Source organism: Podarcis pityusensis, assembly GCF_964106645.2.
Source record: "Podarcis pityusensis genome assembly, chromosome: 2".
Lineage (NCBI taxonomy): Eukaryota > Metazoa > Chordata > Lepidosauria > Squamata > Lacertidae > Podarcis > Podarcis pityusensis.
Window position 1 is genome coordinate 118,972,207 of NC_138029.1, and position 69,316 is coordinate 119,041,522.

General features: G+C 46.9%; 4 protein-coding genes and 1 pseudogene across 13 annotated transcripts in view; 3 read left to right on the forward strand and 2 right to left on the reverse strand.

Annotated features, from left to right (window-relative positions):
- Positions 1 to 3,174: 3,174 nt before the first annotated feature.
- On the reverse strand, positions 3,175 to 16,653 carry LOC308469556 (uncharacterized protein). Of its 2 annotated transcripts, none has more exons than XM_080992182.1 (4): positions 16,487 to 16,653; positions 8,808 to 9,793; positions 6,669 to 6,795; positions 3,175 to 4,927 (listed from the first exon to the last, which is right to left on the reverse strand). In XM_080992182.1, exons 2-4 carry the CDS (start codon positions 9,603 to 9,605, stop codon positions 3,948 to 3,950), a joined length of 1,905 nt encoding a protein of 634 aa, XP_080848308.1. In that variant the 5' UTR covers positions 9,606 to 9,793; positions 16,487 to 16,653; the 3' UTR covers positions 3,175 to 3,947. The 2 variants fall into 2 exon arrangements, with proteins under 2 accessions (XP_080848308.1, XP_080848307.1); XM_080992181.1 differs by having other exon boundaries at positions 3,175 to 4,930.
- Positions 16,654 to 16,780: 127 nt separating this feature from the next.
- Positions 16,781 to 17,228, forward strand: LOC308470141 (small nuclear ribonucleoprotein F pseudogene; annotated as a pseudogene). Its single transcript has one exon. The product of its transcript is annotated as a small nuclear ribonucleoprotein F pseudogene (transcript).
- A 4,477-nt stretch (positions 17,229 to 21,705) lies between these two features.
- On the reverse strand, positions 21,706 to 24,331 carry LOC308469949 (uncharacterized protein). 2 transcript variants are annotated; one of them, XM_080993090.1, is made up of 2 exons: positions 24,250 to 24,331; positions 21,706 to 23,654 (listed from the first exon to the last, which is right to left on the reverse strand). In XM_080993090.1, the coding sequence occupies exons 1-2, from the start codon at positions 24,269 to 24,271 to the stop codon at positions 22,594 to 22,596; spliced, it is 1,083 nt and encodes a 360-aa protein (XP_080849216.1). In that variant the 5' UTR covers positions 24,272 to 24,331; the 3' UTR covers positions 21,706 to 22,593. The 2 variants fall into 2 exon arrangements, with proteins under 2 accessions (XP_080849216.1, XP_080849217.1); XM_080993091.1 differs by having other exon boundaries at positions 21,706 to 23,651; positions 24,250 to 24,324.
- A 9,654-nt stretch (positions 24,332 to 33,985) lies between these two features.
- Positions 33,986 to 55,326, forward strand: LOC308469701 (uncharacterized protein). Of its 4 annotated transcripts, none has more exons than XM_080992545.1 (6): positions 33,986 to 34,004; positions 38,217 to 38,306; positions 42,497 to 42,623; positions 44,175 to 44,285; positions 45,579 to 46,882; positions 51,204 to 55,326. In XM_080992545.1, the coding sequence occupies exons 2-6, from the start codon at positions 38,283 to 38,285 to the stop codon at positions 51,237 to 51,239; spliced, it is 1,602 nt and encodes a 533-aa protein (XP_080848671.1). In that variant the 5' UTR covers positions 33,986 to 34,004; positions 38,217 to 38,282; the 3' UTR covers positions 51,240 to 55,326. The 4 variants fall into 4 exon arrangements, with proteins under 4 accessions (XP_080848671.1, XP_080848669.1, XP_080848672.1 ...); XM_080992543.1 differs by lacking the exon at positions 33,986 to 34,004 and adding an exon at positions 34,013 to 34,192; XM_080992546.1 differs by lacking the exon at positions 33,986 to 34,004 and adding an exon at positions 34,013 to 34,192 and having other exon boundaries at positions 38,224 to 38,306.
- Positions 55,327 to 59,349: 4,023 nt separating this feature from the next.
- LOC308469407 (uncharacterized protein) overlaps positions 59,350 to 69,316 on the forward strand; it is a 13,435-nt gene continuing 3,468 nt past the window's right edge. The window contains exons 1-6 of one of the 4 annotated variants that reach the window (XM_080991819.1): positions 59,350 to 59,652; positions 61,528 to 62,508; positions 63,291 to 63,405; positions 64,159 to 64,223; positions 66,561 to 66,687; positions 67,534 to 67,632. In XM_080991819.1, coding sequence (XP_080847945.1) covers positions 61,735 to 62,508; positions 63,291 to 63,405; positions 64,159 to 64,223; positions 66,561 to 66,687; positions 67,534 to 67,632 — 1,180 coding nt within the window. In that variant the 5' untranslated portion in view covers positions 59,350 to 59,652; positions 61,528 to 61,734. The other 3 variants (XM_080991818.1, XM_080991816.1, XM_080991817.1) reach the window with 3 other exon arrangements.

Here is a 69,316-nt window from a genome sequence, read left to right on the forward strand (position 1 = left end):
CCACCTACTATGGCCTTTTAAAACAGACAATTTGGCAAACGAAAGGCATTCAGGATCACATGAAATGACTTTTCGGAGCAATGCTATGATTTGTATACATGTTTAGTGTTAAGAACCAGCAGCCTGGAGACTCAGGTGCCATCTGCCCTATACAGTGGTACCTTGGTTTACAAACTGAATCTGTTCCGGAAGTCCGTTCTTAAACCAGAGCGTTCTTAAACCAAGGCGTGCTTTCCCATAGCAACGAGGGACTCAATTTACAAATGGAACACACGCAACAGGAAGCGGAACATGTTCTGCTTCCAAGGCAAAGTTTGCACCAAAACACCTACTTCTGGGTTTGCAGCATTCTTAATCCAAGTTTTTCATAAAATACTGTAAGCTGTTCTTAAACCAAGGTACCACTGTATATTGAAAGCAGTATCATGCCACTTGAGGCAGTCATGGCTTCCCCCAAAGAATCATGGGAAATGTTGCTCGGTGAGGGGGATAGTGTGAAGGGGGAGGTGTCTCCTAATAATTATTATAATTTATAATTTATATGCCACTCTGGGAAGCTTCTAGCAAATTAAAACACCAGGCACAGTGAAACACCAACATTAAAAACTTCCCTATACAGAGCTGCTGTCTTAAAGGTAAAGGTAAAGCTACCCCTGACCGTTAAGTCCAGTCATGGATGACTCTGGGGTTGCGCACTTATCTCGCTCTACAGGCCAAGGGAGCCGGCGTTTGTCTGCAGACAGCTTCCAGGTCATGTGGCCAGCATGACTAAGCCGCTTCTGGCAAAGCAGAGCAGCACACGGAAACGCCATTTCCCCTCCCTGCCGGAGTGGTACCTATTTATCTACTTGCACTTTGACGTGCTTTCAAACTGGTAGGTTGGCAGGAGCTGGGACTGAGCAACGGGAGCTCACCCTGTCATGGGGATTAGATAGTTGTTTATTTCCACACGGAAATAGTTCCACAGGGTGGACACCACTACTGAGAAGGCCCTCTGCCTGGTTCCCTATAACTTCATTTCTCAAAGTGAGGGAACCGCCAGAAGGCCCTCAGAGGTGGACCTCAGGCTGAACGATGGGGGTGGAGACGCTATTTCAGGTATACTGGGCTGAGGCTGTTTAGGGCATTAAAGGTCAGCATCAACACTTTGAATTGTACTTGGAAACATACTGGGAGCCAATGTAGGCCTTTCAGGACCAGTGTTATATGGTCTTGGTGGCTGCTCCCAATCACCAGTCTAGCTGCCGCATTCTGGATTAATTGTTTCCGGGTCACCTTCAAAGGTAGCCCCACGTAGAGCACATTGCAGTAGTCCAAGCGGGAGATAACCAGAGCATGCACCACTCTGGCCAGACAGTCTGTGGGCAGGTAGGGTCTCAGCCTGCGTACCAGATGAAGCTGGTAGACAGCCGCCCTGGACAAAGAACTGAGCTGCGTCTCCATGGACAGCTGCGTGTCCAAAATGACTCCCAGGCTGCGCACCTGGTCCTTCAGGGGGACAGTCACCCTGTTCAGGACCAAGGAATCCCCCCACCCACCCACCCCATCCCACAAAAACAGTCTTGTCAGGATTCAACCTCAATCCATTGACTGCCTTCACTCTTAGCACCCTTAATGAGCTACAGTTCCCAGGATATCTTAGGGAAAATCCCCAACTGCTTAAAAGTGGCATCACAGAGTCTCCAATGTATGGTGCAGCTGGGGCCTGAGACTTACTTCTGAGTAGACATGATGTAGGATTGCACTGTAAAAGGACTCTCCCCCAGGATAAACAGTGGCAGGATCTTTGCAAGCTGAGATAAAGGCAATAGCCATACTGGATATTTAAAGCACACGGAGCTATAATTCCCAGCACCCTTAACAAACTAGCTCCCAAGATTTTTGGGGGAAGGAAGCCATGTTCTCCAAATGTATGGTGCAGCTCAGATAGGAAGACCTCTCTCTTTTAGGATTCGGGGCCAAGTCCCATATCCCAGGGATGACAAGCAGGAGTCTGGGTGAAGGGAAAGGGGGATAAATGTGGCCCCTGAGGCCTCATTATGTGGCCCTTGGGAGTCTCTCTAGACCAACACCAGCCTCACTCCACACCCTTCTGGAGAGTTTCTGCTGGACAAGGAACATCATCCCCAAACTGCCTCTGGACAGGGAGCAGGAGAAGGGTCTGTGAAGGTGTGAAGAAACTAGCCTATTGTACAAAGGGGAAAATGTGAATTTGCTGCTCCGGCCTCATTTGCTTCCGGCCTCGCCCACCACTGGCAGGTGGAGCCCAGAAGGTTGCCTAGAAAGGAACGTGAGGCTGGAAAAGGTTCCTTACCCCGACGCAGCCCGTAATGTAGGGGACGAGCACTTGAAACTGTGTGTCCAACACCAGAAGGGAGAAAACTTAGGAGCCCTGTGGGATTACGCCAAAGATCCAGACCAGAAGCAGCAGCCCTTCCTCGCTGTTCCCCTCCCACCCCGCAACTGCTGGTTTTAAGAGGTAGACTGCTTTGGGACCTGGAGGCTCACGGCTCACAACAGCCCTCTCGCCCCCCCCCCCCAAATTTCTCTCTAGCCAGAGCAGAAGGAGAAGCTGCCAGCCAGACCAAAGGGCCCATCTCTCCCAGAGTCCTGTTCCCCAAAGCGGCCAATAGGACACTTCCAGGAAGCGCACAAGCGCTGCCTTTTGCTTCTGAGCTGCAGGGAAAGAAGGGGCGCACGCCAACACCTTATTTACATGTTTACGGGTTGCAACTCTCCCCTAAGAACAGGGCTCACCAAGCCCAGGAGAACCTTGGGGCTAAGTCCTGAGTGTTAAAGCTTTTGGGCTCATTTCCAGATCAGCCCCTAAGAAACCCATTTGGCATCTTTGGGAAGCTCACCAAGCCGGGCGGGAAACACCACCTCCCCACCCCCAGGGGTTTGTCTCCAGCATCTGGTATACGGCAACTGAAAATGGAGGTTCCGGATGTCGCCTTCATCGGCAGACTTGACCTCCATGAATCCATCTGATCTTTTTCATTCTTTTTAAAAATCCATCTAAGCGTCACCGCCTCTTTTCGACAGCTGGTTCCATTACACGTTCATGATTTCCTTCGTGAAGGTAAGTGTCTCCTTTTTTTTGCCAGTCCTGAACCTATCGGAATTGCCTTTAAAGTTAGGTTTAAATTCCAAGATCCTCCTTTTCTTTCTGACCTTCCAATCTGGATGTTCGTTTTGGTATAGTGTTTCTTTTGCCTCCATAAGATGGCATGCCTGCTTGGGGCAGGGTCTCTTTTGCGTTCTGTACACTGCCTAGGCTTTCAGGTGCTCGGCAAATAATTTATTAGGGTTCTGCTTTACACCTGCTCCGTCTTGCTTGGTGGTGTTAACTGGCAGCAGCTCTCAAGCGGGGTGGGGGTACGTGTCTCTCCTACACCACTTGCTAACGGATCATACTTTGAAATTGAACCTCATATCCTGGGTAAACTGAGTAGCATTTCTCCCTCTCTCCACTGTCTTTATGAAACGAGTCCGCTCAATGAGGCATGTGCTTTTATTTATATTCTCTGCTCCTCAGGAAAGCAAATGCGGCTAATTTTCCCACGAGCGGCAAGGCTTCGGCAGTTCCCCCCACCTTGCCTGGCCTCAAATAATCTCTCGCCTCTCGCAAAACATAAAATCCAGTCTTCACAACCAGCAGCTTTCCTGCACCATTTCTGATTGCAGGTAGTGGATGGAATGCTTGACTGCTCCTCTCTCCCTCTCTTTCAATTCTTGCATGTAAGAAACCTAGCATGTCAGGGGAAAGGCCCTGAGATGCTAGCTTTCTACACACGGGGTGATGTCCTTAAAAAATAAACAAACGGTGAGAGCATTCAAAGACGAAGCTTCCCACCTGCGGCCTGATCCTTGGTCCAGCCCCGTTGAGAGACACGTCCCGCGGTGGTCCTCCTGCTTCTGCTCTGGGGAAGTCTTCCGAGAGCAGCTCAGAGCACGGGCAAGGCCTCCTGCCCTAGGTGCATCCTCTGATGCTTCACGAAGTACGAGCTGGTGGTGAAGCTCTTCCCGCAGAAGTTGCACTTGTAGGGCTTCTCGCCGGTGTGGGTCCGTTTGTGGAGCACGAGGTGAGCCTTGCAGCTGAAGCCCTTGCCGCAGGCGGTGCAGGTGTAGGGCTTCTCGCCCGTGTGCGTCCTCTCATGGTAGAGGAGGGCGGAGCGCTGGCGGAAGCTCTTCTCGCACGTGGAGCACTTGTAGGGCCTCTCGCCCGTGTGGATCCACTTGTGCTTCACCAGGTCCGAGCTGCGGTGGAAGCTGCCGCCGCAGTCGGAGCACTTGTAGGGCTTCTCGCCCGTGTGGATCCTCTCGTGCTTGACCAGGTCCGACCTCTGGTGGAAGCTCCGGCCGCAGTAGGAGCACGTGTGGGGCTTGTCGCCCGTGTGGAAGCGCTCGTGCACGATCAGCTTGGACCTCTGGCTGAAGCACTTCTCGCACGTGGCGCACTTGAAGGGCTTCTCGCCCGTGTGGATCCTCTCATGCCGGGAGACATCCGAGCTGCGGTTGAAGCTCTTCCCGCAGAACGAGCACTTGTAGGGCCAGTCGCCCGTGTGCAGGCGCTCGTGGGCGATGAGCTTGGCCACCTGGCAGAAGCTCTTTTCGCACACGGAGCACTTGTAGGGGTTGGCCCCCGGAGGGAAGCCCTCCGGCCCGAGGAACCCCGAGCTGGGGTTGAAACTCCCCCCGCAGTTGGAGCACAGCGACTGCTTCTCTCCCGGCGGGGGCCCTTCCGTGGTGGCCCCTTCTGGGCCGTTCTCGTGATGCCCCTCGGGCCCGCCCTGACCCTTGTAGCTCTCTTCCATTTCACGGAAACGGCCGGCGGATTCCGTCCCATCTGCCGAGAGCCCGTGAGATTCAGCTCCCTGAAGGGTTTTCCACCTGTTCGCCTCATTCTCGTTGATTTGCCCATCATCTGCTGGAAGAAAAAAAGACAATCCGAACACAAGTTAGGTTTGTGTACCCCTGCAGAAAGCAGGCGTCGTAGGGGGTTGGACTAGATGTCCCTCGGGGTCTGACAGGAGCGAGTCAGCAGTAAATCACACTGAGGACCCCTGGACAGTTACGTTCAGCCAAAGGCAACTACAGTGGTACCTCGGGTTGCAGATGCTTCAGGTTACAGAAACTTCAGGTTACAGACTCCACTAACCCAGAAATAGTACCTCGGGTTAAGAACTTTGCTTCAGGATGACAACAGAAATCGTGTTCCGGTGGTGCGTCGGCAGCAGGAGTCCCCATTAGCTAAAGTGGTGCTTCAGGTTAAGAAAAGTTTGAGGTTAAGAACGGACCTCCGGAACGAATTAAGTTCTTAACCCAAGGTACCACTGTATGGGGTTGCGGCGCTCATCTCGCTTCAGGCTGAGGGAGCTGGCGTTTGTCCACAGGCAGCTCTGTGACGGAAGCCAGAGCGCATGGAAACGCTGTTTACCTTCCCGCCACAGTGGTACCTATTTATCTACTTGCACTAGCACGCTTTCAAACTCCTAGGCTGACAGAAGCCGGTATAGGGAAATAAGAGCTCACCCATTTGAACTGCCGACCTTCTCATCAGCAAGCCCAAGAGGCTCAGTGGTTTAGACCACAATGCCACCTGAGTCCCTATATTAGCAAAACCTTTTATTAGCAAAACAGGATCCACACATGAGTGTTGAGCCTAATGAGCACAGCAACGCAGGTCTTGGCCCCGTGAAGCAGTTGCCGAGGCTGAAGGTCTGTGCCTCCTCTCCAGGGTTCTCCCTAAGCAATCGGAGACTGTGCCTGCGTGCCAGCCTTTGCTTCCCCTGCTTCATGCCTCTCCTGGTTCTGGGAATCAGAGGGGAGCTTCTGGCAGCAGGAGCGGGAGATACATGTGCCTCTTCATCAGCCTGACCCATCTCTGCCTCTTGTCCTTCCTCCTCTCCTGCTTCAGCTTCTGCCTGATTCTGGGCTACTCTCTGCCACAGACTCTCCCCGCTCACTAAGCCCTGTTACCCTTTTAAGGGAGCACTGAATTTGGGCACTGCACAGGGCGCTGCTGAAACTGGAGACCCCAGTGTCCATCACTGGGTGCAGCGACGTCTAAATCCAATGGCTTCTCAGGGCAGTGTGGAGATCTGCTTCTTCTTAAGGGTCAAGGTCTGGGCAGGGCTAATCCCTGACGGGCATGAACGATGTACAAATGGGAAAAACGTGCCCATCTGAACCCCTCTGTAGCTCGAAGTGTTTGCTCCGAAATAAACATACAACCCACCTCCACGTTTGGTATAAACCAGGTCTCAAGACTCCTGAGTTTTGACACACACATATGCAGCTGCTGGGTTAGCTCAGTCGGTAAAGCCTGAGACTCTTAATCCCGGAGTCATGGGTTCGAGTCTCATGTTGTGCAAAAGATTCCTGCATCACAAGGGGTTGGACTAGATGGCCCTTGAAGGCCCTTCCGACTCTGCAAATCTACACAGCAGGAATGGCTTAACAGCAGCACTTCAGATGGCCAGAGTTTACGGAAGCTGTAGTCCAGCAGTGCCTGGAAGACATTGGGTTCCTCATTCCGGGACTCCAACTCCTCTCAGCCCCCAGCCAGCCTGGCTGTTGTTCAGGGATGACGGGAGCTGTGCTCCAGCAGCATCTGACAGGCTACAGGTGAGCCACTTTGCTCCTCGGTCAGGAGAATCCCTTACCCACGGAGTGGTCGTCTTCTTCAACTTCCTCCTTGACGGGCCTCCCAAGCTGCCTTTCTGCGCTCCTGCTCACCGCGTGCTCAGCGTCGGGGAAATTTACGGTCACCACATGGAACATCCCTGGGCCCTGAAAATAGCAGCGAGCATTTTATTTTGCTTTGTCAAGATCGTTACTATTTCGTGAATTTATACCCCGCCCTTCCTCCCCAGATGGAGCCCAGATGGAGGGAGAGTGCCTCAACGACCAAGTGGCCGAATTATTCCCAGGCCATTGCTGCCTTTGGGGCAGCAAATTCACTGTGTGAAGAAGGACTTTCTTTAGCTTCATGGTCCACCAGCGACAGGGGTGGCCAACTCCCAAGAGACTGCAATCTACCGTATTTTTCACTCTATAGGACACACTTTTTCCCCTCCAAAAATTAAGGGGAAATGTGTGTGCGTCCTATAGAGCGAATGCAGGCTGCGCCGCTAAGCCCAAAGCCAGAACAGGGAGACGGAGCACTGCTTGGGGTTAGCTGCGCAAAGCCTCTGCAGGGCAGCGGGGTGCCTTCACCCCGCTGCCCTGCAGAGGCTAGAAAGTCTGTTCCCAAGCCAGAACAGCGAGACAGAGGGCTCCGTCCCATGGTCCGGTGCGTCCTCTAGAGCGAAAAATCCGGTACTCACAGAATTAAAAACTGGCAGTGATCAGGTCGGATCAGGTCAAAGTTATTGAGCTTTTTTTAGGGTAGCTGAGATCTACCACTATCTACCACAGACGTCCAGTTGGACATGCCTGACCTACAAGGTCTAGTGCTACTGGGGCATATGTGTGTCTCCCCATCCACATTCTTCACACCATGAATAAGTTTTTACACCTTTACTATGTCTCCTATTACTTGGCAGCTTTTCTCTAAACCCCAAACCTTGTACCCTTTCCTCAAAATCTTTGCTCCATCGCCTTCATCATTTCAGTTGCCCTATTCTGGACCTACAATATCCTTTTTGAGGTGAGGAGACCAGAACTGCCACGGATTTGTTTAACAGTGTCATGAGAGCGGCAGTTTTATTTCCAATTTCTCTTCATGATCCCTTAGGTGGAATTTGCCTTTCCCCACAGCTGCCGCACCCTTCGTCGAGCTATTTACTGTAAATGCTCCTGGTCAGTTCCCGGTCAGCATCCTTATTTTTGTATTTTGTATTTTTGTAATTCTAAGTTGCTTTAAACGGGTTTCTAGTGTTGTGCAATCTTGTGTTTCAATATTAATGGTGTGTTTTATTTGTTGTAAGCCACCCTGGGACCTTAAGGAGAGGGGCAGGTAATAAACTGTAACAACAACACCAACAACAACATTTTGCCCCAATGAGTATATATAGTTTGCACTGAATTGCATTTGACATTTTATTGCCCGTTCACTCAGTTTGAAGAGATTAGACATCTCCACAATCCCTTTTCGTTCTCATTAACACGAGCAATTTAGTACAATCAGAAACCATGCTCACCTTAAGGCCCACAGTTAACTCGAAACCATTAATTATCAATTTAACTATTATTATTTTTTTTTAAAAAAATTAAATTAACTTTGGGCAGCAAAATGTCTTAGGATGGTCCTGCTTCCCCCAAAGGCTCTTTGGAACTGTAGTTTGTTTGTTGTTGTCATTTAGTCGTTTTCCTCGCGGAAATGGCTCCGTGACTTACAGGCGCAACAGAAATGCTAACATCAATTATGATAAAACACAGCCAAAGCTTAAAAACCCACATCTGCACAAGTAAAAGACAGGTCTTACAGATCCTTCCCTACTAAAAGAGGCCACAAATACTTAAAAACCTTTCAAACCAAGGGACTGAGGTAAAACGGAAAGTTTTCACCCGGCGCTTTAAAACAGAAAATGACAACCAGTGTTTCTTAAGGGTGCTGACAGTTGTTAGGAGACACACGCACAAAGCTACAATTCCCAGAGTGGCTTAATCCCTTTCCCCAGAGAACTTTGGGAACTGTAGCGCTGTGAGGGGTATGGGATCGCCTAACGGCTCTCAGCACCCTGAACAAACTACAGTTCCCAGGGCGCTTCTGGAGGAGGCCACAATGATTCGAGTGGTATAAGAGGGCTTTGAATGTATTGTGCAGATGTGGCCCCCCATCTGGAAGCGGACCTCCTCACCTTCTGGTCCTGCCTGCCCTCCTCCTGGTGCCTCTGCAGGAAATCCTCTGCCAGGGCCACCGCCTGGGCGCAATTGTGAGGGCGGCATTCCCTGACCCAGCCCTCCATCTCCGGGGGCAGGACAGCCAGAAACTGCTCCAGCACCAGCAGCTCCAGGATCTGCTCCTTGGTGTGCCTCTCCGGCTTCAGCCACTGCTGGCACAGGTCCCAGAGGCGGCTGCAGACCTCGCGGGGACCCTCGGCCTCCTGGTAGTGGAACTGCCGGAAGTGCTGGCGGTTCGTCTCGGTGCCGGTGGGGTCCTCGCTGCTCTCCATCTCCTCCTTCACTTTCCTCTGATCTCGGGTGGCCGGTGGCCCCGTCCTGTCAAAGCCGGCCGGTGGGGGGATGAAGTGCCCTTCCGCGGGCCGGTGGCTGGTCGTGGCTCCCCCGTCAAAATGCGCCACGGGTGCCTTCATGTCCCCCCACGAGGTGGTGCCCGGAAGCTGTCGGGACCCCCATCCCGAGCGAGGAGACTGCACCCCACCCAGAAACTCCTGCCATTGTGCCTCCCACTGCTGCGACGACATCCCATCCTCTGGTTCTTGTTTGATGTGCTGCGGTCCTCTCCATCTTGGGCCTTGCCTGTCGGACCCCGTCTGGCCGGCACTGGGGCTGGCACCCTGCCCCTCCAATTCCACCTCTTGCTTCAAGCCCGCCGGCTCCGCGTCTTCCATTTTCAGGGCTAAATTCGCCCCTCGTTCCAGCCCAGCCCGGAACTGGAGATCCAGAGGCAACGCGTCTCTCCGCTGGGCCGCCATTTTGTCTCGCTACAGACCTTTTCTCCTCCTTCTGCCCTCGGCTGCGACGGAATTGGGAAGGCCTGGGCTTCGGGGCCTGCAGTTACATCGCGGTGAAACGGGCCGTTCCGCAGGGAATGCGAGGTGAATTTTTGTTGTTCGTCTCGGGAGAGATGCAGGTCATATGGAAGTGGCTGGCAATTTTCTCCCTGAAGAAAGGAAACACAAACAGGTGTCAGAGAGACAGGTGAAGGTACCCAGCAGAGTGCCAGTCAAGTCCTCGAGAGACTCGGGTTCGAATCCTCACTCAGCCATGAAGCTCGCTGGGAGACCTTGGGCAAGTCACAATTGTCCTCAGCCTGACCTACGTCACAGGATGGTCATGAGGGCCAAAAACCAGGTGGGGAAGATGGCTGTTTACACCACCTTGAGCTCCTTAGGAGACAGGCAGGATACAAATATTTTCAAATAAATAAAATAAAGCAAACACCCTGTGGAAATGAAGGGAGCAACATTCAGTCAATTAACTGCTTAATTTGAACCTTTTTCTTTTTAACCCACCCTTTAACTGGTTAAAAGTTTCCATCTCTTGAACCCTGATGTTCCAGGCAGTAGAATATTTTGAGGGGAAATGTCACTTTTATTCAGTTAAAAAGACCTATGGGGAAATGGAGAGGACAAGCCTCATCTTAAAATAAGCTTCACGTCTTCACTCTCCCTTGATAGGGTTGTCAAGGAAATAAGCAACTATTTTACTTTTAAAAGAAATCTGAAGGCAGCCCTCTTTAGGGAAGTTGTTAATGTTTAATGCTATATTGTGTTTTGAATATTCGGTTGGGAGCTGCCCAGAGTGGCTGGGAAAACCCAGCCAGATGGGTGGGGTATAAATAATAAATTATTATATTATTATATTATATATATTTCAAAGACTTTTTTTAAGGAAACCACCGAAATTGTTGAGCTTTATTAAGGAAAACCCGAAAGTTGATGAGATTTTTTGGGTTGTGTTTTTAGGGGAAGCAAAATTGTTGCGGCATTTTTTAGTAAAAGCTACAATAATTTTTGAGTTTTGGAGCTTTTTAAAGACATTTTCGGCATGATTTAACCCCCTAGAGAATCAGGATGTAAGAATGTTTGCAGTAAGAATGTTTCTTCTGACATTATTGACCAAGATTGTGCAATTCCAGCCATCACCTTTGTTGCGAAGCCTCCAGTTTACCCCTTTTATTGAAACTATAAACTGTACTGTGTTTTGCTTGGAGCAGTTTTTAATTGTGTTTTTATAACCTTGGATTGTATTGTTATAACCTTTCTGTGGGACCTTGCAGTGAAGGGCAAGGCAAGGAACCCTCGATAGTAAAGCAACAAATAAATCATTTGAAAACAAAGAAAACCTGCTTCTTGCTTCAGAATAGGGTTGATGTAAGTTTTTTAAAAAAACCTGCTCCTTTTCCCTTATGGGGTACCCAAGAGCCCATATAGAGTCCTTTTGTAGATTCTCTATCGGTAGGAGAAAATAACAGAGGCCAACCAGAGAATATTGAGAAGCAAAGCAGCTAGTAAGCCTGATCTTTATTGACTGTTGCAATAGGGTGCTCCCCGACACGTAAGAGAGAGGATGAGGAGGACCTCGAACAATGGCGCACAAGGCCTTATATATCCATTTTGCAATTCCCTGCCCTGGAGCTCCAGACCACCCTTCCATACATACATCACAGAAGGGGTGTAGACCAAAACCACCACCCAGATACATCATACCTACATCACGGAAAAGGCGGTCTACAACAGAAATCTGAGTGCATTGTTTATCTCCTGTCTGGCAGGTTACCTGTTAATGGTCACCTGATTGGATTTCCTGGGGAGCCTGGCCAGTCTTTTGTAATGATAAATACTTAGTTCCTGAGCCAGGTCACAGGCTCACCCTGTTCATACACAGACATATCCTTAAGACAGAATTTGTGAACGAAAAGACAGAGGGGAGGCTTTTCCATTTTCCTTCGACCTTGCAGAGAAATATTTGAGGTCAATTTGGGAGGGACAAAATGGTTTCAGGATTTTTTATGTGGGGTTTCAGACATGTGGTTTATATATACAGTTATGAACATTTATATTATATATATATATATATGTATGTATGACCTTAAAATTCTTATAACAAAATACAAATAAACAAAGTTAAATGTCTGGAAATATGGGTTGCAGTTCTATTTGTCACTCTGGCGCGTGACAGAGTGCATCTCCCGGATGAGATATCAGCTGAGCAACTGGAAACTTAAATCACGACAGCTGAACTTGAGGAGGCAAAGAAGAGCAAAATGCAGACAATTTTTTTAACAGTTGAGCAGGTTTCATGCTATATATTGGCCTTCCCCTACCAGGAGGCCTCTTGATGTTGCCGGACTCCAACTCCCATCAGCCCCTGCAAGCCGAGCCAATGGTCAGGGATGATGGGAGTTGGAGTCTGGGATCCGAAGGCACAGCTTACCACAACATCCCTGGTTTACATACTTAGAGTAAGCCCCACTGAACCCAGGGGGATTGAATTCTGAGTAAACATTAATTGGGCCATACATTTAAGGCAGTAAACACTCCTGGCTTCCCCCAAAGAATCCTGGGAGCTGTAGTTTGTTTGGGGTGCTGAGAGTTGTCAGGAGACACCTATTCCCCTCACAGATCTCAAAGTGGTTTAACAAACAATCCCTTTCTCCTGGGAAGTTGGAGAAATGTAGCTCTTAAAGGGGCAAATTTAAATCTTAAATTTTACAAGGTTAAAACCAGCATTTTTAAAAATGCATTGTAGCACTGAAATGCTTCCCGTGGTGGATTAATTCTCCTAAAATTGCTCTTGATGCATTTACAGCATAACATTAATCAAACGGGTTGAATCGACAGCATATCAAGTTTAAGGTGTGTTTTTTAAGTGGATGCTTGTTTAACTTGCTCTTTTCAGCTGGCCCTTTTTTGTTTGGTGTATTTTAGGACGCATTGTTGTCCATTTCATGACGCGGTTGGCTGTTATTATTTTATGTTCCGTTCCCCGCCCTGGTATTCGTACAGAGGAAGGGCAGGCTATAAATATTATAAAGAAATAAATACTGTATTTTTCGCTCTATAGGACGCACCGGACCATAGGACACACCGGACCATAGGAGGGGGGGAACAGGAAACAATTTTTTTTTCTTGTTCTCCCCCTCAAAAACAAGGTGCGTTCAAGGTGCGTTCAAGAGCAGGTCAAGGAATAGCGCAAAGGCTGCGCACAGCCTTGCCGCTGCCCCCCGAGCTTGTGGGGCTGGCGGTGGGGGGAAGCGCTGCTTTCCCCCACCGCCAGCCTCAAAGATCCCTGAAGCCTTTGGAGCGCAGCTGCACTCCAAAGGCTTGAGGCTTTGGGGACATCCTTTGTAGCCTCCGCAGGACAGCAGGGTGCCTTCACCCCGCTGCCCTGCGGAGGCTTTACGCAGCCATCCCAAAGCTAGAACAGCTTCGGGCTGCAGGCTGCTATCCGCCAGCCTTCGGAGCCCAGCAGGAGTTCCGAAGGCTTGCGGATAGCTTCCTGAAGCCTGCATTCGCTCCATAGGACACACACACATTTCCCCTTCATTTTTGGAGGGGGAAAAGTGCATCCTATAGAGCGAAAAATACGGTAATAAATAAAACTGCCTAAAGAAAATTATACCACCAGAAGTTCAACAGAATCAGCATCAAAACCATGTAAGCACTAAAGGACACAACATAAAGAACATTTCAAATTCATGATTGTGTTGTTGTCATTATTGCTGTTACCATTTGCTTTCTCTCTGTGTGAATAAGATGATTCTATGATTCTGCTTTACAACATTGCCGTGCAAACACGGTGGGTGTTGTCACATAAGTGCTAAAATATCTGCCTATGCTCACTGAATATGCCTCTCAAATACAAATTATGCCACAGCAACAGAAGGCAAAGCTATGATAACCCAAAACCTTGAAGATGAAAGATGCTATTGGGAATAATATTTCTGTGTGTGTGTGTGTGTGTGTGTGTGTGTGTCTGAGATTCCTTTCCCACCCTTCACCGTAAGGTCCTGGGGGGTTACAACAACATAACCATACAATTAAAAGCAAGTAAAACAGTGTACGCAATTATAAAAACAAGTAGAATGAGTAGAACAATTCCAAACAAAAGTAGCACAGTACTGATTAGCCAAAACAGAAAGATTCCATGGTGGACTTGTAAAAGGGTAAAAGAATATTGGGGAATGATCCATAATGAATTGAAAAAAATGTTTAAAATTACTTTCCCAAAAACACCCCAGAGTCCTTTCAGTTGGGGATAATTCAGACTGAAATTCCCAGGGGTCAAAAAAGGTTATTTATGTATGCCACTACTGCGACCCGTGTTTTGTTAGCCCCAAAATGGAAAACGAGGGAGGTCCCAACTAAAGAAGAACGGCGACTTAAGATGACAATGTGCGCAGCTTGCTGACTTAACATATAGAATAAGAGAACAAGAACATACGTTTAGAGAAGATTGGAAAACGTTTATTGACTATTTGGGAAATAATTGTGTACAGCTGAAAGCTGAAAGCCTTAGAGGTGGTTTACAATAGAAATTTGAGAGTATGGCTTATCTCCTGTCTGTCATGATACCTGATCAAGCTTGCCAAGTCCGTAGAAATGGTAGACACCTTAGTTCTTGAATCCATTTCTCAGACCTACACCTACTGATACACAGATGTTCTTTGGACATCTTTAAAAAGTTTTGCTTTTAACATATACTTGCCAGGCAGGTTTTGCAAAGGGGAAGCCCATTCATTCCAAGAAGTTTATCTATTCACAGGATTTGAAGGATTTGCAAGTGGAAAGAACTATTGGGAGAGGTTTTCCAAGATGAGCCAAGATGGCTCTGTGTAAAAAGTGCATTTTTCTTTGGGAATGCTTCCTAATTTTTGAAGGTTAAAGGATTGGTTTTAAACAGAGTGTGTATCTACTATGTGTGCGCACCTTAACATTTTTATAACACCACCACCAAAGACTTCTGGGAACTGTTAAGAGTGCTGGGAACTGAAGTTCAGTTCTGCAAGGGGGAAAACTGCAGTTCCCAGGATTATTTGGGGCAAGTCATGTGCTTTAAATGTATGGTGCCCACTCCTACCACCACCAACCTCTGCCCCAAACCCTTGCCAGGCAGAAGACATAAGGGCATCACACAGCCCCATCTTTCCCTGGGCCCTTCTCAAGAGTAGGTAGCCATTCAGCCAATAACCATCCATCAACACACAGGAGAAAAATCCTGGCCAAAGATGTGGCCAAACCAGTTCCTTCTACACTTGCTATTTCTGGGTCGTTTTACAGACCAAGTTGCAGGGTTAGTGCAGGGCCCTCAAGGTCATAGAGAGCCACCCCCTGGGCAAACCCACCAGTTTTCAGGTGGGTTATTAGACCGCAGGCTTTCAGTCAGGGACTGTGTTGTCATGTTAAACAATAAATATAGCAAAAATAATAATTAACAGCAACTGTAAACAGATCCTGAATATTCGCTCGCTTCCTCACTGGGTCTGAGAATGTGGCCAGGAAACTTAGGAACTACCTTACTACTGAATGGGGGCACCGGTCCATCTGGTTCAATTTTGTCAACCCAGACTGGCAGCAGCTCTCTAGGGTTTCAGGCAGGGATGTCTCCCAGCTCCACTTGAAGACTGAACTTTTACCACTGAGCTATGGCCCTTCAGCTTTTATGTATCAGAATAACACAGGATTCCAGTTTTGGGAAAAGAGTAACAATAACAGACTGAAGTCAGTCTAAGGCTGCTCTGAAATTGTAGGACCTTTCGGGTGGAGAAAGGCTCTTTCCAGAAGAGGGGGAAAGCAGCAAAGGGGAACAACACCTCTTACCTCCTAGTCCTCATGCCGTACTGTAACCAAGCCTAAACACATGTAGCTGAAAGAGAGCCAGTGGTGGAATCGTGGTTAAAGCACTGGACCAGGACCTGGAAGACCCGGGTTCAAATCCTTGCTTGGCCATGAAACTCACCAGGTAACCCCAAGCCAGTCACAGTCTGTTAGCCTAACCTACGTTGCAGGGTTGTTGTGGGACGACCTACCACGCAGGTTTGTTGCAGGGGGTTGGACGAGATGGCCCTAGGGGTCCCTTCCAACTCTACAATTCTACCATTCCACAGAGACAAAAATGGCAGGGAAACCATAAATGCTGCCGCCTCAAACTCTTTGGCAGGGAGGGGCAGCTGGGACTGCAATCTAATAAATAAATGCATTTCCCCAGACTGCTTTCTTGTCCATTTGTCCGTTTCCTGCCTCTGCCCTCTCCTACCCCTTTGCACTGCAAGCTCATCGAGGCAGAGACCTGCACAGTCGCCTCTTGCCACTTTGCCACAGGCCCGTCCTCGCAAATGGACGGCGCTCGGGGAAAGCAGGAGGAGGTTTTGTGCGGGGGAAACAAGAATCAGCAGAGGGGTTTTGTGCGGGGGGACAAGAATCGGCAGAGGGGTTTTGTGCGGGGGGGACAAGAATCGGCAGAGGGGTTTTGTGCGGTGGGACAAGAATCGGCAGAGGGGTTTTGTGCGGGGGGGACAAGAATCGGCAGGGAGGTTTTGTGCGGGGAAACAAGAATCGGCAGGGAGGTTTTGTGCGGGGGAACAAGAATCGGCAGGGAGGTTTTGTGCGGGGAAACAAGAATCGGCAGGGAGGTTTTGTGCGTGAATGCAAAGGCCACATCCTCCCCACCCAGCCCCTCTTTCCTAAAAGCAGCAGGACTGCAAAAATCCTGGAGGGGGGGCGGGGCGCAGGGCTATCCACCTTCCTGGATCTGGCTTAGCTGCCGGGCTGGCTGTCAAGGGCGCCCCTCCCCGCCCCCCTTCTCCCCCTCCCGGCTTGGAAAAGCCCGCCGGTCCCTCCTGGCAACTGACCTCCCGGAGCGGCTTCCCGGGCGCAGCTGCCTCCGCTCTGCAAGGAGCCCTGGCCGGGCGCTGGGTCTTCCGGGCCGGGAGGGCGAGGGAGCAGCGAGGGGCCTCCGCTCTGTCCCAGCCTCCCTCTCCTGAACTAAGGATGGGCAGAGAACGTTCCCCGGGAGCCTCTCCTCGCCGCCGCCGCAGCTCTATCATTTTAACTCTTCGCGCGCGGGCGCGCTCCCAAGGTGGCCGGCGCAGAGGGTGCGCCCCTTTCGCCGCCCCTTGGAGGACTGGCTTGTCTTTAGGAATGCATGGGCAGCTTCTTCTTTCTAGAGCTTCGGCGGGCACACGTGCTGCCTGCGAGTGATTTTTGTTGTTGCCGCAGCCGCCCTTAGGTTGGTCTGGTTGCGATGAGGCTGCCTCTCCATCCAAAGCCCTTCCTAAACGGGCTGAGTGGGAAGCCAGTGATGGTGAAGCTGAAGTGGGGGGCGGAATACAAAGGCCACCTCGGCTCCATCGATGGCTACATGAACATGCAGCTTGCAAACAGAGCAGAATATATTGATGGTGCATTATCTGGACACCTTGGTCAAGTTCTGATAAGGTGCAATAATGTCCTTTATATAAGGGGTGTGGAAGAAGATGGAGAAATGAGAGAATAACTATTTGGGGGGGAAAGTTGTTGTTGTTTTTTAACTGTGCTAAGAAATTGAGTTGTCCGGTTTTGTTTGTTTGCTTTTTAAAGGTTTCGTCAAGTAACATTTTTATGGCCAAAAACTAACATTGTAACTGAAGAATAATTACCACTATGGAAGAAAAATAAACATATTATTTCTGACAGTTTTTTTAAAAAGGGGGCGAATGCATGGACAGATATGCATGGATCGAGGACTCCTTATCACATCATCATCATCATCATCACAGAAGTTGGAAGGGAACCCCGAGGGTCATCTAGTCCAGCCCCCTGCAATGCAGGAATCTTTCGCCCAACGTGGGGCTCGAACTCTTGACCCTGAAATTAAGAGTCCCCTGAAATTAAGAGTCCCATGCCCCTCTGCAGAGCTTCCCAAACCATGTGTCCCGCGACACTTCGGTATGTCGGCTTCAGTGTGTTGCATAGCTGTCAACGTTTCCCTTTTTTAAAGGGAAATTCCCTTATTCCGAATAGGATTCCTCGCAAGAAAAGGGGAAAGTTGACAGCTATGGTGTGTAGGTGTGTTGTGTGAACGCTCCCCACGCTCCTCCCAGGACTGGAAAGGGAGTCCTCCGATTTGCTAGTAAAACTGGATGACTGTGTCGCGACATGATGCACGTCTAAAAAGTATGTCGCCAGAGAGAAAGGAACAAGACAGGGTTGCCCAATCTCCCCATTGCTTTTTATATCGGTCCTGGAGGTCTTGCTTAATATGATCAGGAAAGACCAATTGGTTAAAGGTATACAACTCGGAGCTAAACAGTATAAACTGAAAGCTTTTGCTGATGATTTGGTTTTGACACTACAGGAGCCAGAATCCAGCACAAAAAGAGTATTGCAATTAATCCAAGAATTTGGTCAAGTAGCAGGATTTAAATTGAACAAGGTGAAAACTAAGGTGTTAGAGAAAAATCTTACAGAGATTGAGAAAGAGAGGTTTCAGAAGGAGACAGGATTAACATTGGTCAAGAAAGTGAAATATCTAGGGGTTCATATGACTGCTAAAAATGTGAATTTATTTAAAGATAATTATGAAAAATGTTGGATAGAAGTAAAGAAGGATTTGGAAATATGGTCAAAATTGAAGTTATCATTGTTGGGCCGAATTGCTGCGATAAAGATGAATGTATTGCCTAGGATGTTGTTTTTGTTTCAAACATTGCAGATTTTGGACAAGATGGACTGTTTCAAGAAATGGCAGAGAGATATTTCGAGATTTGTCTGGCAGGGCAAGAAGCCAAGAATAAAATTTAAGATTTTAACTGATGCTAAAGAAAGAGGTGGATTTGCCCTGCCAGACCTTAAACTTTATTATGAATCAGCCGCATTTTGCTGGCTGAAAGATTGGCTGCTTCTTGAAAACACGGACATTTTGGACTTAGAAGGTTTTGACAATGTCTTTGGATGGCATGCATATTTATGGTATGACAAGGTCAAAGCACATAAGGCCTTCAAGAACCATATTGTCAGGAAAGCATTGTTTAATGTCTGGGTGAGATATAAGGATTTGTTGGAAAGTAAAACACCAAGGTGGCTGTCACCAATGGAGGCTAAGGCTCTGAAAAAAACTAATATGGAGACAAATTGGCCAAAATATTGTGAAATTTTAGAACAAGATGGAGATAAACTAAAGCTGCAGAGTTTTGACAAATTAAAAACTAAAGTTCGAGACTGGCTTCATTACTATCAAATAAGGGAGGCTTATAATTTAGATAAAAAGATTGGTTTCCAGGAGGAAAAATCAAAATTGGAAACAGAATAGATCCTAAAACTAAGAATTTATCAAGAATGTATAACTTGCTGTTGAAATGGAATACACAGGATGAAACGGTTAAATCTGTTATGATTAAATGGGCACAAGATTTTGGACATAATATTATGTTTGCTGACTGGGAACAGTTATGGACCACAGGTATGAAATTTACGGCTTGTAATGCCTTAAGAGAAAATATAATGAAAATTATTTACAGGTGGTACTTAACCCCAGTCAAGCTAGCATTCGCCAGATAGTAAATGTTGGAAATGTAAAGAGACGGAGGGTGCATTTTTTCACCTTTGGTGGACATGCCCAAGGATTAAGGCTTTCTGGGAAATGATATATAATGAACTGAAAAAGGTATTTAAATATACCTTTCTGAAGAAACCAGAGGCCTTTCTTCTGGGCATGGTCGGCCAATTGGTGCGAAGGGAGGATAGAACTTTTTTATGTATGCTACAACAGCAGCAAGAATACTCATCGGGAAGTACTGGAAGACACAATAATTGCCTACCCGAGAAGAATGGCAAATGAAAGTGATGGATTACATGGAGCTGGCTGAGATGACCGGCAGAATTCGAGACTAGGGAGAAGGGTCGATGGAAGAAGATTGGAAAAAATTCAAAATATATCTTCAAAAGTATAGCAATATAAAAGAATGTTAGAAGGAGGTTGGAAAAAGAATATTAGGTCGTTTCGGTAGATACGATATAATGGAATAAGTAAAGATGAGTTGATGAATTTGATGAAATAGAGGAGGTTTAATTATATCACTTTAATTTTAAAATACGTAAATGAAAATAAGATTAGAGGGATTTGCTGGAAATACGATTTGAACTAGAATACAAAATTGGGAGGTGAGAGGAGGTCAATGGAAATAAGTAAAGGGAAAAGGATATGTAAAGGTTTAACCTGCTTTTGTTTTATTTTTAACTTAATACATTTTTTTTTTGTTAAGTTTTCTTTTTCATTCTATCTTATTGTTCTTTTTACTTGTTTATTTTTTGCTCTGTTATGGTCAAAGTTTTCTTTGTACTCTGTATGGCTTTTCTTTTTTTCTGTGATTTTAAATTTGGAATAAATATTATTTTTTAAAAAAAAAAAAAAAGTATGTCGCCAGCATGAAAAGTTTGGAAAGCTCTGATCTACTGAGCTATCCCTCAGGTGCCTGCAAATTTCCCCCCATAATTTTCTTTCTAGGAGAGCTACATGCTTAACATACCCTCCAACATTTCTCCAATGACAATAGGGACATCCTATTCAATCATCATCATCATCATCATATTTATATCCCACCCATCTCACTGGGTTCCAACATATATAAAACATAATAAAACATTAAGCATTAAGAAGAAGAGGAAGAGTTTGGATTTGATATCCCGCCTTTCACTCCCTTTAAGGAGTCTCAAAGCGGCTAACATTCTCCTTCCCTTCCTCCCCCACAACAAACACTCTGTGAGGTGAGTGGGGCTGAGAGACTTCAAAGAAGTGTGACTGGCCCAAGCTGCAGGTGGAGGAGCAGAGACGCGAGCCCGGTTCACCAGATTACGATACTACCGCTCTTAACCACTACACCACACTGGCTCTAAAAAACCCTTCCCTATACAGGGCTGCCTTCAGATATCTTCTAAAGCAGGGGTCAGCAAACTTTTTCAGCAGGGGGCCGGTCCACTGTCCCTCAGACCTTGTGGGGGGCCAGACTATATTTTTGGGGAGGAAATGAACGAATTCCTATGCCCCACAAATAACCCAGAGATGCGTTTTAAATAAAAGCACACATTCTACTCATGTAAAAACACGCCGATTCCCGGAATGTCTGCGGGCCAGATTTAGGCGGCGATTGGGCCGGATCCAGTCCCCAGGCCTTAGTTTGCCTACCCAAGTTCTAAAGGTTGTATAGTTAGGTACTTATCTTCTTGGCTTGCGAGTTGCATGACTCTATACCCTCCAACATTTCTCCGATGAAAATAGGGATGTCCTACTGAAAAGAAGGACATTCCGGGATCAAATCAGCAACTGGGACGGCTTTTATAAATCTGGGACTGTTTCTGGAAAATAGGGGCACTTGGAGGGTCTGAGTGACCTGCCCAGGGACACCAGTGAAAAAGTCCATAGGGGCCATGGCACCCTGTATTTATCACCTCTCATTTTAAAAACTTCCTTCTAACAATAACTCAGTTGCATGCTAGGCATTTACAGAGTGTTGTCCCCTACCCCCACCCCCCAAATAATCCTGGCAGCAGTGGTTTGTTAAGGGTGCTGGGAATTGTAATGCCGTGAGGAGGTCAAAACTGTTATTTAATTATTACCTTCATAGACCACATTTTTCTTCCAAGGCGCTTAAGGGAGTGTACATGCTTCTCTCTCCCCCTCCCCCAATTCATCCTCACAACGACCCTGTGAAGTAGGTTAAGCCAAGAGGCAGTGACTGGCCCAAGGTCGCCCAGTGAGCAGGATTTGAACCCTGGTCACTCTAACCATTATGCCACACTGCCTCTCTACGGTTGTAGTTACTGTTGTTGTTATTAATTAAATTTATGTTGCTCAAGGAAACCCAAAGCAACATACAGTGGAACCTCGTGTTACGGAATGGCATCCGTTCCAGAGAAGAAGAAGAAGAGAAGGAGAAGAGGAGTGGTTTTTAAATGCACAGTGCAATTTACGAGTTCAGGCATATAAAGAATCAGGCAGATTCACCTGCTGCCTGGGGCTGATGGGAGTTGTAGTCTGAAACATCTGGATGCCACCAGATTGGCAAAGACAGGTGTAGAAGCAAGCACAATGGGATTTAATAATAATAACAATAATTTATTATTTATACCCCATTCATCAGGCTGGGTTTCCCCAGCCACTCTGGGAGGCTCCCAACAGAATATTAAAAACACAATAAAACATCAAACATTAAGAACTTCCCTAAACAGGGCTGTCTTCAGATGTCTTCCAAAAGTGAGATAGTTGTTTATCTCTCTAACATCTGATGGGAGAGCTTTCCACAAGGCGGGAGCCACCACCGAGAAGGCCCTCTGCCTGGTTCCCTGTAACCTCACTTCTCACGGGGAGGGAACTGCCAGAAGGCCCTCGGAGCTGGACCGCAGTGTCCGGTCTGAATAGAATTTCCTGAGTAAATCTCCTGTTGCTAGCAATGCATTGCATATAGACTCATTCAGAAATAAAGGGGGGATATCAGTTTAATAAATATTAAGTGAAGCAAAAACTATCCAACAAGAAAACAAGGCATGTTTAAAACCACTTCTTGTCACACACTTAAACAAGCTGTTGTGAATGTTATGTTCTGCCTTACGATGGAACACATCTTTTCTAGGGGAAGTAAACTTTTTAAATTATTTGAATAGAAATGTAGTTGTGCATGTTTCGTTACATAGTAATATTAAGAAGATAGGTCTCTGTCCTCCACGAGCTTACAATCCAAATTCTGACACAGGGCGGAGAAGTCAATCCATTCCCTTGATCATTTGGGTTGCTCTTTTCGGAAATTTTCCCAACTCCACACTATCCTTTTTGAGGTGAGACAACTAGAACTGTACACACTATTCGAAATGTGGTCACACCATAGATCTCTCTAATGGCATGCTTTTAAAAATAAAAGTGGATTGCCAGATGAATGATAAGGAAGTGGCTTCTGTTCACTCCCCTCCCCCTGCCACTCACTACAACTTAAGTGGTGTCTCCCAGATGTATTCTCATGTGTCTGATAAGATTCTCCCGCCGATTGAAGCGTTCCCCACATTCCGTGCAGCGATAGGGTTGCTCTCCTGTGTGGATTCTCTGATGACGGAGGAGATCTTGGCTCCAGTTGAAGCTTTTCCCACATTCTGAACACTTGTACTGTTTTTCTCCAGTGTGGATTCTCTGATGGCTGATAAGGTTCTGGCTCCGGTTGAAGCTTTTCCCGCACTGGGAGCACGTATATGGTTTCTCTCCCGTGTGAATTCTCTGGTGACTTATAAGGGACTGGCTGAGACGGAAGCTTTTCCCACACTCATGGCACTTATACAGTTTATCCTCTGTGTGGCTGCTCTGATGCCTCGTAAGGTTCTGGCTGCGGCTGAAACTTTTCCCGCATTCCAAGCACTTGTGCTGTTTCTCTCCCGTGTGGATTCTCTTGTGGCTACGCAGGTTCTGACTCCGGTTGAAAGTCTTCCCACATTCCGAGCACCTATAGGGCCTCTCTCCCGTGTGGGTTCTCTGGTGGCTAATGAGAGACTGGCTCAGATCAAAGCTCTTCCCACACTCGTCACACTCATACGGTCTCTCCCCTGTATGGGTTCTCTGATGTCGGTTAAGGCTCGATTTGTCACAAAAAGTCTTGCTACAAACGGAACACATATACGGTTTCTCCCCTGTGTGGGTTCTGTGATGTGAAGCAAGGTTCGTGTTCCGGCTAAAACTCTTCCCGCAGTACAAACACTGATAGGGTTTTTCTCCTGTGTGGGTTCTCTGGTGTCGCTTAAGGTTTGAGTCGTCTCTGAATACCTTCCCACATGTGATACATTTATTCCTGTCCTCTTCAGTGTCTATCATCTCCTGAACATCTGGGAGATCTCCACCTTGAAAAGCAGAGGATTCTTTCCTGCCGTCCTCTGGTAGGGTTTCATCCCGTCTATGTAGTTCATCTGGGTTCCCAATCTTCATTTCCACCTCCATGGTCACAATCCTTTCTTGTGACATCCTGGATGTTCTGCCCTTCTGCTCCTCGTTCTCCCAAACGGCATCTGCTGGCAAATATACATATAGATAGTGACATTTTAAGAGAGCAGGGAAGTAACAGGACCTTCAAAATAGGGCACAAATTGATTCATTCAAGACACAGAAACGTTTTAAGCAAAAGGCATGGAAACCCTTGGCTCTCCAGATGTCATAGAATTGTAGAGTTGGAAGGGACCATGAGGGCCATCTAGTCTAACCCTTTGAAATACAGGGATCTTTTGTACAATGTCGGCATGAACTTACAACCCGCAGGTTAAGAGGCTCATGCTCTACCAATTGAGCTATAACTCCCATCATCCCTGAGTCTGTGACAACCACCTCCCAGCCACCCTGGGTCTGGTGCTACCTGGAGAAGAGAGATCCGACCTCAGAAGGGTGCCCTTCTCTTGCACCTTCCCATCTTGCTACCACAAAATGTTGGGGTGGGCTGCCATCTTGGCTGCCTTTAAACGTGTTAGGCAAATTCAAGGAGGATTTTCAATGGCTACTGCCCAAGAGGACTCTCATTCATTCATTCTGTTAAGTTGTGAGTGAACTTCAGTACATAACACATTCATTCATTCCACTTCCACTATATATATATATAACCCACCCTCAACTCACCAGCTCCGCTGGAGTCGTTCATCCTGCACCCGTGGGAAAGGCGAGGGCCACTTTCCCACGGTAAGCTTGGGAGGCCCGGAAGTGACGCTTCTTCCTCCGCCTCCTCTTCGCTCCGTAGAGCCTCTCTAGGAAACGCAGACTCCCCGAGCAAGACGAAGGCAAAGACTACGGATCCCAGCAACCCTTGCGCCGGGAAAGGTTGCCGGGGAAAAGGAAAACCACAACTCCCAGCAACGCTTTGGGCCGCCGGGGGGCGGCGCCCGTTTGCAATTGAGGGGCCTGATCGGCTGAGATTGGGAGGCTGAGGCGGGGATTGGCTGGCAGAGCGGAAGTGCTGGTTGGAATTGCTGTTTATGGCAATTCAACTTCTGCCTCTGAGAGACTCGGCTGTGTGATTTAGCTAAGAAGCGGGGCTGAATCCTGCCATTGCATATGGATATGGCGCAGCATTTTTTAAATTTTTTTTAATGAAATATATATACTTTTCAGGTTCATACATTACATTAATTTTACAATCATTTTAACATGTCAAAACTTGACTTCCTTCCTCCTCTTTCTGTGGTTCCTTAAATTTATTTTTTAATATCTTCTGCATATCCAAATTCATTTAATTTGCTCATTTATTCATCTACTTTAAATATATATTATAAAACTGCAGGTTATTACAATGTTTTTACTGTATTTGTTTGCAATTTATCCGTAAAAATTCAATAAACCATTTCCATTCTTTTATAAAAAGTTTGTTATCTTGATTTCTTATTCTTCCAGTAAGTTTTGCCATTTCTGCATATTCCATAAGTACAAATTAGATAGTTCTGTCCCTATAATTCCCAGAAAGGATATAAGGGAGCAGATGGTCTTTGAGGTATCCTGGACCCCAATTGTTAAGGGTCTTGCGAATTAATTGTATTTAAAATTGTTGTGACCAACCTGGAACTTACGGTGAAGGCCAAGGAATAAATTATTATTGTTATAACGCGTGTGGCTATAAACAAAAACAGAGGACTCCCCACATGTTATAAGACATTTTGGTTAAGCTGTTGCCTTCTGCACAAATAGTTGTTTGCGATAAGAACTTAAGGTTATGAGGCCTACATTTTTTCTGGGGGTACACAAGGGTATGCATATCCCTAAACATTTTGTGAATCTTTTTAATTTTGTCCATTTACTGTATTTACTTTTCCAGATTTTAACTATAAAATGGTGATTTTCTGGAGTCAAACTGAGAGTACCCCCTAAACATTTTTTTAAGGAAAAAAAGCACTGGTTGTGTATGTATTTCCATCTGGGTTAGGGTGGGATGTTTCATTTTTTTATCTGTATAATGTAATATGTTGAAATGATTTAATATAAATATAAATTAGTGTTAATAAGAATTAATAATCTTTTAACTAAAAAGGTGTTTCTGCCCCCAAACAGCGTTCCATTGGTCACAACAAATTGCGCTCTGAATGTGCTGCCACCTGCCATTTTGCCAAGTGCTGGGAACTTGGCTGAATAGAAGGCGAACGCCTGACAGCTACCTTAGTCAGAGTTCAGGATTTTCCTCATCTGCCCAATGCAAGAAGAGAGCTTTTTGTCCACTTTGAATAAATCAGAGTTAATTCATTGCAGGACTGATCAATTAAATGTGTATGCATTTTGATATAAATTAAACATTCTGAAGGAGGGAAAGGACTTGTTCTCTCTCTCTTTCTGATTCTTTTCCATATAACAACATCCACCATCTATACATGTGGTTTAACAGTCAATTCCTCTTCCCGGGAACTATTGAGAATTACTTATAGTTCTGTGAAAGGAATAGCCCTCAATGGCCTGGTTCTGATGAAAACTAAACCATTGTAGCCTTATTAATCCATGGGTCGGAATAATTGTTGCACCCGAGCAGAGACAAAAGGAGCCAAACAACACCAGGGGGTTAATCCAGAGAAAGAGCGTTTTATTCTGCCATCCGGGGGGGCAGAAGGCACCTGTGTGATTCAGTTCACAAAAGACAGGCCGCACCGAAAACATTTTACAAGCAGGTTTTATCCTTTTTTCAAACCCCTTTTTTCCTCTCCCCCTTCACAGATTCTTACATAGAAATGTTGCTTTTCGTTCTCTGACTCTGTTCCCGGAAGTATGTTGCAAATCAATGTACCAGGACAAGGTTATCTTGGATCTGGGAAGCGAAAGCTTTACTGTTCTCAGCTCTGAGTTTGTTACAGCGTTTTTGTTACAGAGAGGACTGCTTAGCTCATGCTTTTTGTCTTAGAGGAAAATGCAGTTTTTAAAATGCGTACTCCGAGGCCTGGCTGGGGGGGGGGGAATTCACAAACAGTTTTTAGGGCTTTCTGGGGTAACCCTAACTGTACCCCTTCACCATGGTTTATTTGAATGTCTTAACATACACTTAACCACAAACCATGCTTATAAGCCGTGGTTGGTTGCTGGCTTACAAACCTTCGTTTGTGTTAATGATGGCTTAGCGTCTAAGATCTCTGGCCCCATCCGCACTATACATTCAAAACACTATGGTACCTAGGGATATTACCGAGATTTCAAAGGCGGAAGTGACTTTTTTGGGGGGGGGGAGGTGGCAGTTTCTCCTGGATATTCAGCAAGAGTGCCGTGGTTTTTACTTTTTGATAGATGGCAACCCTAAGTACCACTTTAAACAGTCAGAGCTTCCACCAATGAGCTATGGGAACCTGAGTTTGTTGAGGGGGCTGAGACTTGTTAGGAGACTCCCAATTCCCCTCACAGGAATTCCCAGAGTACTTTAACAATCAATTCCAGCACATATAAAAACACTGAAAGCTCCCTGCCACTGGACTTCCGGAGGCGGCGCGAAACTGTGATGGCGGTCCTCTTCGTTCTCTGAAGAGGGGCTCCGCAGGAAAGGGTCGTTTCGCTACGGCACAGCGACGACCCACTAAGAAAAACCACGGACAGAGCGAGCCCGTGGCCGTGGGACTCGGCGGGCACCTGGAGCGACCCCGAAATCGCGGAAGGAACCCCGTAAGGGGCTCCGGAGTGAAGGAGGGGGAGCGGTGCTGTGAGTTCATCGCTCTTTCTGCGGTAGCGAAGCCGCGCGGCTGTCACAGACCAGCGCCGACCTTTCTTCCTTAAAACATCTGGTTGAAACAACAAACCCGTGAGTAAGGACTTTAAATACGGGGAGTAAATTCTTTAAAAAATTGGCTGAAACCGGGAGACGATAAAAAGGAAGTCAGCCTTCCGGTACTGCTTACAAGATCAAAGCAAAAGACCTGAGAAGCGGAAAGCAGTTGAAAAGGGAAGCGTTAAAGAGGGACTTTCATGCACTTTTTGAAGTCTGCTAAAGAGGAAAAATAGACTTATGCGTGAGTAAACTTTTAAAAGGAATTTGGGAGAGACTCCCCTTGGTTAAGGGCTATTGAAAGTTAAACTCCAAATCGTCGGGCTGCCGGAGGGGAAACTGTTTAACTGCGGAACTGTTACAAACTTTTAGAGATGTAAGCGATACTTTTGAGCTTAAACAAGCCGGATTGGATACAAGTTGCAGGCACCTTTCTGAAACTTTGTTAAAAGTTTAAAAGTACTTTACAGGACTTGGCTTTATTACTGCTCTGGGACTATTGTATTTTTTCTCTTTTTTTATTTGATTTAACATAACAGGGACTTTAATGGCGGAAAAGTTGCCTTCTTCTTTCTGAACTTTGGTGGCACTCCCCCTAGAGGACTTTGGGAATATAAAGGCCTGGGAACAGCTTTTTATGTTTATTCTCTCCCACTGGATTGTTTTTAAACTGGATCTGTCTTTCCCATGGGACAATAATAATTTGACCTTGAACATTGACTGATGAGCGGTACAGGAAAGACAAGAGCAGCCAAAGCTAAGGAGGCTAGAGAGAAGGAAAAAGAAAAAAAGCAGGCACAGCTTGTACAAACAACTTTGACTCAGGGACGCAGATCTTCGGTTCCAGCTGTGCTGGGTGTGCAAAAGACAGAAGTCGAAAAGCTCAAAAATCCTGAGGAAGATATGGCAGCAGGAGGATCTGAGGGAGTTCTGAAACAAATTTTGGAGCAATTGGCAGCTTTAAATCAAAAGGTTGACAATCAATCATTAAAAATTGACCAAGCCACATCCTCGATCCAGAAATTGACTGACCAGGTTTCCCAGCATACACAGGCAATTGAAAAATTGCAAGGAGCAACAGAAGAAAATCGTAATTTAGCTGGGGAAGCTATTCAAATAGCAACGGCAGCTAAAAAAGAGGTTGAGGAAGTTAAAGGAGAAGTCAAGCCTCTGCATAAACAAATTGGTGAACAGCAAACCTACCTTTCTATGGTGGAACTGAAAAATCGTCAGAATAACCTCAGACTGAGGGCAATTCCAGAAATTGAACAAGAAGATCTGATTGGATTTTTGACAACAGAATTTTCAAAATTCTGGGGCATAAAGGAAGAAAGTGATTTTAAAATAGTTTCAGCCTTTCGACTGGGAAGATTGAAGGAAGGACAGATCCAGAGACTGCTTGATAATTCTGAGATCAAGGGAAGAGAGAGAAAAAATATTAGGCCTACACTTTGCAAACTCACTGGTGATACAGGACAAAAGGGTGGAAATTTACAGAGATATACCTAGACAGTTATTGGACCTGAGAGCCACCTACTCAGAACTGGCAAGACTGTTGAGACTCAACACAATCCGTTACAGGTGGGAGTTCCCACAAGGACTATCATTTATTTACAAGCAGAAGAAGGTAAAAATAAGAACACCAGAGGACTTACAAAAGTTCCTGCACGACCACGGAGAAGACCTCCAAAAAGAAGCAGCAGCACATTGGCCTCTACCACAAGCTGGGATACCGTCTGGAGGCGGACCAGGTTCTACACCCTCGGGATTAGAGGATAAAGAAGACACACCACTCTAGGTGCAACAAAATAGTACAGGATGTCTCTGCAGCTACTTAGTTGGAATATAAATGGCGGAAATTCCCCGGAAAAAAGAAGGAAAATATTTCACATATTGAAGAAAGAACAATTGGACATTATTTGTTTACAAGAAACCCATGTGACCAGGCTCCATAGGAAAGTTTTAGTTAATAAAAGACTAGGCCAAGAATTTATCTCATCAGACAAGGTCAAGAAAAGAGGCGTGGTGATATATGCCAAGGAGAGCCTGGCACCAAAATTTGTATTTAAAGATGAGCAAGGAAGAATTTTGGCGATTGAAATCCAGACACAAGGAGAAAAAATTTTGATAGTAGGAATATATGCGCCAAATGATGGGAAATCAGAATTTTTTAAGAAGCTGCATGAGACTATGTTGGACTACATGGACTATAACAACATCATAATGATGGGAGACATGAATGGAGTTGTGTCTACACATATGGATAAGTCTCAAAATCAAAACTTAACATCAGATGGCAGACTGCCTAAAACCTTTTTTGAACTGATTGACAATTTGGATCTGATTGACATATGGAGGACAAAGAACCCCCTAGGTAAAGAAGGAACTTTTTTCTCTGAGGCCCACCTGTCATGGACAAGGATCGACCAAATTTGGACGTCTAGAGGTCTGGCACCCAAGACTAGAAAGGTGGAAATCTGCCCAAAAACATGCTCCGACCATAATGCTTTGAAATTAGAAATCAGACTTACTCAAACCGGTTCCTTCAGATGGAGAATGAATGACACCCTTTTAAGAGATCAAGAGATTGTGAAAAAGGCCCAAAAAACGTTAAAGGACTATTTTGAGATAAACCTGAACACTACAGTGGAAAAAAGAATGATTTGGGACGCTAGCAAAGCTGTGATGAGAGGGTTTCTTATACAACAAAACACAATTAAGAAAAAGCTCTGGAATGGAAAGAAGGAGAAAATATTGGAGAAGATACATCAGGGAGAGAAAAAATTGAGAACCAACCCAAAGTCAAAGGAGGTGCTGAGAGAAATCAAATTCCATCAAGCACAATATTCTAAATTGATAAATCAAGAAATTGAATGGAAAATTAAACAGATGAAGCAAAGATCGTTTGAATCAGCAAATAAATGTGGAAAGCTGCTAGCTTGGCAGCTGAAAAAAAGACAAAAGTTAAATACAGTTACAAACCTAGAGATTGAAGGAAGAATGGTTCAGAAACCAGAAGAAATTAGGAAGTGTTTCCATAGATATTTTAAAGAACTGTACGCACAGGGGCCTCAGAAAGAATTTGAGATAGACCAATTCTTAAAGACAAATGGATTATCAAAAATAACTCAAGACAAAAGATCAATCTTGAACTCTAAAATAACTTCACAGGAAATTGAAGGTGCCATTCAGAGTATGCAATTAGGCAAATCTCCGGGCCCGGATGGGCTTACCTCCAAATATTATAAGACTCTGAAGGACTATTTGACACAACCTCTGATGGAGGTATGCAACCAGATCATGGACGGGAAGAGGGCGCCAGAAACGTGGAAAGAAGCTTTCATCACATTGATACCCAAGTCAGAATTGGAAAAGACTCAGCTTAAGAACTACCGTCCCATCTCACTCCTAAATGTGGATTACAAAATATTTGCAGACATTTTGGCAAGTAGGCTTAAAAAGGTTTTAAATGAGGTAATTCATAAGGACCAAGCAGGCTTTCTCCCTGGTAGACATTTATATGAAAATACTAGAAACATCATTGACATTTTAGAACTCTTGCAAACCAATAGGAACACAAGGGGGGTGTTAATTTTCATTGATGCGGAGAAAGCATTTGACAATATATCTTGGATGTTTATGAAGAAAAATTTGGAAGGGATGGGAGTGGGACGGGGGTTTGAAAATGGAATAAAAGCAATTTATTCAGAACAGAAAGCTAAATTAATAGTGAACAATGTGGTGACGGAGGAATTTAAAATTGAAAAAGGGACACGACAAGGGTGCCCTCTATCCCCTCTTTTATTTATTTCAGTCCTGGAGGTACTATTGAACATGATAAGGGAGGACCGGCTGGTACAAGGGATAGAGGTCGGAGTGAAACAATACAAACTGAAAGCTTTTGCAGATGACCTAGTTTTGACATTACAGGAGCCAGAACCTAGTACAAAAAGAGTTTTAGAACTTATAGCAGAGTTTGGCCGGGTTGCGGGATTTAAGTTGAACAAACAAAAAACTAAGGTTTTGACTAAAAATATGACATCTACAGAAGCAGAGGGGTTCCAGAGAGAAACAGAATTAAATGTGGTTAAAAAAGTGAAATACCTAGGGATTTATTTGTCTTCCAGAAACTTGAATTTATTTAAAGATAACTATGAAAAATGTTGGTCGGAAATTAAAAAGGATCTAGAAATTTGGTCAAGATTGAAACTTTCCTTGTTAGGTAGAATTGCAGCTGTAAAAATGAATGTATTGCCGAAAATGTTATTTTTGTTCCAAGCCCTACAGATCGTGGACAGAGTGGAGTGTTTTGGAAAATGGCAGAAGGATATATCCAGGTTTGTCTGGCAGGGCAAAAAGCCTCGAATAAAGTTTAAAATATTAACTGACTCGAAAGAAAGAGGAGGATTTGCCCTGCCGGACTTGAGGCTGTATTATGAATCTGCAGCCTTCTGCTGGTTGAAAGATTGGTTTATGCTAGAAAACACTGATGCCCTAGATCTGGAAGGTTTTGACAATGCTTTTGGTTGGCATGCGTATCTATGGTATGACAAGGTTAAAGTTCATAAATTGTTTAAAAACCATATTGTCAGAAAAGCAATTTTTGCAGTCTGGACGAAATATAAAGACTTACTCGAGAGTAAAACCCCAAGGTGGTTATCACCGATGGAGGCCAAAGCACGAAAAAGGCCCAATATGGAGGCCCATTGGCCGAAATATTGGGAAATAATTGAAAAAATTGGAGACAATTGGAAGCTGCACAGTCAGGATAAATTAAAAAACAAGGTGCGAGATTGGTTACATTATGCTCAAATTCAAGAGGTTTTTAAAATGGACAAAAAAGTTGGTTTCCAAGTGGAAAAATCGAAATTGGAGACAGAATTGTTAGAACCAAAAACTAAGATACTATCGAGAATGTATAACTTGCTGCTTAAGTGGAATACACAGGATGAGACAGTTAAATCTGCCATGATAAAATGGGCACAGGACGTTGGACATAACATTATGTTTGAAGACTGGGAAAGGTTATGGAACACCGGAATAAAATTCACGGCATGTAGTGCCTTGAAAGAAAACATTATGAAAATGATATACCGGTGGTACATGACCCCAGTCAAGCTAGCTAAGATACATCACCTGTCTGATAATAAATGTTGGAAATGTAAGGAGGCAGAAGGGACATTCTTTCATCTCTGGTGGACCTGCCCAAGAGTGAAGGCCTACTGGGAAATGATATACAATGAATTGAAAAAGGTATTTAGGTATACCTTTCCCAAGAAACCAGAGGCCTTCCTGCTGGGTATGGTAGACCAGAAAGTGTCAAAGAAAGATAGAACTTTGTTTATGTATGCTAGCACAGCAGCAAGAATACTCATCGCAAAGAATTGGAAGACACAAGATCTACCCACGTTGGAGGACTGGCAGACGCAGTTGATGGACTACATGGAACTAGCTGAAATGACCGGCAGAATCCGAGATTTGGACGAAGAATCAGTCGAGGCGGATTGGAAAAAATTTAAAGACTATTTGCAAAAAAATTACAAGGTGTATGAATCTTAAGATAGTGCATGTTATTGGAAATGTTATGCTTTCAGCAAATATGATTAGGTAAATGGTAAAATAAGTGATAAATGAGGAAAAAAAGACAAAGCGAACCAAACATATTATGTTTATTTAAAAGGTATCAAAATTGAGAAATAATATATTGAATACGGATACATAATAATTGAAAGTCGTAATAAGGTTTGAAATAAGGTAACAAATTGCTGATATGGCTATTACAAAGAACGCGGACCAGGAGGGTGTGGGGAAGTCCAATGGTTTTTCTTTTTATTTTGTTAAAAAAAAGTCATAAAATTGTTTCTTGCACTAGTTACTTTATGTATTGTTTGGAATGTATAAAATTATGAAAAGAAACGCAATAAAAAATTATACAAAAAAAAATGAAAGCTCCCTGCCACTGGGCTGCCTTCAGATGTCTTCTAAAAGTTGAAAAGTTATTTATTTCCTTGACATCTGATGAGAGGGCGTTCCATGGGGCAGGTGCCATCACCAAGAAGGCCCTCTGCCTGGTTCCCTGTAACTTCACTTCTTGCTGTGAGGGAACTGCCAGAAGGCCCTTGGCAATGGGGAAAAGGCTAAAGATGAGCCATCATATTGGACGGTGCTGTTGCGTGTATTTTTGTGGAAGGACACAGTCATCCTGTGAAGCTAGGTGAGCGTCCTATCTTGAAATATCTATTATTGCTGCTTGGTTCTGTCTGTCACAGTCATCTTTTGCAAGGAAGGAAATTTCATATGCAGTAGGAAATGCTTTTTTATTATTTACAATTTGAAAACTGACAAAAAAGAAAAATAGGCATGAGCAAAGCAGTACAGAAATATTGCTTCAATAAACAAAGGAAATTCAACCCAAAATGTATTTTGCACAAGAAACCACAGCAAAGCACCGCCTGGACTGTTCATGCCTTGAAAGGGAATGCAGATAAGCCTCTTTCCAAATTTCCTCCCGAAAGCCAGGAAAGACTACAAATCCCATAAAGCTCTGGGTCAGGAAAGGGTGTAGAGGGAGAAGCACTACAAGTCCCAGCATTCCTTGCACACAATGCCTTTTCTCAATCCCCATTTTCAAAGGAGGGGAGGGGATCCTGCTGCGGTGAGGTCACTGGCGGGGGGGGGGGGAGGCGATGTCTTCCTGGAGGGGAAGCAGCTTTGTTGGGAAATCGGGGCCCTGCAGCCCCACACCCCGGGGGCTGTAAGGACCCTCCTGGCTTGCAGGGGCTTCCTTTGAGTGCATTGGAGAAGTAGGCTCTGGATCTTGCCTGCTTGAATCCTGCACAGCCTGTGAGTGCTGGGAAGCGGTGGGGGGCAGATCTGGGGTAGGTTGGGGGTTGAGAGAGAGGGAGCTTGTCCTGCTGTAAGTGCCTGGAATAAATGGGGGAGAGGGGTGCGCTCACCCTTGCAGGAGCCTGCCTTAAATTACATGCAGTGGAATAATAATAATAATAATAATAATAATAATAACGAGCCTCCACCTTGCTTGGGGGTGCAGGAGGGCCTTGGAAGCTGCTCTGCATGCAGAAGGTGCAAGGTCCAATCTCTGGCCTGTCTGGGTAAAGCTGGAGAGACACTTGCCTGAAACCCCCTGAAATGCTTCTGCCAGCCTGAGCAGGCAACACTGAAGCTCAATGGACCCATGGTCTGACTGGATATAAAGGTAAAGGACCCCTGACCGTTAAGTCCAGTCGCGGATGACTCTGGGGTTGCAGCGCTCATCTCGCTCTATAGGCCGAGGGAGCCGGCGTTTGGCCGCAGACAGTTTTTCCGGGTCATGTGGCCAGCATGACTAAGCCGCTTCTGGCGAACCAGAGCAGCGCACGGAAACGCCGTTTACCTTCCCGCCAGAGCAGTACCTATTTATCTACTTGCACTTTGACGTGCTTTCGAACTGCTAGGTTGGCAGGAGCTGGGACCGAGCAACGGGAGCTCACCCCGTCGGGGGGGATTCGAAACTTGACTGGATATACATCAGTGTAAAAGAAGACGGGGACCCTGTCACAGAATCACAGAATTGTAGAGTCGGAAGGGACCCCGAGGGTCATCTAGTCCAACCCGCTGCAATGCAGGAATCACAGCTAAAGCATCTATGATAACAAGGTAGAAGGGAGCGGGGAGAGATCCTTAAAGCAAAGCTACAATCAAGTGCTGATTTTTATTTTATTTTTTACTTTATGGTCATCTGTCATGTATGTTTTAGCTGAGATTCCTGCATTGCAGCGGGTTGGACTAGATGACCCTCAGTGTCCCTTCCCACTGTACAATTCTGGGATTGTATGGGCAGGCAAGCCGCTTGCCGTCAGAGACACTGTACCACAGTATTTCACCGTGGGTAAGGAAACCCCGTTGTTACTGGCAAACGGGTCACTTGGGATGCTCAGTTACGCCTTTTATCCATCTTTGAGGGTGCTAAGGCTGAACTTATTTGTCAGCAGTTAGAATTGGTATGTTAGGGTTGGGCAGGATGTCCCTGAGGGTCATCTAGCCCAACCCCCTGCAGTGCAGGAATCACAGCATTAATTAATTAATTTGATACCTGCCGCTTGTTTAGTGATCTCTCAAGAATGGAAGGCTGCATCTTGCTACTCTTTCAGCATGTGGTTTTAAAAAGCTGTGCCCATTGCCGTTTCTGAAAAACTGATCCTATAAGATATGTGCTGTCAAAGGCAATTGCAGCACATATTGTTTTTGCTTGTTATTATGGAGCGCCTTTTTGTGTTTTTATATTATAAACCACCCTGCGATCCTTGGATGAAGGGCAGTATAGAAATTTAATAAATCATAATAATAGTAATGGGGACCCTCATATTTTGCCTCAGGTTGGGGGGCTGTTTGTGATTTATAGGACCAACCAATCTCATGGCTGGCACATGTGATTTTATCTGGTGACGTTTTATGAATTCCTGATATATTTTGCAATAAATTTGAACTTTGTACCCTGCCATGAAATATATTTTATGCTATACAGTGGTACCTCGGGTTACATACGCTTCAGGTTACAGACTCCGCTAACCCAGAAATAGTGCTTCAGGTTAAGAACTTTGCTTCAGGATGAGAACAGAAATTGTGGCGTGGCGACAGCGGGAGGCCCCATTAGCTAAAGTGGTGCTTCAGGTTAAGAACAGTTTCAGGTTAAGAACGGACCTCCGGAACGAATTAAGTACTTAACCAGAGGTACCACTGTACATTATTTCTTCAGCTTTTTAAACTTGTTATTCCTCTTCCCTTTATGTTTATTCTTCATTATGCATTTTAGTTTGTTGTTTCGTTTGTTGCCTTTGTAGGAAAGGAAACCACATTAGCTCACAGACTCTAGCCCAAATCTGCTTTTTTCTTTCTTTTTTAATTTGATTTTTCTTACCTGGAGAGAAATAGCTTTATTCACTGAGATCTGGTAAATAATATAATGGGGAGTCTTTATATTTTGCTTCATATATATAAAGCATAATTATCTGCTTGAGTGGGGGGGAGGCAATTGGTAACCCCTCAGCCAAGTCGCAGTGAATAGCATCCAAAGCTCCGCAAGTTATTTTGGCATATGAGGCCCCTTGCAAGACACCCTTTTGCTGGTGCATTTGTGGTGATTTTCCTCCTGATGCTCTGGGCAAGGCCACACACAACCCCACTCCCAAAACTGCATACACTTGCAATTGTTTGGAGGTGGTTGCGCTGCTCCATTTTGCAGTTGATGCATATTCCGTAGCTTCCTGCTGAAATGCTGTCCCTTTTCATACCACAAATGTTCCCGCTCCCGTTTTTGTGGAGTTGCAGCCCCCCTCCAGGCATCAGTCATGGGGCAGCATTGGGAAACCGTTGCCGAGCAAACAGAAGCAGAACAAATCCACCGTTAATGTGCTGTTACTGTGTAAGGAACATGTTGCACAATCCACTAGCGTTGAAAACCACCCATTCACTCCAGACGGCCTGAACCAGCTTTTGTTTTGTTTTGTTACTGGAGACGGTTGGACAGTTAAAGAACTTTGTTTTGTGGGACCGACCTCTGTTTCTGAAGCTCTACACTTCTGTTTGGTTGGAATGGCTTTATTCTAGAGATTGGTTTGCTTTTAAAAATAATTGTAGCCGTCTTCTTTCAATAGGGACAAATGTAAGGCCCTGCACTTAGGCAGGAAGAACCAGATGCACAAATATAGGACGGGGGACGCCGACGCCTGGCTTGCCAGTAGTACATGTGAAAAGGTGGAACACAAACTTAGCATGAGTCATCAGTGTGATGCAGCAGTGAAGAAAGCTATTGCTGTTCTAGACTGCATCAACAGAAGTCTAGTGTCCAGATCAAGGGAAGTCATAAAAGGTAAAGGTAAAGGGACCCCTGACCGTTAAGTCCAGTTGCGGACGACTCTGGGGTTGTGCACTCATCTCACTCTATAGGCCGAGGGAGCCGGCGTTTGTCTGCAGACAGCTTCCAGGTCATGTGGCCAGCATGACTAAGCCGCTTCTGGCGAGACCAGAGCAGCGCACGGAAACGCCGTTTACCTTCCCGCCGAAGTGGTACCTGTTTATCTGCTTGCACTGGCGTGCTTTCAAACTGCTAGGTTGGCAGGAGCTGGGACCAAACAACGGGAGCTCAACCCGTCGCGGGGCTTCGAACCGCTGACCTTCTGATGGGCAAGCCCAAGAGGCTCAGTGGTTTAGACCACAGCGCCACCTGCGTCAAGGGAAGTCATAGGCCCGCTCTATTCTGCCTTAGTCAGACCACACCTGGAATACCGTGTCCAGTTCAGGGCAGCAACATTTACGAAGGACGTTGACAAGCTGGAACATGTGCAGAGGAGGGCAACCAAGATGATCAAGGGGTCTGGAAACCAAGCCTTATGAGGAATGGTTGAAGGAGTTGGGTATGCCTGGAGAAGACAAGACTGTGGGGTGATGCGATAGCCGTCTGAAGGGCTGTCGCAAGGAACATGGAGCAAGCGTGTTTCCTGCTGCTCTAGAGGGTGGAGCCAGTGGGTTCAAAAAAACAAGAAAGGAGATTACGGTTAAACATTAGGAAGAGCTTTTCTGGCGGTAAGAGCATTTGAATGGACTTCCTCGGAAGGTGGTGGACTGGCTTTCATTGGAGGTTTTAAAGGAGAGTTTGGGTGGCTATCCATCCATCAGGGAAGCTTTCGCTGAGATTCCTGCGTTGCAGAGGGTTGGATTGGACTGGATGATCCCTTCCAACTCCACGGTTATGTTTGTTTGAATAACTCTGTATTACATTGTTGTAACCCACCGTGTAAGAAATCTTTATCAATCCATATATATGATGTTGGAAGAAAGCATCGCTCCGAAATTCATTGCTTTTCTTCAGCCCACAGGGTACAGAACCATAGACCAGACTCAAACTGGATTATCCTCTCCTTCCACTGGAAAGAAAATGAACGAAACAGATCCAGTTCAGGTAAGAGATGTCTATCATAATATGCCTCTGTGCATGCAAGATTTTGTTCTGGAATCAATGGAATTTCCAGCACTGGTATCCAGAGGCATTCCTGCCTCTTCTTGGTTCTTCCATCTTGCTGAGAAGTTCAGAGTGGCAGCGTCCCAGGAGAGGCAATGCTCTGTGGCAGCTCCTAAATAGTGGGGCTCCCTCCCCACAGAGGTGCGTCCGACACCTCGGTATTCAGATTTTGGTGGATGCTGAAGATGCACCTCTTTACCCCGGCCTTAGACACCTGAGGTGTTTTTGGAGCCCACTGTATTTCCTTTTTTTATTATTATTATTAATTTATTATTATTGTTGTTAAAATAATTCAGGATTAATACACATACGTTACAAATATACAAGCATACAAACATACATTTCATACAATTCTTAAAAGTGTTCAAACATGCCTACACTCAATCCCACAGATAATTCCTTTTCCCATCACCATCCACCACCCCTCACCCCACCCTTGTGTTAGACTTCCAATCTACTCAATTACAATTTCTTTCCACTTCTATTACTTTCTTTCACACACTTTTAACCTAATTTCATACTTCTTTCTCTATTACACATTGTTATCCATCTTATTTAGTATTTCGGTATTTGAAACAGAACTTGTTTAGTCTAATAGGAGTTCTGATTTTTCGATATGATTTTGCAAGTATCTTTCAAACACCTTCCAGTCCCTATCTATCTTCTCTTTTGAGATCCTTCCAATTTCTCCCATTGTTTTGGATATATTGTAGTACTCCAATACCGTATTTTTTGCTCTATAAGACTCACTTTTTCCCTCCTAAAAAGTAAGGGGAAATGTGTGTGCGTCTTATGGAGCGAATGCAGGCTGCGCAGCTATCCCAGAAGCCAGAACAGCAAGAGGGATTGCTGCTTTCACTGCACAGAGATCCCTTTTGCTGTTCTGGCTTCTGAGATTCAGAATTTATTTTTTTTCTTGTTTTCCTCCTCCAAAACTAGGTGCGTCTTGTGGTCTGGTGCGTCATATAGAGCGAAAAATATGGTAATTTGGCAAGCCACTCTATTTTTGTAGGTACAATATTACTTTTCCAATTTTTCGCAATCAATAGCCTTGCGACTACGGAGCCCAGTCTATTTCCATGACCGCAATCTGTTTTAGCTGTTTCACATTCTGGATCTTAAATTGTCATAACCCGCCCTGGGACCTGCTGGTGAATGGCAGGTGGTGGTTGTAAATAATAATAATAATAATAATAATAATAATAGCTGCATTTTTATGCACAATTTCTTCCAATATATGCATTTTTGTACTTACCGTTTACTTGGAGAACTACAATGCAAGATTCAGGGAAATGTGAACTTCAAAGGATGGGTGTGAAGTGCAAATCAGGTACCGTATTTTTCGCTCCATAGGACGCACTTTTTCCCCTCCAAAAATGAAGGGGAAATGTGTGTGCGTCCTATGGAGCGAATGCAGGCTTTCGCTGAAGCCTGGAGAGCGAGAGGCATCGGTGCGCACCGACCCCTCTCGCTCTCCAGGCTTCAGGAAGCTATCCGCAAGCCTTGCAAGCCCGGTGGGAGTTCCCGCGGGCTTACAAGGCTTGCAGGCAGCAGCCTGCAGCCCCGGTGAGTGTCCGCAAGCCTTGCGCGCCCGGCAGGAGGTCCCGCCGAGCGCGCGAGGCTTGGGGCTGCAGCCTGTCGCCCGAAGCACGGGGAGCCCTCCGGAGGGCTCCCCGTGCTTCGGGTGAGTGTCTGCAAGCCTTGCGCGCCCGGCAGGAGGTCCCGCCGAGCGCGCGAGGCTTGGGGCGGCAGCCTGTCGCCCGAAGCACAGGGAGCCCTCCGGAGGGCTCCCCGTGCTTCGGGCAAGTGTCTGCAAGCTTTGCGCGCCCCGCAGGAGGTCCCGCCGAGCGCGCAAGGCTTGGGGCGGCAGCCTGTCGCCCGAAGCACAGCGAGCCCTCCGGAGGGCTCCCCGTGCTTCGGGCGAGTGTCTGCAAGCCTTGCGCGCCCGGCAGGAGGTCCCGCCGAGCGCGCGAGGCTTGGGGCTGCAGCCTGTCGCCCGAAGCACAGGGAGCCCTCCGGAGGGCTCCCCGTGCTTCGGGCGAGTGTCTGCAAGCCTTGCGCGCCCGGCAGGAGGTCCCGCCGAGCGCGCGAGGCTTGGGGCGGCAGCCTGTCGCCCGAAGCACAGGGAGCCCTCCGGAGGGCTCCCCGTGCTTCGGGCAAGTGTCTGCAAGCTTTGCGCGCCCCGCAGGAGGTCCCGCCGAGCGCGCAAGGCTTGGGGCGGCAGCCTGTCGCCCGAAGCACAGCGAGCCCTCCGGAGGGCTCCCCGTGCTTCGGGCGAGTGTCTGCAAGCCTTGCGCGCCCGGCAGGAGGTCCCGCCGAGCGCGCGAGGCTTGGGGCTGCAGCCTGTCGCCCGAAGCACGGGGAGCCCTCCGGAGGGCTCCCCGTGCTTCGGGCAAGTGTCTGCAAGCTTTGCGCGCCCCGCAGGAGGTCCCGCTGAGCGCGCGAGGCTTGGGGCTGCAGCTTGTCGCCCGAAGCACGGGGAGCCCTCTGGAGGGCTCCCCGTGCTTCGGGCGAGTGTCTGCAAGCCTTGCGCGCCCGGCAGGAGGTCCCGCCGAGCGCGCAAGGCTTGGGGCGGCAGCCTGTCGCCCGAAGCACAGCGAGCCCTCCGGAGGGCTCCCCGTGCTTCGGGCGAGTGTCTGCAAGCCTTGCGCGCCCGGCAGGAGGTCCCGCCGAGCGCGCGAGGCTTGGGGCTGCAGCCTGTCGCCCGAAGCACGGGGAGCCCTCCGGAGGGCTCCCCGTGCTTCGGGCGAGTGTCTGCAAGCCTTGCGCGCCCGGCAGGAGGTCCCACCGAGCGCGCGAGGCTTGGGGCTGCAGCTTGTCGCCCGAAGCACGGGGAGCCCTCCGGAGGGCTCCCCGTGCTTCGGGCGAGTGTCTGCAAGCCTTATGCGCCCGGCAGGAGGTCCCGCCGAGCGCGCGAGGCTTGGGGCTGCAGCTTGTCGCCCGAAGCACGGGGAGCCCTCCGGAGGGCTCCCCGTGCTTCGGGCGAGTGTCTGCAAGCCTTGCGCGCCCGGCAGGAGGTCCCGCCGAGCGCGCAAGGCTTGGGGCTGCAGCTTGTCGCCCGAAGCACGGGGAGCCCTCCGGAGGGCTCCCCGTGCTTCGGGCGAGTGTCTGCAAGCCTTGCGCGCCCGGCAGGAGGTCCCGCCGAGCGCGCAAGGCTTGGGGCGGCAGCCTGTCGCCCGAAGCACGGGGAGCCCTCCGGAGGGCTCCCCGTGCTTCGGGCGAGTGTCTGCAAGCCTTGCGCGCCCGGCAGGAGGTCCCGCCGAGCGCGCGAGGCTTGGGGCGGTAGCCTGCAGCCCGAAGCATGCGAGGCTTGGGGCGGCAGCCGCAGAGGGGGGAATAATTTTTTTTATTCATTTCCCCTCCCCAAAAAACGAGGTGCGTCCTATGGGCCGGTGCGTCCTATAGAACGAAAAATACGGTACTTTTATTGGCCCCAATATAAGCCACCCCCCCCAAAAAAAAAACATTCCGACTGCGAAAAGTTAAAGCATGGCTTAAATTTGCGACCTTACAAATTTGGCTTTTATGATATCACTGCTGAAACAGACATACGGTAAAATGGAACAAAAAAAGTTTTATTACCGATTTGCGAGCTGGAGACTGTTGTGCAATTGATTCCAGTGTCACTCATCGATTTTCCTGTGTTTTACAGTGAATTATAGATTTTTTAGGCGCTGTGGGTTAAGCCACAGAGCCTAGGACTTGCTAATCAGAAGGTTGGAGGTTCGAATCCCTGCGACGGGGTGAGCTCCCGTTGCTCGGTCCCAGCTTCTGCCAACCTAGCAGTTCGAAAGCACGTCAAAGTGCAAGTAGATAAATAGGTACCGCTCCGGCGGGAAGGTAAATGGCGTTTCCGTGCGCTGCTCTGGTTCGCCAGAAGCGGCTTAGTCATGCTGGCCACATGACCCGGAAGCTGTACGCCGGCTCCCTCGGCCAATAAAACGAGATGAGCGCCACAACCCCAGAGTCGGTCACGACTGGACCTAATGGTACCTTTTTTATAGTTCTACGAACAGGGGTTTAACCCACTTGCGGGTCCTCTCTGATACCCGTAGGATTTTCTTCTGCATTTGCCACTTACAGGGATTCTGGGGCTTGGCTACCTGGCTGAGTTCTCTTTGTCCTTGCAGGAGCCGGTGACCTTCGAAGATGTGGCCGTATATTTCACGGAGGGCCAGGCTGCTTTGCTGGATCCAGCCCAAAGGTCCTTGTACAAGGAGGTCATGCTGGAGAATTATGGGAACGTCGCCTCGCTGGGTAAGCAGCCTCCTTTCCCATTTCGGCCAGAAGACTTGGTTGATGTCATATTGAGCAGAAGTTTGCTTTGCCTTGTGTCTGCTACGTCCAGGGCTTTTAGTGTGGCGGCCTCTGTCCCTTGGAATGCAGACCCCACCCTTTTCAATTCTTATTTGTATGTTTTGAAGGTTTACAAATATAATGCTTTCTAATTGATTTCCACTTGCCGTTTGACTTCCCCTCCACCCCTCGGGGGTTTCCCTATCTTTTCTAATATCGCTGCATATTATAGCTATTCTGTATCTTATGCTTTCCACTTGTTCCCAAATACTCATTTTACTGCAGTTCTTCATTCAGATCCTACCTGTGTTTTTACATGTTTACAATGATGCTTTAAATATTCTGCAGAAGGTTTCCAATCCTCCTGCCTCTTCTGGATCTAGTTAACCTGGCCAATTAGAATGCGTTCCCAAATGGACAGCTGGAAGTCATTTGCAGCACTGGAATCCAGGTGTCTGCTTAAAACTCACCTGTTCACCCACACTTTCCCTGTGGAGGGATCCAGCTATGTTTGATGCATCAAGCGGATCTATTATTCTGCGATGCGTTTTGTACTTTTATTATGAGTGCAGTTGTTGACTTTACACTGTTCATCCCATGATATGTGTTTAACGTTGGGGCAAGAGAAATTTTTGCAAGTAAAATAGATACTTATATTGATCAGTGCCTTCCCCCTTCCCCTCTTATTTAAGAGAAGGAGTTTGGCGTAATTGTTTTTTAATAGTTGAAAACAATGATGGCCGTGTCCCACTTCCACTTTCAGAGCCAGTAAATGCCTCTGAATAACAATTGTGTGTAGAAATTATTATTATTATATTTATTTATTTATTTATACCCTGCCCATCTGGCTGGGTTTCCCCAGCCACTCTGGGAGGCTTTCAACAGAATATTAAAATACAATAATCTATTAAACATTAAAAGCTTCCCTAAACAGGGCTGCCTTCAGATGTGTTCTAAAAGTCTGGTAGTTGTTTTTCTCTTTGACATCTGGTGGGAGGGCGTTCCACAGGGTGGGTGCCACTACTGAGAAGGCCCTCTGCCTGGTTCCCTGTAACTTGGCTTCTCACAGGGAGGGAACCACCAGAAGGCCCTCAGAGCTGGACCCCAGTCTCCGGGCAGAACAATGGCGGTGGAAGCGCTCCTTCATGTATACTGGACCGAGGCCGTTTAGGGCTTTAAATGTCAGCACCAACACTTTGAATTGTCCTCGGAAATGTACTGGGAGCCAGTGTAGGTCTTTCAAGACCGGTGTTATGTGGGCTCGGCGGCCGCTCCCAGTCAGCAGTCTAGCTGCCGCAACTAGCCTATTGTGCGAAAGTGAAATTTCCATCAATTGCTCCGCCCACTTTTGCCTCTGGCCACGCCCACCAGAGGCATGTGGCCCTGGGAATGTCAGGTCCCCACCCCTGACCTGCGTGAACATAGCAAATGAATGAAATTTAAAAACGGAGATAGGTATGGGAGTTCAGGCAAATCCCTCTTGATTTTTTTACCTTCTTCTGATTTCCCAAGGTGGATCTGAAGACCCCAAGCCAGCCCTGATTTGCCAGCTGGAGCGAGGGAAAGAGCCGTGGGTGGCTAATCTTCGGCGCCTGGGCGAAGAGTCACTCAAGGCAACCTCAGGTGAGACAGCATCCAAGTGAGTGGCAGGAGTGGGACCCTGCCTGCATAAACACCTCTGCTCTGAGATCTGCTATACAGTGGTACCTCGGGTTACAGACGCTTCAGGTTACAGACTCCGCTAACCCAGAAATAGTGCTTCAGGTTAAGAACTTTGTTTCAGGATAAGAACAGAAATCGTGCTCTGGCGGCGCGGCGGTAGCAGGAGGCTCCATTAGCTAAAGTGGTGCTTCAGGTTAAGAACAATTTCATGTTAAATACGGACCTCTGGAACGAATTAAGTACCATATTTTTCACCCTATAGGGCGCACTGGCCCATAGGACGCACTTATTTTTTTGGGGGGGGGGGATAAAGAAAAAAAAATATTTCCCCCCCCGAGCCCCAAAGAACAAAGAAGCCATGACAGCGAGTGGGATGGTCTTGGCTTCGTTTTTAGCCTCGGGGCTGGGGGTCCGGGAGCGAAGGCAAGGTGGCGCTCAACCTCGCCATCGCTCCCGTAGCTTGCCGGGCTGGGGGTGGGGGAAGCCCAAGCTTCCCCCGACCCCAGCCCCCAGAACGGGTCCGGGAGCGATGGCGAGGTTGCGCTCAACTCCCGCCGGGCACCGCAGGCTTGCGGATAGCTGCCCTAAGCCCGGGGGTGCACAGTGCCGCGCTCCCCGGGCTTCGGGCTGCAGGCAGCTATCCCCAAGCCTTCTGAGCCCGCGGGAGTTCCCGCCGGGCTCCGCAGGCTTGCGGATAGCTTCCTGAAGCCTGCATTCGCCCCTTGGGCGCAAAACATTTCCCCTTCATTTCTGGAGGGGGAAAAGTGCGTCCTATAGGGCGAAAAATACGGTACTTAACCCGAGGCACCACTGTAATGGCAATAATCTCCCCCCCTCCAGCCATTTTGAAAAAAAGAGTGGCAGGGAAACAAAATACCAAATCAGGATGCAGTGCTTGCTTAAATAAATAAATCAATAAATCAATAAATCAATAAATCAATCTCAACAGTGCCCTTTTTATTTGTCATCTGAAAAAAGGCCTCTCACATTAGTACACCCATCATTCCTAGCTAGCAGGGCTAGTGGTCAGGGATGATGGGAATTGGAGTCCAAAAACAGCTGGAGACTTGATCTGGAAACCCTGATCTAGATTAAGTCCATAACAGAAAGTTAGTTACGAGCACCACTGCTGAGAAGGAAGCCTCAGGGAATTCAGTGTGCCAAGGATTTCAGCTGAATACTGATAATCCTTAGGTCAAGCATTTCCTTCCAGATGTGAAGAGTAAATTTTGCTGGTGTGTTTTCTCCGAACAGGAGACTTGAAGAAGAAAAACGTGTGTCCGGAGTGTGGAAGATGCTTCTCTGACATGTCCGTCCTTCTTGAACATCGGAGATGCCACTCGACATGGAGACCGTATAAATGTGTGGATTGCGGGAAATGTTTCCCTGGGTTTTCAGAGCTTTTGACGCACCACAGAGTCCACGTGGCTGAGAAAGCTTCTCAGTCCTCCGAGTCCGAGGAAGGTTTGGACATCAAAACAGTCATCGTCGGCCATCAAGGAATCCACACGGGAGAGAAACCTCACAAATGCTTGGAGTGCGGGAAGTCCTTTGATTTCAAGTCCACCCTGGCGACGCACATGCGCATCCACACGGGGGAAAAGCCTTACAAGTGCTTGGAGTGCGGGAAGTCGTTCGCTCGGAAAGGGAACCTTTCCGGTCACCGGAGACTCCACATGACCGAGAAGCCTCACAAATGCATGGAGTGCGGGATGTCCTTTGCGCAGCAGTCGAAGCTCGTCGGTCACCAGAGAGTCCACGAGGAGCTTTTCAAATGCTTCGAGTGCGGGAAGTGTTTCCCTCACAAGGGCCTTCTCATCGAACACCGACGGGTCCACACGGGAGAAAAGCCTTTCAAGTGCTTGGCCTGCGGGAAGTACTTTTCCCGGAAGTCGAACCTTGACGATCACCAGAGAATCCACACGGGGGAGAAGCCGTACAAGTGCTCGGTGTGTGGGATGTGCTTCGCGGGCCGCTCGTCCCTCACCTACCACTACCGAGGCCACACCGGAGAGAAGCCCTTCAAGTGCCTGGAGTGCGGGAAGGATTTCGCCGACCGCTCGTCGCTCCAGTACCACGAGAGAGGCCACACGGGAGAGAAGCCGTACAACTGCTTCGAGTGCGGGAGGAGCTTTGCCAGTCGTTCATCTCTGGTTTGCCACCGGAGGACCCACACCGGCGAGAAGCCTTACCAGTGTGTGGAGTGCCTGATAAGCTTTGCCGACAAGTCGGGCCTCATATGCCACGAGAGGGTCCACACAGGGGAGAAGCCGTACACCTGCCTGGAGTGCGGGAAATCGTACTCCTTCCGCTCGTCGCTTGTTTGCCACGAAAGGTCCCACACGGGAGAGAAACCTTACCAGTGCCTGGAGTGCGGGAAGTCTTATTCCGACAGGTCGTCCTTTGTTTACCACCAGGGGACACACACAGGAGAGGAACGCTTCAAGTGTCTGGAGTGCGGGGTGTGTTTTGCGCCAAAGCGGCCACTTTCCAGGATCCATGGCATCCCGGTGGTACAGCACCCGATTCATCATGAGAGCTGCTCTTTCTATCTCAAGGCAAGTGAGCAGCCTGGCTCTTGCGACAGGGCATTGGGGTCAGGCTTCAGGGAATCCGACCCTTCCCATGGTTGGCAGCCAAGAGGCAGATGACAAGAAGAGCTCTTACCGAGTCTCTTATTCACTATTCACAGAGAGGCTTTGAAAAGTGCCTCTCCTTTCCAGGAATGGTGTTGTTCCGAGTAAAGTCCCACCCCTTCCATCTCTCCTATTTATACCCTGCCCTTCCCGGTTCAGAAAACCGGGCTCAGGGCGGCTAACAACAAATTTAAAACACTTAATTGATGCAACCAAAAACAGCATAAAATACAGTATAAAACATGAATAACAATAAATTCTGAATTCAGAAATCAGTTTAGGGGGAAATTCCATCCAATAAACATTAGATGATCACCAGGGCTAGCTGGCTAAATTAGTTCTATTTGGGCCAGTGAGGAGACCAGGGGAGAATTAGCTGTGGGATCCCAGAGCAGGTAATCTTCATAAAAAGGGGAGGGAGAGGGAAGGAAGGGGAATAAAAGATCAGGCTAAGTTCAAGTTGAAAGCCAGGCGGAATAGCTCTGTCTTACAGGCCCTGCAGAAGGAAGTTAAATCCTGCAGGGCCCTGGTCTCAAGGGACAGAGCATTCCACCAGGTCGGAGCCATCATTGAGAAGGCCCTGGCGGAGGATAATCTGACTTCCTTAGGGCCCAGGACAACTAAACTGTGATTATTCATGGACCTTAAGGTCCTGTGCGGGGCATACCAGGAGAGGCAGTCCCGTAAATACAAGGGCCCTAAGCCACAAAGGGCTTTAAAGGTCAAAACCAGCACCTTAAACCTGACCCAGTACTCCACCGGGAGCCAGTGCAACTGGTAAAGCACTGGGTGAATATGCTCCCATGGCAGGAACCCTGTGAGGAGCCTCGCTGCAGCATTCTACTCAATATTGATCATTCTACTCAATATTGATTCCTAGCAGATTCCAGTGTATAGTTAGCAGAGTAAAAACTTAAGCACATTGCGGGATTCCCCCCAAAATAGCCCAGAGGCAGTGAATATTTCATCCAGTAGAGCTTTATTGCTACTGAAGGCAAATGAGCATCATGGTCACAAATCCAATATTTTCAGCATTGGCACTGTCCATAAGAAATCCCAGTTGCAACAGACTTAACTTTAACTTATAATAAGACTAAACTTAACACTAAGCATACTTTGTACAGAACACCACACCAGAAAGAAAGAGAGCAACCCAAGCTGTTTCTGGTCTTACTATTATAGTCAGCATGACCTTGACAGAAGAGAGAACAGGACCAGTTTAAGCCAGCTGTACTCAGCTTCTCTGAAGGAATAACCCAAACATCATGGAGTTCTGCTTGGTTCTTTCACACACAGAAACTTCCGGAAGCTTCCAGAACCCTCTTGAATTAAGTAGAATAGGAAAGATCTCTACACATCAGATCAATACTTTCTGCACTAAGAAACTGAGACTTTCTGCCTTTGAGCTTTCTGCTCTCCTACTCTCAATGCCCGCTGGGTCCTGGGAGAGGTGGGGGGTGGGGTCAGGTCTGGCATGCTTTCCAAAGACACTGAGTCTGTCAGCTGTCTCTCCCCTGGTTCTGCTTTTTCCTCCCGCTCCTCTCCCAGTATCCCCCAGCTTTTACCCTCTGCAGCCTTTGAACTGTGACCTTCTGCAAACCACTGTTCTGAATCTATACTGTCTCTCTCTTCTCTGGGAAGTGCAGGAGGAGAAGGGGGCGGTCTCCCCCATTCCCCCTCAGTCCAGTCCCTAATATCTGAAGGCACATTCCCTAGCCCTTGCAGGTGACATTGAGGCTGGGTGTCAGCAGCCAGTGTGGCCAAGACCACTTAGAAACCCCACTCACATATCCCTGTCCAGCCCCACACGTCTGTAAGAAGAGCCTGCCTTCTGCATCAGGCCAGAGGCCCACCTCGTCTTGCTTTCGAAATGGTTAACCATACGCCAGGGCCGGATTAACCCTGTGTAGTCGAGATCTCGGGCCCTTCTCATGCGTGGGCTCTGGTGGTATAGCACTGAACTAAGAAAGATTGCTTGCAATTTTCTTTCAAGATCACATCAATGTTATCTTGATCCGTTGTCGCAGGGCCCCTAAAAGGGCCCATAGACATACTCTGCCAATTTGGAAATCCGGCACTGCCAGATGCCCCAGTGGGAAGCTTGGAAGCAGGGCTCGAGGGCCACAGCGCTCTCTTCCCTTGCGGCCTGCAGCAACTGGCATTCTGAGGCACGTGGCCTCCAACTGTGAGCGTGAAACACAGCCATCGTGGCTGGTAGCCATTGATGGACATATACTCCGTGAATTTGTCTTAATCCAGGTGTGGGGAGCCTTTTTCCAAGCACTATTCAAAGTGTTGGTTGTTGCTGTTTAGTCGTTTAGTCGTGTCCGACTCTTTGTGACCCCATGGACCAGAGCACGCCAGGCACTCCTGTCTTCCACTGACTCCCGCAGTTTGATCAAACTCATGCTGGTAGCTTCGAGAACGCTGTCCAACCATCTTGTCCTCTGTCGTCCCCTTCTCCTTGTGCCCTCCATCTTTCCCAACATCAGGGTCTTTTCCAGGGAGACTTCTCTTCTCATGAGGTGGCCAAAGTCTTGGAGCCTCAGCTTCAGGATCTGTCCTTCCAGTGAGCACTCAGGGCTGATTTCCTTCAGAATGGATCAGTTTGATCTTCTTGCAGTCCATGGGACTCTCAAGTGTCTCCTCCAGCACCATAATTCAAAAGCATAAATTCTTTGGCATGGACAAAGACAACAGGCATATAAAAGTTTTGGTGCTGACCTTTAAAGCCCTAAATGGCCTCGGTCCTGTATACCTGAAGGAGCGTCTCCACCCCCATCATCCACTCCGAAGGCCTTCTGGCGGTTCCCTCCCTGTGAGAAGTGAGGTTACGGGGAACCAGGCAGAGGGCCTTCTCGGCAGTGGCACCCGCCCTGTGGAACGCCCTCCCAGCAGATGTCAAGGCAATAAACAACTATTTTACTTTTAAAAGACAACTGTTTAGGGAAGTTTTTAATGTCTGATGCTGTATTGTTTTTAATATTCGGTTGGAAGCCTCCCAGAGTGGCTGGGGAAACGCAGCCAGATGGGCAGGGTATAAATAATAAATTATTATTATTATTATTATTATTATTATTATTATTACCCCTCCAGACACTGCTGAACTGCAACTCCCATCAGCCCCAGCGAGCATGCTGAATGGCGGGGTTTGATGGGAGTTGTAGTTCAGCAACCTCTGGAAAGCCAGAGGTTTCCCTGGTCCAGTCCTCTTGTCAAAGCTGTCCTGAGTCAGTGGCCATCATTGCCTCTTGTGGGAACAAATTGTTCCCTTTTGTTCCCTTCGTTGGATGTCCCCGAGTTCTTGTATTATGAGAGAGGGAGAAAAAGCTTACCCCTGTCTGCTTTCTCCACACCTTTGTAGGTAAAATGTATCTGGTTTCTATTGTTGAACAGGTTGGCCTGTTTACCTTTTTTGTATGAGGCATGTGCTTCAGTGACTCGGCTGTTAGGGTGTCTAGAACGTTCAGATTCCAAAAATGAGGGGTACTTTTTTGGAAGCCAGATGGGCAGGGTATAAATAAATTATTATTATTATTATTATTATTATTATTATTATTATTACTATTATTAAAAAGTTTTAACATGATTTGGGAATTTGGTAGATATATTGGTTAAATTAATACAATTTGGTTTTGCCTGATAAGTAAAATGTGTGTAAAATTGCATAGAAATAGTTAAAAATGGTTTCCAAATGCTAGCAGTTTAATAATAATAATAATAATAATAATAATAATAATAATAATAATATTAAAGTATTATAGTATGGTACTTAATTTTAATTAATTAAGTGGCAATATGTTGTATGTATATTTTTCCTTTTCTCTCTTTTTCTCCTATTTTTTGTTTGTCATTATTATTGTTAATCTCTTCTTTTTTATTATGTTTTATTACGTTTCTCTTTTTATTATGTTTACCTACTGAAAATAATAAATTTTTTTTTTTTAATAATAATAATAATAATAATGAATTACCTGACATTTTCAGAAGGTAAATTTAAAATCCTTTGCTTTTCTTGTGGTCTTCTTCATCAGAGGTATGATTACCAAGCTAAAAGCTGTCTAGTCACAAAAATAATAGCAGATTTGTATGCCTCACACCCAAAAACATATTTTAAAGACCATTCTCTGAAGAAAATAGCAAAAATTATATTTCACCCCCTAAAATGACATACTCATGCATGGTTTTCTTTTACCTGTTGATGGTATGAATAAAATTTTTATACGGCATTCTTTTTTTCCAGTTGAAAATGGAATCAGAAATAAAAGAAGAAAAATGAAGAGAGGAACCCAAGAGCAGCCACCTGATCTTCGTGTGAAGGAAGTTGCAGTATCTCTGTTTACACAATATCTCGGTTGAGTGTCTTGCATCACTAGCACTTCGATGTGGCGAGTAAGGATCGGACAAAGGAGGCCTCCATACCTGTAATATTAGGCTTTGTTCTTGGAAAAGGTTTTCCATGGAGTTTGGGGCTGTATACATGCTACATAAACCTTTGAAACAAGTTTCAAGTGCTTTATTTCCCTCAGAGAATTCTGGGCACTGTAGTTTTCCGCTCACAGAGGAGCAATCCCCAACAGCGCTGAAGAAAACTACAATGCCCAGAATTCTTTGAGGCAAGGAGAATGTGCTTTGAAGTTTGCATACACACCATACATGGAAAACAGGTTTGAAGCACACAGGCTTCCCCCAAAGAACCTTGGGAAATGTAGGCTGTTACAGGTGCTGGGAATTGTAGGTCTGTGAGGGGTAAACTACGCTTCCCACAATTCTTTGTAGAGGCGTCATTTTCTTTGAATGTGTAGTGTGTGTATAACCTTTGAAACATCCCCTTAGTCCAGAGCAGGCATAGGCAAACTCGGCCCTTCAGATGTTTTGGGACTACAACTCCCATCATCCCTGACAACTGGTCCTGTTAACTAGGGATGATGGGAGTTGTAGTCCCAAAACATCTGAAGGGCCGAGTTTGCCTATGCCTGGTCCAGAGGGTGAGCCTGCGGCTCTTCAGATCTCATTGGACTCCATCTCCCATCAGCTCCTGGGTTTGTAGTTTTCCTTTTCCCTCCCAATCCTTTTTCCTTTCGTGTCGTGTTTTTTGTTTTTAAGAAAAATTGCAGCACGGCTGAAAGCTAGTGATTATGGGAGTTGTAGCTGAGCAGCATCTGGTCACAGGTTCCACGCCTCATCTGTAGTCCCTACACCCTGCCTATAGCGACTAAGTCTTAAATGCATTACATAAATGCAACTTCCATTGTTCTTTCCTCCCTCTCCCATCTGTGGTTTCACGCGTATGGAATTTTAGATTGTAAGCTCCTCGGGGCAGGGACTGGCCCTCTTGTGGTTTGCGAAGCACCATTTGGGCAGCCTGCACAAGCCTGGGCTATGAGCCAAGGGCTGCTGGGAGGTGGAAATGAAATGAGAACATCATGGCAACCTGGCTGTGTCTGCCAGCTAGCTTCACCCTCCTAGAAAGAACACTTAGAAGTACTTTGCAAACGAAGAACTGGTACCTGGGCTGCTTGTTTTCCTTCTCCCTCCCAATCCTTTTTCCTTTCATGTCGTGTTTTTTTTAATAGAAAAATTGCGGATCAAAAAGCAAGGACGATCGTGCTAAACCTGCTCAGGGAGCCCTTTTTTTTTTTTTTTTTTTTAAGCTAAAGAGCAGGGTAAAAAAATACTTTTAAAGAGCACTAAACGAAGCAATAACAATTGGAGACTGAGAAGGAACTGCTCCTATTCCGTGCTTCAAGAGGGGACTTTTAGCCACGTCTAAGGACTGCCAGGAGGGGAAAGTTAACTTGCCAACGTTGAACGTGAGCACTTCATACCTACTTGGGGCAGCTGGAGACTTCTGAAACGTAGGAAAGAAATGTCCAGTTCTCTTTTTTCCCCCTCCAAAAGGATGTTGTACAGCTGGAAAAAGTACAAAAATGGGGAACCAGAATGACCAAGGGGCTGAAGCAGCTGCCTTGCAAAGAGAGGTTGCAGCGATAAGGGCTTTTTTTGGTTTAGGGAAAAGGTGGGGAAGGAAAGGGAGGGAGGGGACAAGGTGGAGATGTATAAAATTAGGTATGGTATATAGAGTAAGCAGAGAGGGAGGAGTTTTTCTCCCTCTCTCATCACACCGGGGACATCGAATAAAGCTGAACGTTAGAAGGTTCAGGAGGCACTTCTTCAGACAGCACATAGTTAAAAACTGTGGAACTCACTGCCACAAGGTGGCCACCAACTGGGGCGGCTTTAAAAAGGGGGTGGAGCAAATCCACTCTCCGGGATTGCTGCCCGCCCTCGGAGGCAATATATAAGATAATCCATTAGGGAATCTTGCAGGCCACATTTCCCTCCATTTCCAAACCCTCTGCAGAGACCCTCAACATTCCACGGGGCCTGGAAGCTCGCAGGTTCTTGTTTTTATTATTAATATCCTTTTTCTTTTAGCTTACAAATCAACGTGCTTCTGCACACTTAGGAAGCTTGCACGGTGTACTGGGGGTGGGGGCCGGGAACCCCCACTGCCTTTATTTCTTAAACTTAAGTGGTATGCACATGTTATTAAATCAATAAAAATCAGTAGATTTTTGGGGCAGCCCCGTTTCTCTGCTAAGCAGAAAGACAAGCAGAACCACCTGCTTTCTAAGCAGAAAGGCAAGTTCAGTACCGCAGGCGGCGATGCCTCCAAAGTGACAGTGTTATTTTAATGGTTACAAAAATATGGAAATTTGTTCCGTATAGTCTGAGAGGAAACATACAGTAAGATCTCATTAGATTATTTGATACACCTGGAAGGATCACAGAGAATCATGTTTAGTATAGAAGATTATTAGCCATGCTGATTGTTATTATTTCATGTTCAAACTGGTTTCTCTTTTACTTTTGGCTCTTATGAGAGAGACACATACTTTTGATTGAGCGTTCTTAAAAAATGTTGCCCTCCAGAGGTTTGGGGAAGGGGACAGCACATCTGCCATACATGCAAAAGACTATACCATTGGTTTTTCCAGCTCAGTATTGTCCATGCTGGTGGCGCTGTGGGTTAAACCACAGAGCCTAGGACTTGCCGATCAGAAGGTCGGCAGTTCGAATCCCCGTGACGGGGTGAGCTCCTGTTGCTCGGTCCCTGCTCCTGCCAACCTAGCAGTTCGAAAGCATGTCAAAGTAGATAAATAGTTACCGCTCCGGTGAGAAGGTAAACGGCGTTTCTGTGCGCTGCTCTGGTTCGCCAGAAGCGGCTTAGTCATGCTGGCCACATGACCCGGAAGCTGTATGCCGGCTCCCTCAGCCAATAAAGCGAGGTGAGCGCCGCAACCCCAGAGTCGGCCACGACTGGACCTAATGGTCAGGGATCCCTTACGTTTACTATTGTCCATGCTGGCTGACAGAAGCTCTGCTTTCAGACAGGGGTCTTTCTCATCTCTCCCCGGTGATGCCAGGGGTTGAGTCTGGGAGATGATCACCAGTGGAACTCACCGCCTCAGGAGGCGCTGCAGGTTTGTAAGCAGAGGCTGGAATGCTGTAGCTGCATCTTGCATTGCAGATCCCCCACTGAGCATGGGTGGGATACATTGGCGGTTGCCAACAAGGGGCTCGTGGGCGCAAGGACACCCTTGAAGTCATCCCCTTGTGCCCACAAACCCTCTGAAAAAGTTGGAAAAGTGACGCTCTTTCCCAGTTCCTCTTTCATTTCTTTGTGCTCAGATAACTTCTCCTTGACAAGAGTTTTGCTCAGATCCCTTGGAAAAGTGAGACAAAGTGAGGCAAAGCAGATGACTATTTTGGGTGGCGGGGTAGGGAAGTTGAAGATAGAGTTGACCAGTGGGAGTGATGCTCACTACAAAAATCCCAAATGTGCCCACGAGGCCTGATAGTGTTGGCAACCCCCTGGGACACATACCTCATATGGCCCACCCTACTCTATAATTCTGTTTTTAACTCATATACAGTGGTACCTCTGGTTAAGTACTTAATTCGTTCCAGAGGTCTGTTCTTAACCTGACACTGTTCTTAACCTGAAGCACCATTTTAGCTAATGGGGCCTCCTGCTGCTGCCGCGCCACCGGAGCCCGATTTCTGTTTTCATCCTGAAGCAAAGTTCTTAACCTGAAGCACTATTTCTGGGTTAGCGGAGTCTGTAACCTGAAGCGTATGTAACCTGAGGTACCACTGTATAACATTGGAGAAAGTTTCTCACTTCTGGAACCTTTGAATGGCTATGTTTGTTTTAAGCCTCTTTCTATATAAATAAGCTTTTTCTGTTGAGCAAAACCGATATCCCACGTCCTTGTTTTTGCGAGTAGAAAATAACTGTCGTGTTCTCATCCGTTATTTAAATAAAAAGTTAGTGCGAAATGCAGTCTCGGTTCTAGTAACTCGTTGTGTCTTTTCGCTTTTGTTACTCAAGAGCTTCCATGTGTCTTGCAACAGCTGTTTCTCAAATAATAATACCAACAAAGATTTCAGTGTCGTATAAGGAGAGTCCTGCAGAATTAAGGCTCACCCCCTGGGTGCAATGTTGCCCTTTAGGTCTTCCTCCGGCACCCATGAAGTCCACCTCTGCCCCCTTGGTCATGAGGTGGGGAGAGAGGGTGGCTACCCTTCTATCTCTTGAAAAGCACATGGAGTTGAAGAAGGAAGTCTGAAGACGGGCATTCTTTCCCACTTCCTCTTTCAGCTCTACGTGCTTTCCAAGGCTCAGGTTGCAGCCACATTCACACCATATTTTGAAACTAGGGTTGCCGTACGTCTGGACATACCCAGAATACTGCAGTCGGAAGCAGTGTCTGGGCGGAAATCGTCAAAATGGGAAAATCCGGATGTAAGGCAACCCCCGTCGGCAGTGCCGTTTTTGCCAATTTTTCTTAAAAAGAGCTCAAAAAGGTGTTTATTTGTGATTTTGCTCAAAAATCACAACTTTGGGCAAAACTTAAAAAAATGCTCAACAAATTTTGTGTATGGATTTTCACTTTTTGATATACAGTGGAACCTCAGGTTGAGGACGTAATCCGTGACGGAGGCACGTCCGCAACCCGCAGCGTTCGCATCCTGAAGCGCCATGTCTGCGCAGGCGCAATTTGGTGCTTCTGCGCATGCGTGAGCGGCAAAACCCAGAAGTAACCCGTTCTGGTACTTCCGAGTTTCCCGCTGGCCGCAACCCGAAAACACATAACCTGAAGTGTCCGTAACATGAGGTATGACTGTATGGCATACCTATGAAACCATTTTGCCATTTTATATAGTCACAGTTTCCCTCAAAGAATTCTGGGTGCTGTCATTTGTTAAGGGTAGAGACAGATACCTGGACGAGTTTTCTTTTATGCTGGCTAAACATTTGTTTTTCAGTAGACAAATATACTTCACTTAGTAAAGTTCTGTCAGACCCCTTCCCTTCCCCAGGGCTACAACTGTTTTGCACAAAGTTATGGCAATTTGGGCTTTCAGAGGATCTCCTGGGTGCTGTGGCTTTTCCAATCACCAAGGCCATGTTAAAAACTAGGCTGTGGGACATAGACCGCCAGGAACTAACCTCAGCTGTGGAAAAAACATGTTCCCCTCTTTATTTTCGACTCCCCGGGGTGCAGGAATTTAACCTTAATTATTTACAATTTTTGTTTAACCCGCAAAAAAGAAGGGCTTTTTCACTGGCTAGGTTCAATTGCAATCCTTCTAACCTCCTTTGGGGTAGGTTGGCGGGTATGGCAGAAGGAGATAGGATCTGCCCATGTGATGCCCACCTGGTGGAAACTCTAGCTCACAAGGCCCTTAATTGCAAAATATATGATGATCTCCACCAACAATGCTTAGACCACCTATGTATCCCAATATGGAAACCAGAGACAGAGGTTATACGCTTCTTATTACAGGGGAGAGACCAGGAGCTCACCAAGACAGTAGCCAAGTTCCTCTATTTGATTTTCTGCTGCCAAAGTACGCTACAGGACCCTGCCCTTGCCGGAGTCCCACAGAGGTGAAATAGATTGCTCGTTTCTTTTTCCCTTTGGCAAATGACTGTACTGTTGAAATGGCGACGAGATCGCATTGGCCTATTTATTCTGAATGTTTCTAAATGATGCCAATAAAGGTTTGATGATGATGATTTGTTAAGGGTGCAGAGAGCTTAGGGAGATGCCCTATTCCCTGCCCAGATTCATAATTCCTTGGGTGGCTTAACCATCAGTCCCTCTTACCAAGAAACTGGAAATTGTAGCTCTGTGAGGGGAATTGGGGGGGGCAAATGACAGCAATACATACTCCCCTGCTAATGTACAGATGGAGTCACTCATTTTTTCCTTCAGCACTAAAGAGATGATAGCCGTCTTCCAATATCTCAAGGGCTGTCCCATGGAAGAGGGCGCATGCTTGTTTCCTCCTGCTCTGGAGGGTAGGACTCGAACCCATGGCTTCAAGTTACAATAAAGGAGATTCCGACTAAACATCAGGGAAAATTTTCTCATGGTAAGAGCTGTCTGACAGTGGAAATGTCTCCCTCTGGAGGTTGTGGACTCTCCTTCCTTGAAGGTTTTTAAGGAGAGGTTGGAAGGCCCTGTGTCAGGGATGCTTTCTCTGAGATTCCTGCATTGCAGGGGGTTGGACTAGATGACCCTTGGGTCCCTTCCAGCTCTGTGATTCAGTGATAAACGTGCATTTGTTTACCCTGTTTTCCAGTTTGTCCCTGATTTAAAAGCCATGGTGTTTATTCTGAAAAGTCACTAGTTTCTAGGAAATCATTAACTCTCAGCCTGTACTACATGCTAGGCCTCATCTGCACCAGAAAGTTCTTCCTGAAGTTTATTTGGATTCCCCTTTCTTGCAACTTGAAGCCATGGGTTCGAGTCCCACCATCCAGAGCAGGAGAAAACAAGCATGTTCCCTCTTCCACATGACAGCCCTTGTGATCTCATATCTCCTCTCAGTCTCCTCTTTTCCTGGCTAAACACACCCAGCTCCTTCAAACATGCCTCATAAGGCTTGGCTTCCAAACCACTGATCATCTTGGTTGCCCTCCTCTGTCCTCCGTTTTGGCTTGTCAATATCCTCCTTAATTTTTTTTAAAAAATATTTTTATTAAGCAATTTCAACATAACAAATTATCAAATCATATAATCACATACATTATTTCCCCCCTTTCCTCCCTCCCTCCCCCCCAGACTTCCCTCAGCCCCTCTCTCTGATTTCTCTGCACATATTATTCTCTGCATGTTATAAAATTATACATATCCTTGCATTGTCTATCTATCACGTTATCAACCAATAGATTTGTGTATGTTTATTCAAAACCTGCCAAGGAGTCCAGTTCATTTTGTATATCCTCCTTAAATCGTGGTGCTCAGAACTGGACGGTAAAAGCTGTTCAACGGTGAAACGGACACCCTCGGAAGTTGGTGGACTCTCCTTTCTTGGAAGTTTTTAAGCAGCGGTTGGAGGGCCACCTGTCGTGTATGATTCCGTTGAGATTCCTGCATCGCAAGGGGTTGGACTACAGGACCACTGAGCTCCCTCCCAACTCTGCAATTCTGATTCCATAATGCCACTTTAAACAGTCATGGCTCCCCCTTACTAAATCTCTGTGGGAACCATAGCCCTGGGAGGGTAAGAACAAATAACAATAGAATTGTAGAACTAGAAGGGAACCCGAGGGTCATCTAGACCTACCCCCTCCCAGCAATGAAGGAATCATTTTGCCCAACCTGGGGCTTGAACCCACAACCCTGAGATTAAAAGAATCTCCTGTCCTAGAGAGCTGTTGCCAGTCAGTGCAGACATCCTGAGCTCGATGGACCAACAGTCCGACTTGGCCTAAGGTAGATTCATAGCTGTCAACTTTTCCCTTTTCTTGCGAGGAATCCTATTCAGAATAAGGGAATTTCCCTTTAAAAAAAGGGAAACGTTGACAGATATGGGTAGATTCCTAATGTCCCTGGTGCGGTTTTGAACCATGATGTGAAATCAATTCCTTCTCCCTCCAGCGGCAGTTCCCTGCTTGCCTCCTACTCTGCCTTTGTTGTTGTTGTCCAGTCGTTTAGTCGTGTCCGACTCTTCATGACCCCATGGACCAGAGCACGCCAGGCACTTCTGTCTTGCACTGCCTCCCGCAGTTTGGTCAAACTCATGCTGGTAGCTTCGAGAACACTGTCCAACCATCTTGTCCTCTGTCGTCCCCTTCTCCTTGTGCCCTCCATCTTTCCCAACATCAGGGTCTTTTCCAGGGAGTCTTCTCATTATGTGGCCAAAGTCTTGGAGCCTCAGCTTCAGGATCTGTCCTTCCAGTGAGCACTCAGGGCTGGTTTCCTTCAGAATGGATCGGTTTGATCTTCTTGCAGTCCATGGGACTCTCAAGAGTCTCCTCCAGCACCACAATTCAAAAGCATCAATTCTTCGGCGATCAGCCTTCTTTATGGCTGATCACTTCCATATATCACTACTGGGAAAACCAGAGCTTTAACTATACGCACCTTTGCATATATACTCTGCCTTTGGAAAGGGTTAAGAAAAAGGAGAAGATGGAGCCCAGCTTCCTAGAAAGGCTGCCGAGAAGGAGGGATGCCAAAAGGACCTTCCTGTGTTGTTACTGCTATTCTTCTTATTCAGCCTCCTTCTCTCCCTCCCTTCTGGGGTTGCAGAGGCCTCCTTGGCTCAGAGACGCACACAGGGATCTTTGGGAAGGGGCAGAGGTGCTGCTTGCAGGGCGTGCTGGAGGGGTGAGTTGCAAGAAGGGGGGAGGCGGGTGGCTGTTTTCGGACAAAGGGAATATTTCATCTGCAAGGGATGGAGAAGTAAAAAGAGGGAGAAAAGGCATCTGAACAGGGACCTGTAAGGAGCAGGGATGATGCTCTCTCACCCCGGTCCTTGATTGAGGTTGCAAGGATATAGTCATTATTAATACTATTGTTTGCATCTAACGCTCACGTTTAGGGAGTTGCGTCTGAAATAAACAGAATGAGTGGAAGAAACTCCACAGGGGTGCAAAGATTTATGGTTACGGTTTGCTTTTGTCGTTTTTGTCAAAAAAAGCAGGCAAACCACACAAACCACCACCCTGAAGACAAGGGAGATTTTCTTGTTTATTTCTTGTTGTCTCAGGCTGCTGGGGGGAAAAGCACAGGAGCTTGACACAGGGAGGAAATGTGGCAACTCAGTGTTGTTCCCACAACACAGGTGGCAACTGTGCGGATTGTGAATGTCAGGAGAAAATGTTTATTTTCCATGCCTCAGGCCGCTGTAATGAACACAGGAGCACGGTAGATGCAGAAAGGTGGCGACTAATGTTGATTCTGCAGTTCAGGTGGGAAAATTGGGGGAAGGGGTGTCAGGAAACAAATGTCCCCCTTGTTTATTTTCGGTGTCTCTGGCTGCTGTAATAGGTACAGGAGTGAGACGGGGTGGAAAGGTGGCAGCAATAATATTCACGCACATTAGGAGGCAAAATTTAGGGGAGGGTGTCAGGAAAAAATGTCCCTTTGCTTAATTTCTGTGTCTCTCAGGCTACACAGGAACGTGACAGAGGTAAGGAAGGTGGCGACCTAATGGTGTTTCTACAATTCTGGCAGGAATTTTTTTGTGGGGGTGTTGTCAGGGATAGTTGTAAGGGTCTGAGTTGCTGAATTATAAAATTAGAAGGAACCTCAAGTGTTGTCTTGTCCAACCCCCTGCAATGCAGGATTATAATTTTTTGCACAACATGGGTCTCAAACCCACAACCCTGAGATTAAGGGTCTCGTTCTCTACCAACTGAGCTATCCCAGGTTTTGGATCCTTTCAGCAGGAGCAAAATAAGAGTCTTCTCTAATGTGTACACAATGGAATAAGCCACACGTGCTTATTTAGCCATCTGCCTCTTCTAACTAAAGCAACCAGGAGGAGGTGGGTTCTGATTTTAACATCAAATGCAGCTTGTAGAGAATTCTGCACAACTTTGCTTTCAGGGATTCTCTGAAATGAAATAAATGGGGGGGGGTGCCTCCTGATGGAAGGTAAGTCTGTCTAAAAAGGAGTAAAGGTAAAGGGACCCCTGACCGTTAAGTCCAGTTGTGGCCGACTCTGGGGTTGCGGCGCTCATCTCGCGTTATTGGCTGAGGGAGCCGGCGTACAGCTTCCGGGTCATGTGGCCAGCATGACTAAGCCACTTCTGGCGAGCCAGAGCAGCGCACGGAAACGCGTTTACCTTCCCACTGGAGTGGTACCTATTTATCTACTTGCACTTGGACATGCTTTCGAACTGCTAGGTTGGCAGAAGCAGGGACCAAGCAATGGGAACTCACCCCGTCAGCAAGTCCTAGGCTCTGTGGTTTAACCCACAGCGCCACCCGTGTCTCTCTAAAGAGGGGTAGTCAGATGAAAAAGAGGGCAGGGGTCCTGCCCCTTTAATAGTTGTATAGAAGAAAGAGCAATGGAGGACGGTTCTTGAGGCCCTAGGGCAAATGGGGCACTGCCCCACCAACCTCTGACTGACTCAACCTGCCTGCCTTCCTAGTTACATCCAGCCCAGGGAGGTGGCATTTTCCAAGATGGTGGACAAGACAGGTCTGATCCAGCAGAACTCTTCATTCAATATGCTTCTGTCTTCTTTTCTTTAGGGAGAAGCCTGTCCCCTGGCTTGAGAATGAATCCACCTTCTGGGTGACCCGTCTCTATCCTCTAAAGATCCCTAAAGATCTAGCCCTGCAGCCTTTCCTAAAGATTTTGCGTTTTACAGGGCCAAAGCAGCCTCCCTCTAGTTAAGAGGCACGGAGCAAATCTGTAGATCCAGCTCTGTTGAGGCGAAAGAGAAAGAGGCCTCTTCGATGTCTGGAGGGTCAGGGATGGCAACTGTAGGCTTCCAATTTCAGCCTTTATTCACTCACGAGTTGCCTGCAGGAATTAAACTGGAAGAGGCAGAAGCAGCAGATTATTCAACTGGAGAAGAACAAGGAGACAAAGGCCGCCATTTTGTGCAAGCTGGGACGGCCCAAGGCTTTTCCAAAGGTCCGCCACTGCTACAGATTAAACAGGAACCCGAGGAAGGTTTGGCCCAACACTGGGAAATCCAGTGGCATGACTTTTTGAAGGGCCTGCAGCTGCCTCAAGCAGGATGGCATAATCCGCAGCTTCGATGGGGCGATAAGGTCTCCATCGGAGAGGAAGCCCAAAGTGACCGGTGTCTTAGAGCGCAGAGGTTGACGCAAATCTCGCCAGATCTCAATGCGGAAGCCCCAAAGAGCCTGCATGCCAGAGGGAGGGAAGATGCCAAGGTGGAAAGGGGAACTGTCCCGGGTGACATTAGCGCCGAAATCCAGCGTAAACGCTTCAGACATTTCTGCTACCGGGAGATGGAGGGACCCCGAGAGATTTGCAGGCGGCTCCGGGAGCTGTGCTGTCAGTGGCTGAAGCCGGAGAAGCACACCAAGGAGCAGATGGTTGAGATGCTGGTCCTGGAGCAGTTCTTGGCCGTCTTGCCTCAGGAAATGCAGGGTTGGGTCAAGGCAGGGGGCGCAGAGAGCTGTGCTGAAGCGGTGACCCTGGCAGAGGACTTCCTGCTGAGCCAGGAAGAGGATGAGCCTCAGAGATGGGAACGGAAGGTGAGGCCACCAAATATCCGAAGGGGCACGTATCTTTATTTTTTAAATTTCTTTTTTTTTTTGCAGAGCAGTACAGTGGTACCTCAGGTTAAGAACTTAATTCGTTCTGGAGGTCTGTTCTTAAACTGAAACTGTTCTTAACCTGAAGCACCGCTTTAGCTAATGGGGCCTCCTGCTGCTGCCGTGCCGCCGGAGCACGATTTCTGTTCTCATCCTGAAGCAAAGTTCTTAACCCGAGGTACTATTTCTGGGTTAGCGGAGTCTGTAACCTGAAGCGTCTGTAACCTGAAGCATCTGTAACCCGAGGTACCACTGTATACAAAAGGCCATCAAACTGCCAAATTAAACAATTCAAGCAAAACATCAAAACCCATTAAATGGGATCCTGCTCACTCAATACAATGACATTTTCTGGCTGCCCATTTATTATCAACGGCAACAGAACCCGCCCCACTCCTCTAAAACAAGCTTTGCCAGCCCGGTGCCTTCTGGGTGTTGCTGGACTCCAACTCCCATCAGCCTTTGCGGCTAGCATGGTCAGTGGTCTGGGATGATGGGAGTTGTAGTCCAGCAACATCCGGAGGTGCTTGTAGGTTTCCCCACCCTTGGCTAGAATAGCACTGTTTCCTTTTGGTGCTCCTTCTAACTTCTGTCACTCTGCCCTGAACAAGGGGGTCCTTCCCCACAGGCATCTAGTAAGAACAGAATGCTGGACTAGATGGGCCAACTGGTCTGATCCAAAATACTCTTCTGATGCTCTTATGTCCTCTCTGTTGCTCCAGGTACCTGAGGAGGAAAAAAGGGAGACTGCTCTGGGTCTCCTCTCACCTTTGGGTGTTCAGCCAGGACCTTTATGCAAGGAGGAGGAGGAGGAGAATGACGATGCCAGTCTGCTTGGTAAGGAGTTATGGGATGGATGAGACTTTACAAAAGCGGCTTGTTTACAACGGTTTTGTTTTCTTCAGTCATGAATTCAAGGGGGGATAGACCTAGATATATGTTTATAACATTAAACATAAACAACCTACATTTAAAGCTGATTCATACCATCACGGCTTCCCCCAAAGGATCCTGGGAAGACCCCTATTCTGTTCCCAGAGCCACAATTCCCAGAGTAGTTTTACAATAATAAAAAGGTAAAGGAACCCCTGACCATTAGGTCCAGTCGTGGCCGACTCTGGGGTTGTGGTGCTCATCTCGCTTTATTGGCCGAGGGAGCCAGCGTACAGCTTCCGGTTCATGTGGCCAGCATGACTAAGCCGCTTCTGGCGAACCAGAGCAGCGCACGGAAACGCCGTTTACCTTCCCGTCGGAGCGGTACCTATTTATCTACTTGCACTTTGACGTGCTTTCGAACTGCTAGGTTGGCAGGAGCAGGGACTGAACAGCGGGAGCTCACCCCATCGCGGGGATTCGAATCGCCGACCTTCTGATCGGCAAGTCCTAGGCTCTGTGGTTTTACCCACAGCGCCACCTGCGTCCCTTTTAAATATTGTAGCTGATAACTTTAGAACAATAGTATTGTAGAGTAGAATAATATAATTGTAGAATTAGAAGAGTGGAGACCTGAGGAATGTTTTGAATAAATGAAATGAACGTAATGGTGGCCTGTCTCCCATTTTGCTTCTCCCATCCCTTCCTGCCTTGTAGCCAGTGGGGCGCAGCATCTGATTTCCTGTGGCTCATCTCGTCATCCTGCTCCGGAGCCAACTCAGGTGAGGCCTCAACATGGGAGGTGCGGAGGTTGGGGAGGGAAGGCGAGGAAGAGGGAATAGAGATGTGGTTGAGGTGGTTTGCCATGTGGTTAAGAATTTGCTGGATGTTGGATGCGCACGCTTTTTTCTGGTTCATACCTTGGAAGTCAAACGGAATCCATTCCAGAAGTCCGTTCAACTTCCAAAACGTTTGGAAACCAAATTACAGCTTCTGATTGGCTGCAGGAAGCTCCTACAGCTAATCAGAAGCCCCGGAAGCCCCATTGGACATTTGGCTTCCAAAGTACGTTCGCAAACCAGAACACTCACTTCTGGATTTGTAGTGTTCGGGAGCCAAAACGTCCGAGTTCCAAGGCATTCGGGATCCAAGGTATGGCTCTATAGTCATACCTTGTGTTGAAGTAGCTTCAGGTTAAGCATTTTTGGGTTGCACTCCACGGCGACCCAGAAGTAACGGAGCACGTTACTTCCGGGTTTCGCCGCTCGCACATGCGCAGATGCTCAAAATGATGTCACGCGCATGAGCGGAAGCAGCAAATCGCGACCCGTGCACGCGCAGACGTGGATTGCGTTTGCTTCAGGATGTGAACGGGGCTCCAGAATGGATCCCGTTTGCATCCAGAGGTACCCCTGTATTGCATTTATTTATCACTTTGCAGTAAAACAAATCTCAAAGCGTCTTACTAACCCTGATGCCCATGCTCTGCCTCCTGTCAGGGACTGGGCAGAGGAGGAACGGTGGAGACCGCCTCCCTATCCTGACATGGTGTCATTAGAAAGCATCCCAGAACCTCCATCTCCCAGAACTCGGTGAGCCTTAAAAGTAGGAGAGCAACGAGCTCAAAGGCACATAGCAGCACCTATGGAGGAGATGATGAGAATGACTAACAAGGAAGTGGAAGAGACTTCTAGGTGGAAGTAAAAAACTATACCCACAAAGGAGGAATGGATTTGTAAATGAATATTTAATTTTGGCAAAATTAACTGCTATAATAAGAAATCAGTCGAATCAAAAATTAAAAAAGGAGTGGAAATGTTTTGATGAATATATGGCAAAATATTGCTCAAAAAAAAAAAGATATGCTAATATGCCTAGATTAAAATGTGAAGTACTGGATGGAAGAATAATTAGTAAGGAAAGATAATAAGAATATGTAGATGATTTGAGAAGGTTGTAGAATGCAAAGATTATTGTAATTTGTATAATGTGGAGGAAATCGAGTGGGGGCGGAGGGAAGTGGGAGGAAGGTGAAAAGAATATGATGGATTGAGGAAATATAAATGTAAATGTATGGGGGGATGGGGAGGAAATGGTGTTGGCTTTGGTATATCTGTATTGCAAAGTAATATGTGAAAACCAATAAAATAATTTAAATTCAAAAAAAAAATGGAAGCGGGAGAGATAGGGGTGGGTGGAGATCTCTCTTGTGAACTAACGTGGAGAATTCTTGCATCCTTCCTGGGAAAGCTGTTGTGGTGTAGTGGTTAAAGCATGGGTAGGCAAACTAAGGCCCGGGGGCCAGATCCGGCCCAATCGCCTTCTAAATCCAGCCCCCGGATGGTCCAGGAATCAGCGTGTTTTTACATGAGTGGAATGCGCCCTTTTATTTAAAATGCATCTCTGGGTTATTTGTGGGGCCTGCCTGGTGTTTTTACATGAGTAGAATGTGTGCTTTTATAGTGGGACCTCTGGTTAAGAACTTAATTCGTTCTGGAGGTCCGTTCTTAACCTGAAGCTGTTCTTAACCTGAGGTACGACTTTAGCTAACGGGGCCTCCCACTGCCACCGCCACACGATTTCTGTTCTCATCCTGAAGCAAAGTTCTTAACCCGAGGTACTATTTCTGGGTTAGCAGAGTCTGTAACCTAAAGCGTCTGTAACCCGAGGTATCACTGTATTTAAAATGCATCTCCGGGTTATTTGTGGGGCATAGGAATTCATTCATTTTTTTCCTTTCAAAATATAGCCTGGCCCCCCACAAGGTCTGAGGGACAGTGGCTGAAAATGTTTGCTGACCCCTGGGTTAGAGTGACGGACTGGAATCTGGGTAATCCCAGCCATGAACCTCACTGGGCGACCTTGGGCCTGTCACTGTCTCTTAGCCTAACCCACCTTACAGGGTTGTTGAGGTGATGACCCCCCTCTATTGCCGGGGGTTGGACTACATGACCCTTGGGACCCCCTTCCAACTCTATAATTATATGATAACAACAGGAGATGAGCTGGGGGGGTGTGTGAACCAATTACATCCACTTGAGCTCCTGGGGGGGATATAAAGGCAATAAATAATAATATAGACAGCAAGTGTTGAGGAAGCAACATTTTCCTTATTTCAGGGACCGTTGGCCTTTGAGGAGGTGGCGGTTTACTTTGCAGAGGAAGAATGGGCCTTGCTGGATCCGGACCAAAGAGTTCTGTACAAGGAGGTCACGTTGGAGAATTATGGGAATATGGCCTCATTGGGTAAGAATCTCCTCTGAAGTAGCCTGTAAGGGAGCAAGGGGGAGGGAAAGAGCAGCTTGTGTCTTCCATGAATGTCAACCACGACCATTTATGAGGGATAGTCTCCTCTTTAAAAATACAATTGACTCTAGTACAGTCGTACATTGGAAGTCGAACGGAATCCGTTCCGGAAGTCCGTTCGACTTCCAAAACGTTTGGAAACAAAGCGCGGCTTTTGATTGGCTGCAGGAAGCTCCTGCAGCCAATTGGAAGCCGCAGAAGCCCCGTCGGACGTTCGGCTTCTAAAAATAGTTCGCAAACCGGAACACTCACTTCCAGGTTTGCAGCATTTGGGAGCCAAAACGCTCGAGAACTAAGCTGTTTGAAAACCAAGGTACGACTGTATGTCCCTTCCATTTCTTAGCTTACAAGAGGAACCTGCGATAAAATGTTGCAGCAGAGTCAACTTCAGTTTGGAATTCTGGCTGGCTGCACCCTTTTTTCTCTCATTTGATTTCCCCTTCTGCTCAGCTTTCCACTCTGTCCTCCAACATATACTGAAAGATAGGAGACCGTTGGAGGGTTTTGGTATATAGTCAGATGAGCTGCATATAAAGAATAAAATTATTATTCCCCTCACAGAGCTACAAGTCCCAGAATTCCCTGGTAGAGAGGGACTGGTTGTTAAGCTACTCTGGGAATTGCAGTGGCATGTTTTTAAGTGTTCCTTCATCTTTTTTAAAAACAGGGAAATATTTCCCCGTAGATAGAAAAGTAGCAGGTCAAGGGCACGTTTTTCTAACTTAGATGACTTGAGATGACAGAAATCACTCCTTAACTTCCTGTGTTTTCTTCCCTTCTGTAAAGGACTTTTGATTCCCAAACCAGACGCCGTTCCCTGGCCGGAAGGAAAGGAAGATTTATTCACTCAAGACCCTGAGGAAACAGGAAAGGGAGGTTTTGCAGGTAACTGCTCACCTGTGTGATGGGACCATTCATGCCTTAAAAATCTATAACCCCCTCTGCAGTCTAAACCACAGAGCCTAGGGCTTGCTGATCAAAAGGTCGGCAGTTCGAATCCCCGCGACAGGGTGAGCTCCCGTTGCTTGGTCCCTGCTCCTGCCAACCTAGCAGTTCAAAAGCACATCAAAGTGCAAGTTGATAAATAGGTACCGCTCCGGCGGGAAGGTAAACGGCGTTTCCGTGTGCTGCTCTGGTTCGCCAGAAGTGGCTTAGTCATGCTGGCCACGTGACCCGGAAGCTGTATGCCGGCTCCCTCGGCCAGTAAAGCAAGATGAGCGCCGCAACCCCAGAGTCGGGCATGACTGGACCTAATGGTCAGGGGTCCCTTTGCATTTAAGGGCTGGTGAGGTTGTCAAAATTTATTCTCATGTCCACTATATATAAATCGAAATAATATTTATATTTCAAAGGCACACCCAAACAGTTTGAGGAGTTATTTGATAATTCCAAAGAGTTCAGAAATTGTTTTGGCTGATTTTGGAATTGATGTTCTCACTCTGAACTGTATTTGCCATCAGCAAAACAATCCAAGCACATCTTTCAGTGCAACAAATGGAGACTGAGGAGTTGTCTGGGACTCCTGCCCAGGTGATTGGAGTGACTGTACCCTTTTGGTTCTGTGAGTGAGACATAGCTCCGTGACGATAAGCATACAGAGTACCGCAGGTCCATCTCCACTCAAAGTATCCCACAGAGCAGGACTAGAAAAAGGCCTCTGCCTGCGACACTGGATTGCTGCCAGTCAGAGTTGGCATTACTGAACTGGATGGCCAAATGGTCTAATCCACATAGGGTATCTTCCCCTGTTCCTAGGCCTTTGAGGAATCCACTGTAGTTCAGTGACAGAGCTAGGGATGAGGCAGAAATTATATTCACTCGTACTTTCTGAAGCAATACATAAACTGAAACACAGATATCTTTCTAAATTTGCACCTCCCCAAATTTTGCAGTGGAGTTCTCCGACCAAGTAAGGTGTACAAAAAAATGCATATACAGTGGTAGCTCAGTTGACATACTTAATTTGTTCCGGAGGTCCGTTCTTAACCTGAAACTGTTCTTAACCTGAAGCACCACTTTAGCTAATGGGGCCTGCTGCTGCTGCTGCACTGCCGGAGCACGATTTCTGTTCTTGTCCTGGAGCAAAGTTCTTAACCCGAAGCAATATTTCTGGGTTAGTGGAGTCTGTAACCTGAAGCATATGTAACCTGAAGCGTATGTAACCCAAGGTACCACTGTACTAAAGAGTGCCGGAAGATGATCCCCTCAAGACTCATTGTTTTTACATTTGACCCTGGGCTGTGTATGCATAATAATAAATAATGATAATAATGAATAATAATAATACAAAAGGGAACAATTTGTTCCCACAAGAGGCAATGATGGCCACCGACTCTGGATGGCTTTGACAAGAGGACTGGACCAGGGAAACCTCTGGCTTTTCAGAGGTTGCTGAACTACAACTCCCATCAACCGCAGCCATTCAGCATGCTCGCTGGGGCTGATGGGAGTTGCAGTTCAGCAGTGTCTGGAGGGGTAATAATAATAATAATAATAATTTATTATTTATACTCCACCCACCTGGCTGGGTTTCCCTAGCCACTCTGGGCGGCTTCCAACCAAATATTAA

What these genes read in the sequence shown, in the direction of transcription:
- LOC308469556 (XM_080992181.1), bottom strand. Translation starts at nt 9,605, where the DNA reads ATGGCGGCCCAGCGGAGAGACGCGTTGCCTCTGGATCTCCAGTTCCGG. An exon ending in AGGGCAGGCAGGACCAGAAG is followed by an intron (nt 6,796 to 8,807) that starts GTGAGGAGGTCC and finishes TGCTATTTTCAG; the next exon opens with GGCCCAGGGATGTTCCATGT. An exon ending in AGAAGACGACCACTCCGTGG is followed by an intron (nt 4,931 to 6,668) that starts GTAAGGGATTCT and finishes TTTTTCTTCCAG; the next exon opens with CAGATGATGGGCAAATCAAC.
- LOC308469701 (XM_080992545.1), top strand. Translation starts at nt 38,283, where the DNA reads ATGAACGAAACAGATCCAGTTCAG. An exon ending in ACGAAACAGATCCAGTTCAG is followed by an intron (nt 38,307 to 42,496) that starts GTAAGAGATGTC and finishes TTGTCCTTGCAG; the next exon opens with GAGCCGGTGACCTTCGAAGA. An exon ending in GCTGCTCTTTCTATCTCAAG is followed by an intron (nt 46,883 to 51,203) that starts GCAAGTGAGCAG and finishes CTTTTTTTCCAG; the next exon opens with TTGAAAATGGAATCAGAAAT.
- LOC308469949 (XM_080993090.1), bottom strand. Translation starts at nt 24,271, where the DNA reads ATGAACGACTCCAGCGGAGCTG. An exon ending in GAACGACTCCAGCGGAGCTG is followed by an intron (nt 23,655 to 24,249) that starts GTGAGTTGAGGG and finishes TATATTTGCCAG; the next exon opens with CAGATGCCGTTTGGGAGAAC.